This window comes from Notechis scutatus, chromosome Z (genome assembly GCF_049901735.1).
Source record: "Notechis scutatus isolate UNSWTSFEM ecotype Mainland chromosome Z, rNotScu1.2, whole genome shotgun sequence".
Classification (NCBI taxonomy): Eukaryota; Metazoa; Chordata; class Lepidosauria; order Squamata; family Elapidae; genus Notechis; species Notechis scutatus.
In genome coordinates, this window is record NC_142025.1 from 106,286,659 (window position 1) to 106,358,747 (window position 72,089).

General features: G+C 37.2%; 3 protein-coding genes across 3 annotated transcripts; 1 reads left to right on the forward strand and 2 right to left on the reverse strand.

Moving 5' to 3' along the window:
• The first annotated feature begins 5,728 nt into the window (after nt 1–5,728).
• LOC113429382 (olfactory receptor OR9H1-like) lies at nt 5,729–6,655 on the forward strand. Its single transcript, XM_026691896.1, has one exon. The coding sequence runs from the start codon at nt 5,729–5,731 to the stop codon at nt 6,653–6,655; it is 927 nt and encodes a 308-aa protein (XP_026547681.1).
• Nucleotides 6,656–30,047: 23,392 nt separating this feature from the next.
• Nucleotides 30,048–31,080, reverse strand: LOC113431255 (olfactory receptor 10A7-like). The gene has a single exon (XM_026693595.2). The coding sequence runs from the start codon at nt 30,876–30,878 to the stop codon at nt 30,048–30,050; it is 831 nt and encodes a 276-aa protein (XP_026549380.2). The 5' UTR covers nt 30,879–31,080.
• Nucleotides 31,081–39,400: 8,320 nt separating this feature from the next.
• On the reverse strand, nt 39,401–40,290 carry LOC113428968 (olfactory receptor 12D1-like). The gene is given in 2 exon segments (XM_026691492.2): nt 39,401–39,481; nt 39,484–40,290. Coding segments are annotated over 2 exon segments (888 nt in total).
• Nucleotides 40,291–72,089: the final 31,799 nt, after the last annotated feature.

The following is a 72,089-nucleotide window of genomic DNA, read 5'->3' on the forward strand; positions in this document are numbered from 1 at the left end:
TTGGTTGGGAGTCTTGGTCTGTGTTTATTGGTCTTGGAGTTTGCTGTGTTCTGCTTGATTGGTGTTTCTAATATCTTCTGTCTGTTTTGTTTTTTTTTTTTTTTTTTTTTTTGTCTTGATTGACTGGCAACATTGTGTTTGCTGTATTGGAGGCTTTTAGTGCGACTTGGTTTCGAATAAACGGATGGCTATCATTTATTAGGAAGCTAGGTTTCATCTGGTTGGGGTGTGTTTGAGGTGGAGGTATCGGGGGGGGGCTGTTTGTGCCCCGGTGTTTGCTTGGCTTGTGGCATGGAGATTTTTTTGTTTGTGAGTGCAGGCTTCCAGATAATTGACAGTCTGCTGGACTCATCTCTTCTATTCATGCTTTCAGATCTTTTTTCAATCACTATGGCTTCTCTGATAATTCTGTAGCTGGGGTTTTCTATAGCGGCTAGGGTTTTGGTGCCATTGAAGTCAATGCTATGACCTGTGGCTTTTATGTGTTGGACTAGTGAGGAACAGTTTTCCAGCTTTTTTACTGCATTTTTGTGTTCATCCAGGCAGGTACTTATTCTTCTATTGGTCTGTCCAATGTATGTGGCAGGGCATGATGCGCAGGGTACTTCATATCTGCCTTGGTTTTCCAGGTCAATTTTATCTTTGGGGTTTCTTAGGATGGCTGCTATATTTCTGTCTGTTTTGAAGGCAGTCTTGATGTGATGCCTGTGTAGTATTTTACTGATTTTGTCTGTAGTACCTCTTATGTAGGGCAGGACAGCTGTTCCATAGGTCTGTTCATCTTCTAGGTCTCCGTTATGTCTCAGTGTATTTTTTGGATCAAGCTGGTGATCTTCTTTTTGTGGAAGCCATTAGCTGTCAGTACTTTAGTCAGGGTGCATAGTTCAGTCTTTATGTGTGTCTTGTCTGCCAGGCATTTGGTTCTGGCAATTAGTGTTTTGGCCACGGAGTTTATCTGTGCTGGGTGGTGGTGGGATTGGGCGTTGAGGTAGCGGTTGGTGTGTGTTTTCTTCTGGTATATAGTGTGTCCTAGTGTGCCATCTGTTTTTTTGTAGATTAGTACATCTAGGAATGGTAGTTGTTTGTTTCCATTTCCATTTCCATGGTGAATTTGATTTTGGGGTGTGTGCTGCTGTGTTAGGAGATTGTTTAGGTTTTCTTTTCCATGGGGCCAAATAACAAATCTGTCATCGATGTATCTTAGCCATAGTTTGGGTTTGTGGGTGGTATTGGCTAGGGCTCTAGATTCGAATTCTTCCATGAACAGGTTTGCAATGATGGGTGACAGTGGTGATCCCATAGGGGCTCCTTCAATTTGCTTGTATCTTTGTCCTTTGTATATGAAATATGTGTTTGTTAAGCAGTGTTCTGCTAGTTCCATGAGGTGTTTGGGTGGTTGGTATTTATTTTTGATGATTTCTAGGGTTTCTTTTATTAGGACTTGAGTGAATAGTGAAACCACGTGGAAATTTACAAGCAGAACTTTTTGTTCCACGTGTAGATCTTTGATCATTTCCAAGAGATGGTATGAGTTTTGTACATGTGAAGCTGCCGCTTCAGCATGGGGCTGTAGCTGCTTTGCTAGGTATTTGGCTAGGTTTTGTAGTGGTGCTCCTCTGGAGCTGACTATGGGTCTGAGAGGTATGCCTTCTTTGTGTATTTTGGGGAGACCGTATAGTTTGGGGCATCTGGAAGATTTTTCTCTTGTGATGATCTTCTGCTGGATCTCTTTGCTCATGTTGCTGGTTATGATTTTCTTCCTGTTTATTGTTTCCAGATATGTGGTTGTGTCCGTGTTTATGGGTTTGTATGTAGAGTCTTGGAGTAGGTCTGTCAATTTTGTTTCGTAATCTTTTCTATCCATTATTACTGTGGCATTACCTTTATCTGGTGGAAGTATGATTATGCTGCTGTCATTCCTTAGGGCTTGCAGGGCTGTTAGTTCCTCTTTGTGTAAGTTGCTTTTTGGTGGTTTGCTTGTGCATAGGATATTAGTGACTTGGTGTCTTATTCTATCAGCTTCATCTGTATTTAATTTAGTTACGCTGGATTCCACTCTGCATATGTTGGATTCTGTGGGGATTTTTTTGGGTGCTATAGCATAATTGAATCCTTTGGTTAGGACATCTTTTTCTGTGTTGGTGAGTTCTCTGTTGGAAACGTTGTATACTAATTGTTTCAGGTGTTGTTGTGAGTTGTTGGGGGCTTTCTTGTCATGTTCTAATTTCTTTAGTTTCTTCAGGTATTTGTCATTTTTGTAAGTGGTTTCAGTTTCAGCTCTCCAAGTTGTAAGTTGTTTTATCTTGTCCCAAAGTAGAGGGTGAATTTTGTTGGTCAATTCCAGGTGTAGGGTTAGGAGGTCTTTATTTAACTGGTCGAATTGGAATCTCTTTCTGTGGAGCTTGTTCCATTTCAGTTCTTTTCAGGAAACATTTGGTAGCTGCTGTGCTGTGATGAAATGTTAATTTGAAGCTGGTTGGTGTTGCATTGTTGTCTCTGCAGCTGCGTAGGAATTTGAGGTCATATAGTATTCCTGCTCTTTTAACTTCCAGCTTCTCATAGATTTTGGTCTGGCTGCTTATTTCCTCCCCGTAGAGGTCTGATATTTGTTTTCTTAAGTTTTTGTGGTTATCTATATGTATGGTATTCATCTTTGTTTGAGTATTTTCCCATGTCATTATAGTTGTGCTTTTAAAGTTGTAGCGATGTTTCGGCAGAATCTCATCTGCTATCATCAGGCTTCTGTATTGTGTTCATCTGTGAGTCAGACTTTCACAGCCATTTCTGTTTGAAATTTGGTGCTAGCCTACTGCTGTGTTAGAATGGTTTTTTCTTCATCCTGATTGGTTGGGAGTCTTGGTCTGTGTTTATTGGTCTTGGAGTTTGCTGTGTTCTGCTTGATTGGTGTTTCTAATATCTTCTGTCTGTTTTGTAGCATTTTTTTGTCTTAATTGACTGGCAACATTGTGTTTCCTGTATTGGAGGCTTTTAGTGTGGCTTGGCTCTGAGTAAATGGATGGCTATTGTTTATTAGGAAGCTAGGTTTCATCTGGGTGCCTGGTTGGGGTATGTTTGAGCTGGAGGTATCAGGGGGTCTGTTTGAGCCCAGGTGTTTGCTTGGCTTGTGGTGTGGAGATTTTTTTGTTTGTGAGTTCAGGCTTCCAGATAATTGACAGTCTGGTGGAGATCTTTTCTATTAATGCTTTCAGGTCTTTTTTCAATCTCTATGGCTTCTCTGATAATTCTGTAGCTGGGGTTTTCTATAGTGACTAGGGTTTTGGTGCTATTTGTTCGGGTATTTTCCCACGTCATTGTAGTTGTGCTTTTAAAGTTGTAGCAACGTTTCGGCAGAATCTCATCTGCCATCATCAGGCTTCTGTATAGTGTTCATCTGTGAGTCAGACTTTTACAGTAAAAGTCTGTAAAAATCTGTAAAAGTCTGACCTGATGATGGCAGATGAGATTCTGCCGAAACGTTGCTACAACTTTAAAAGCACAGCTATAATGCGTGAGGCTAATACTCTGAACAAATACCATATATATATATATGTAATCCCATAGAAACTGTGGCAAGGTTGGCCTAGATTTCACCTTCGCTTCAAAAAATATGCTGTTGCTTAACATATAATTTGCTGTTTTAAGTACATAAATTCAACATGGAATAAACTATGTATTCTTTTGGTTTGGGTCCTTTTTGAATAGATAAATTGCTGAATAAATTTCATTGTTTGCTAGATTTAAAAAATTCTTTCATGCAAATGCTAGTTTGAAGATCAGAAACCTCACTTCTGATTGGTATAACTAAAAATAATATTCACAGTAGATTCTTTTCCAAGAATATGTTCTTTTTCTTGGAATCCAAAATATGCCAGAAATAATCTCTATTTATATTTGTATAAATAGATTATACCCAAGAGATCATATGTCTAATATTGGGTCTCAGGTGTAATATGATTGTTCATAAATGTGTTAAATCTGAACACAGAAAAGAAAAAAAAGATTGGCAGAGTGCATTTGCTTCATAGACTGGTGTGGAAATAATGTTAGATAGAAAAACAATATTGCAAGTTTCTTCCATTTCCATTTCTAATGAGAGGTGAGTAAAAATGCTGAAGCTGAAAATTGCTCTTAAGTTCTAGATGCGTTAATTTAGCTCAGTATCCAAAATGTGTGCAAAAACTAGCAACTTGTGAAGCTAAAAGCATTACAATAGTGTGGCAAATCAGATGTATGCATACAGAATAAGAAAGAAATGATGTAGGTAGAGGTGGTTTATTAAATAAGCAAATAACAGCAATGTTCTAGTGTTTTACAAATATATCAGCACTATATGGCTTAAATTAACAATTAATATTTTAACAAAATCATGTTTAAGCTAAGAATAAATTTTGGAAATTTGTATCATAAATTAAATAACTCAAGAAAATTTGACCAGATAAATGGTTAAAGATGCCCAGCATAAAACATACTATAACAAATCACAAGAAGATTTTGGGGTTTATTCTATTAGGTTTGTGTAATATAATTTGCATATATTCACATGAGATTTCTCTTTGACATTGCTTACACATATCAGTGAACTGGAATACCAATAGCTAATACTAATTTCATTTTTTGCACATTTCTTACTGTCAGCTGTGTTGATATTAGGAGTGAGGGAGTGAGTGAGTGAATGAGTGAGTGAAGCAGGAAGGAAGGAAGGAAGGAGTCCATAAATAATTGTATCACTCCCTACATTCTGACAAACAACATTTCTTGCTTTCACTAGAAACTGAAATTTATCTTCTGTAGCTAGAGAGAAGGAAGTGTACCAGTTTATGCAAATATGTGAGATATGAATGTTTATAAAAGACTACATAACTCTTATATATACTGTTATTATTATTACATTTACAACAATTTGAAATTACAGCTTCCAGTTCTTTAGCTAGAGTTGGATTTCATTCATATAAAATTCTTCCAAAAAGTATAGGATATCATAATATATCTATGTGGATTCAAACAATATGGTTTTTGCAATTCAGCAACATAGCTTTTTGAAATTGAATCATAGTTGGTCAAACAATCAGCCAAATGTTTAGCATTTTTATCCACTTACCAAATATTTCCTAAGGACCTGGGATTGATAGAAGTTGCTATTTGATCGTGTTAAAGGCATCAGTTCAGGAGGTAAGCTGTTCCAAACAAAAGACAAGTTTATCTGAAATGGTTTACAACCTGTGATGATACCTTTAATATTTTTAAATTTTTGTACTTTAGCACAGTACAAAATAAGTTTCTTTACTTTTAAATATTATATCTCTCTTCTAACTCTCTGGTCTAGTTATTTGTAATATACATTCTAGTAATACAGCTCCGATCACTTCGTTATATTTTTCCATTTTTTATTTAGAATGTCTAACATTGTCCCAGTTATATTTTTGTCTTCTAAGAAATTCTAAAAAAAAGTTTAATTCTTTTTTGCTTCCCCATACTGGAAGCATTTTTTTTTTAGTATTTGACAAGGAAATCCATTTATCTGTATAGCATTTTTAATTTCAAGTTTAATTTCATATTTGTATCCATTCTTGTTCTGTATCTTTATCAGGTTTCTTTACTTTCAGCTCCAGAAACTTTGAATGGCTTGAATGCCACCAAAACATTAATGGGATATTATCAAGATAGATGGATCTCTTCTACATGATGGGCTTTCAGATTCTTATGTATTATGCTCTAGCATAAATAAGCAATGAAAAATCATACTGAAGTGATAGAATTTATATTAATTGGCTTTAAGGATCAACCAAATGTGCGCATATCACTCTTCTTTCTCTTTTTGGTAATATACATTGTCACCCTAGGGGGGAACATGGGCCTGATCATAATTACAACTGCTGATGCACAACTTCGTAGCCCAATGTATTTCTTCCTGAAAAACCTGTCTTTTTTGGATATTTGCTACTCTTCAGTCATCACTCCAAAAGCTATGTTGAGTTTTATAACTGGAAATAAGACCATTTCCTACAGAGGTTGTGCAACTCAGATGTTCTTCTTTTCTCTATTTGGAACCACAGAGGCTTTTTTCTTGGCTGTAATGGCATATGACCGATTCATTGCCATCTGTAGTCCATTGTTGTATCATATCATCATGTCAAAGAAAAGGTGTGCTTGTCTCCTATCCATTTCTTACTTTTTTGGCTGTATCAACTGCTGCATCCAGACTGGTTTTACATTCAGCCTGTCATTTTGTGACTCACTTGTAATTGACCACTTCTTTTGTGATGTTCCAGCTGTCATGAAGATCTCCTGCTCCGTCACCTTTGTGAATGAACTTATGCTCCTTTCAGTGTGTGGCTTTATCATTGTGATGACAGCTATAGTAGTCCTAGTATCCTATGTTTATATTATTAGTACTATAATAAATATACCATCTGTCAAAGGAAAACAAAAAGCTTTCTCAACTTGTACTTCCCATTTGATGGCAGTGAGCTTATTTTTTGGGACAGTTTTTTTTATGTATGCACAACCTGGGGCTTTGTCTTCTCCCGATCAAGGAAAAATTGTATCAATGTTTTATACAGTTGTGATCCCAATGTTGAACCCCATAATCTACAGCTTAAGAAACAGAGAGGTTAAAGAAGCTCTGAGACGACAGTTAAGGAAAATTGATACCTAGCTTCTAACGTATCTTTTGTTAACTACTGACATTTGAATTGTTGAAGTTTATGTCTACATGTATGACACTATTTCATTTATCAGATGCTGATTTTTCTGAAATAGTTATTACACAGGCATACACACCTTAAACATGTATTTTAATCAAATTTAATTCTGAGTTTCATTTAAAAGAAGTAAGTCTGGTAGACTTCCAAGGTTGTTTTCAGTTGGTATGGATTGGGAGTGAGAAGTCTGAGCTGCAACCCCTGTTTTTCATACTTCTTCAGGGTTCAATGTTTTCTACACTTGTGTTTAGCATGAAACTACTGGGTAAGACCATTTGTCAATACTGAATGAAATATTATCAGTTTGCTAATGATACTTGGTTGTGCTTCTCTAATCATGGTGAGTTAAGTGATACTATATCTGCCCTTTCTTTGTACCTGGAAGTTGCTGAGGTCAAAAGGAGGAGTAATATGATGAAACTGAACCTTGGCAACATGGAGTAGTTCTGGATTAGGGACTCTTTGGTTCTTAAATAATTGTTATCTTTGGTCTTGGATGGGATAACATTGCCCCAGAACTGTGTGATATCTGATCTGGCTATTCTTCTGGATTCACAACTCCTGCTCAAGGAACAACTGGCAGTCATGGCCAGGAGAGACTTTGTACAAATTTGAGTTGTGGACTAGTTACACTCATTCCAGGTTGCTGCAGAGTTGATCAAGTGATTAGCTTAAAAGCACATTTTGCCACCATGGGAGTGGGGGATTTATGGGCTTCTGTATTATGAATTTTTAATTTTCTAAACTTCTCCAAGTCGTTGTATATGAGTTGGGAAGCCATATAAATTTGTTTAATAAATAAATAAAACAAATGCCTCCTGAATATTCATGGAAAGGTATAGAAAGCATTGAAATATAAGAGAGATATATTCTGGAAGGGGAAGAAAAAAACCCAGGAATTAGTCTGGAAAAGAAGATTAAAAGAAGAAAAAATGAAAGGACTGAACTAAAGAAACAAAGAAATAAAAAGACCATTGTAAATAAGAATGAAGTAAAAGTGACAAAGGAAAAGGCTTTAAATTCTTCCTAGCTAAGATTTCATTTGCTGACAGGAAAAATGGATGTTTTGGGAAGGACCAAAGAAGCCACAGTTTTATCACAGAGATAAAAGCTAAAATAACAATAGCAATAGCACATAGACTTAGACTATACCACTTCACAGTGCTGTATATCCCTTTTCAGTGGTGGGATTCAACCAGTTTGCACCTGTTCAGGAGAACCGGCTGTTAACTTTCTGAGCAGTTTGGTGAATCATTTGTTGGAAGACCTCATTAGGGCACAGAACTGGTTGTTAAATTATTTGAATCCCACCACTGGCCCTCTCAAAGCAGTTTACAGAGTCAGCATATTGCCCCTAACAGTCTGGATTCTCATTTTATTGACCTCAGAAGGATGGAAGGCTGAATCAATCTTGACCTGGTGCTGGCAGTTGGAAGTCAACTGGATTAGCCTACAATACTGCATTCTAATCACTGCACACCATTGTTCTAAAAGCTTCACCATTAAGAAAATCACCCACTGAATCAGCAGCTTTGCTGCAGCAGAATTAATAATAATTACATTAAGGCATGGTGTATATTTTTTTAAATATAATCTAAAAGGACCAGAAAATAATCATGCAGCTGTGACTATTTTTGATATTGCTGTAAAAGTTGAGTGAAATAAGCCCAACATGTTTTAAGGTGAAAATTCTGAAACTTAGCAAGACATTGATTGAATGATTGATTGATTGATTGATTTGTGTCATCATCAAATCAGTGCTGACTTTCTGCAACTCCAATAAACCTTCTCCAGGATTATCTATTTCCAACTTTTATCTTTGGTAATTGAAACCACTTGTGTTGAGTGTTCTGTTCTCTTTCCACTTCCAGCATTATAAACTTTTCAAGAGAGATAGATTTTCATAGAATTGGTCTAAAATATGAGAACTTGATTTGTAGCTTTTATTTTCAATGGATTATTGTTCCTCTGAGGATAAAACGTTTACATTTCTTCCCAAAGGGTTTTGCTGTGTTTTTGGCTGTTTTGGGACATATAACATAGAATAATAGAGTTGGAAGAGACCTTGGAAGTCTTGTAGTCAATCCCTTGCTCAAGCAGGAAAGCCATTTTGAACAAATGGTTGTCCAGTCCCTTTTTGAAAGCTTCCTGTGATGCATCAAGATTAACTGATTAACTGACCCATTGCTTTCAAGTCAATGCTGACTTTTTACATCCATATAAATTTTTTCTAAGATTATCAGTTCCCAGTTTATTCTCCCAGTGATATACTCATAGCCACTGTAATATTTACTTTCTAATACCTTCTTTTTTTCTTCAATTTAGCAGAAAAGAGACAAAAATTTACTTTTTCTTCAGTGCTTATGACAATATATTGGGTATATTTTCAAAATTATGGTAGCAGTTAGAAATACCTATCTGAAGTTCCTAGTATACCTATCATGCACTATATATATATATATATATATATATATATATATATATATATATATATATATATATATATATATATATATATATATATATATATTTTAATAGTTGGTAGACAATGAATGTAATAATGGAGAATAAACTATTCCCCTGCCTTAGAATATTTCTATCATAAATCCTTGCTAAATGTATGATAGGGCTGGACTTATCCACATGTTGTCGTAAGTTAATTTCATTTTTATAGCTCTACCTAAGCATATCTTTCTCTGTAGTGTTACAGTTGTAACATATGTGCTGCCAAAAAGAACACCATATAAATATCTGGCCTGCTAGTTTACATATTGCACTGGAATCTGATTCATTTCCAACCACAAACAAACTTTTTTATACTAGAAAAAAGCAAAATAGCTCCTAAATATTATTACAAAATAGGAAAAATGATCTTTAAAAAATAACAGCATTAAAGTTGATTTAGGGTGACTTAAGAATAGTGATATTTTAAATACTTCTTTCAACCATTTATAGTACATATGTGTCTAAATGAACCTTTATAATTTAATATCTTTTTTTGAACTTCAAAATATCTAACAATGATAACAACAATAATAATAACAATGGCTGTACCAATAGTAATAAGAGCCCTTGGAGCAATACCCAAAGCGTTACCTAGATACTTGGAAATTTTGAATTTATTATATCTGAATATTCTGACTTTGCAAAAAACAATCTTACTTGGAACTGCCTATATATATATATATATATATATATATATATATATATATATATATATATATATATATATATATATATATATATATATATATATATATATTTGTTTTCTTAAGTTTTTGGTACTTCATGTATGGTGTTCGGCTTGGTTCGGGTATTTTCCCACGTCATTGTAGTTCTTTTAAAGTTGTAGCAACGTTTCAGCAGAATCTCATCTGCCATCATCAGGCTTCTGTATTGTGTCCGTCTGTGAGTCAGACTTTTACAGTAGTTTCAGATTTGAATTTGGGGCAGCCTATTGCTGTGCCAGAATGGTTTTTTCTTCATCCTGATTGGTTGGGAGTCTTGGTCTGTGTTTATTGGTCTCGGAGTTTGCTGTGTTCTGCTTGATTGGTGTCTCTAATATCTTCTGTCTGTTTTTTGGCTCTTTTGTATCTTGATTGGCTGGCAGCATTGTGTTGCTTTAATGGAGGCCTTTAGTGCAGCTTGGCTTCGGGTAAATGGACGGCTATCATTAGTTAGGAAGCTGGGTTTCATCTGGGTGCCTGGTTGGGGTGTGTTTGAGCTGGAGGTATCAGGGGGATCTGTTTGTGCCCAGGTGTTTGCCTGGCTTGTGGTGTGGAGATTTTTTGTTTGTGAGTGCAGGCTTCCAAATGATTGACAGCCTGGTGGAATCATCTCTTCTGTTCATGCTTTCTGGTCTTTTTCAATCTCTATGGCTTCTCTGATGATTCTGTGATTAGGGTTTTCTATAGTGGCCAGGGTTTTGGTGCCATTGAAGTTGATGCTATGACCTGTGGCTTCCATGTGTTGGACTAGTGAGGAAGTGTGTTCCAGATTTTTGACTGCATTTTTGTGTTCATCCAGGCGGGTGCTTATTCTTCTATTGGTCTGTCCAATGTATGTGGCCGGGCATGATGCACAGGGGACTTCGTATATGCCTTGGTTTTCCAGGTCAATTTTATCTTTGGGGTTGCTAAGGATGGCTGCTATTTTTCTGTCTGTTTTGAAGGCAGTCCTGATGTGATGTCTGTGTAGTACCTTACTAATTTTGTCTGTAGTACCTCTTATGTAGGGCAGGACAGCTGTTCCATAGGTCTGTTCATCTTCTGGGTCTCTATTATGTTTCAGTGTGTTTTTGTGGATCAAGCTGGTGATTTTGCTTTTGTGGAAGCCGTTGGCTGTCAGTACTTTAGTCAGGGTGCATAGTTCAGTCTTAATGTGTGTCTTGTCTGCCAGGCGTTTGGTTCTGGTAATTAGTGTTTTAGCCACGGAGTTTATCTGTGCTGGGTGGTGGTGGGATTGGGCGTTGAGGTAGCGGTTGGTGTGGGTTTTCTTCTGGTATATGGTGTGTCCTAGTGTGCCATCTGTTTTTTTGTAGATTAGTACATCTAGGAATGGTAGTTGTTTGTTTGTTTCTGTTTCCATGGTGAACTTGATTTTGGGGTGTGCGCTGTTTAGGTGTGTTAGGAAATTGTTTAGGTTTTCTTGTCCATGGGGCCAAATCACGAATGTGTCATCGATGTATCTTAACCATAGTTTGGGTTTGAGGTGGCATTGGCCAGGGCTCTGGATTCGAATTCTTCCATGAACAGGTTTGCAATGACAGGTGACAGTGGTGATCCCATGGGAGCTCCTTCTATTTGTTTGTATCTTTGTCCTTTGTATATGAAATATGTGTTGGTTAAGCAGTGTTCTGTTAGTTCCATGAGGTGTTTAGCTGGTTGGTATTTATTTTTGATGATTTCAAGGGTCTCTTTTATCGGGACTTGAGTGAATAGTGAAACCACGTCAAAACTTACAAGCAGATCTTCTTGCTCCACGTGTAGATCTTTGATCATTTCCAAGAAGTGGTATGAGTTTTTACATGAGAAGCTGCTGTTTCAGCATGGGGCTGTAGCTCTTTTGCTAGGTGTTTAGCTAGGTTTTGTAGTGGTGCTCCTCTGGAGCTGACTATGGGTCTGAGAGGTATGCCTTCTTTGTGTATTTTTGGGAGGCCGTATAGTTTGGGGCATCTGGAAGATTTCTCTCTGGGTATGATCATGTGTTGGATCTCTTTGCTTATGTGGCTGGTTATAATTTTCTTCTTGGTTAATTTTTCCAGATATGTGGTTGGGTCAGTGTTTATGGGTTTGTATGTGGAGTCTTGGAGTAGGTCTGTCAATTTTGTTTCGTAGTCTTTTCTGTCCATTACTACAGTGGCATTCCCTTTGTCTGCTGGGAGGATGATTATGCTGCTATCTCTTTTCAGGGTTTGTAGTGCTTTGATTTCATTTTTCTGTAAGTTGCTTTTTGGTGGTTTGCTTGTGCATAAGATGTTGGTAACTTGGTGTCTTATTTTATCAGCTTCATCTGTATTTAATTTAGTTAGGCTGGATTCTACTGCACATATGATGGATTCTGTGGGGATTTTTGGGGTGCTATAGCATAATTGAATCCTTTGGTTAGGACATCTGTTTCTGTTTTGGTGAGTTCTCTGTTGGAAACGTTGTGCACTAATTGTTTCAGGTGTTGTTGTGAGTTGTTGGGGGTTTTCTTGTCATGTTCTAATTTCTTTAATTTTTTCAATAATTTTTCCTGTTTGTAAATACCTTCAGAATCAGCTCTCCAAGTTGTAAGTTGTTTTATCTTGTCCCAAAGTAGAGGGTGGATTTTGCTGCTCAGTTCCAGGTGTAGTGCTAGCAAATCTTTGTTTAACTGATCTAATCGGAATCTCTTACTGTGGAGCTCGTTCCTTAGTAGAGCCATTTCAGTTCTTTTCAGGATACGTTTAGTGGCTGCTGTGCTTTGATGAAATGTTAATTTGAAGCAGGTTGGTGTAGTGTTGTTGTCTCTGCAGCTGCGTAGGAATTGGAGGTCACATAGTATTCCTGCTCTTTTAATTTCCAGTTTCTCGTAGGTTTTGATCTGGCTGTTTATTTCCTCCCCGTAGAGGTTTGATATTTGTTTTCTTAAGTTTTCGCGGGTACTTACATGTATGGTGTTCGGCTTGGTTCGGGTATTTTCCCACGTCATTGTAGTTCTTTTAAAGTTGTAGCAACGTTTCAGCAGAATCTCATCTGCCATCATCAGGCTTCTGTATTGTGTCCGTCTGTGAGTCAGACTTTTACAGTAGTTTCAGATTTGAATTTGGGGCAGCCTATTGCTGTGCCAGAATGGTTTTTTCTTCATCCTGATTGGTTGGGAGTCTTGGTCTGTGTTTATTGGTCTCGGAGTTTGCTGTGTTCTGCTTGATTGGTGTCTCTAATATCTTCTGTCTGTTTTTGGCTCTTTTTGTATCTTGATTGGCTGGCAGCATTGTGTTGCTTTAATGGAGGCCTTTAGTGCAGCTTGGCTTCGGGTAAATGGACGGCTATCATTAGTTAGGAAGCTGGGTTTCATCTGGGTGCCTGGTTGGGGTGTGTTTGAGCTGGAGGTATCAGGGGGGATCTGTTTGTGCCCAGGTGTTTGCCTGGCTTGTGGTGTGGAGATTTTTTGTTTGTGAGTGCAGGCTTCCAAATGATTGACAGCCTGGTGGAATCATCTCTTCTGTTCATGCTTTCTGGTCTTTTTCAATCTCTATGGCTTCTCTGATGATTCTGTGATTAGGGTTTTCTATAGTGGCCAGGGTTTTGGTGCCATTGAAGTTGATGCTATGACCTGTGGCTTCCATGTGTTGGACTAGTGAGGAAGTGTGTTCCAGATTTTTGACTGCATTTTTGTGTTCATCCAGGCGGGTGCTTATTCTTCTATTGGTCTGTCCAATGTATGTGGCCGGGCATGATGCACAGGGGACTTCGTATATGCCTTGGTTTTCCAGGTCAATTTTATCTTTGGGGTTGCTAAGGATGGCTGCTATTTTTCTGTCTGTTTTGAAGGCAGTCCTGATGTGATGTCTGTGTAGTACCTTACTAATTTTGTCTGTAGTACCTCTTATGTAGGGCAGGACAGCTGTTCCATAGGTCTGTTCATCTTCTGGGTCTCTATTATGTTTCAGTGTGTTTTTGTGGATCAAGCTGGTGATTTTGCTTTTGTGGAAGCCGTTGGCTGTCAGTACTTTAGTCAGGGTGCATAGTTCAGTCTTAATGTGTGTCTTGTCTGCCAGGCGTTTGGTTCTGGTAATTAGTGTTTTAGCCACGGAGTTTATCTGTGCTGGGTGGTGGTGGGATTGGGCGTTGAGGTAGCGGTTGGTGTGGGTTTTCTTCTGGTATATGGTGTGTCCTAGTGTGCCATCTGTTTTTTTGTAGATTAGTACATCTAGGAATGGTAGTTGTTTGTTTGTTTCTGTTTCCATGGTGAACTTGATTTTGGGGTGTGCGCTGTTTAGGTGTGTTAGGAAATTGTTTAGGTTTTCTTGTCCATGGGGCCAAATCACGAATGTGTCATCGATGTATCTTAACCATAGTTTGGGTTTGAGGATGGCATTGGCCAGGGCTCTGGATTCGAATTCTTCCATGAACAGGTTTGCAATGACAGGTGACAGTGGTGATCCCATGGGAGCTCCTTCTATTTGTTTGTATCTTTGTCCTTTGTATATGAAATATGTGTTGGTTAAGCAGTGTTCTGTTAGTTCCATGAGGTGTTTAGCTGGTTGGTATTTATTTTTGATGATTTCAAGGGTCTCTTTTATCGGGACTTGAGTGAATAGTGAAACCACGTCAAAACTTACAAGCAGATCTTCTTGCTCCACGTGTAGATCTTTGATCATTTCCAAGAAGTGGTATGAGTTTTTACATGAGAAGCTGCTGTTTCAGCATGGGGCTGTAGCTCTTTTGCTAGGTGTTTAGCTAGGTTTTGTAGTGGTGCTCCTCTGGAGCTGACTATGGGTCTGAGAGGTATGCCTTCTTTGTGTATTTTTGGGAGGCCGTATAGTTTGGGGCATCTGGAAGATTTCTCTCTGGGTATGATCATGTGTTGGATCTCTTTGCTTATGTGGCTGGTTATAATTTTCTTCTTGGTTAATTTTTCCAGATATGTGGTTGGGTCAGTGTTTATGGGTTTGTATGTGGAGTCTTGGAGTAGGTCTGTCAATTTTGTTTCGTAGTCTTTTCTGTCCATTACTACAGTGGCATTCCCTTTGTCTGCTGGGAGGATGATTATGCTGCTATCTCTTTTCAGGGTTTGTAGTGCTTTGATTTCATTTTTCTGTAAGTTGCTTTTTGGTGGTTTGCTTGTGCATAAGATGTTGGTAACTTGGTGTCTTATTTTATCAGCTTCATCTGTATTTAATTTAGTTAGGCTGGATTCTACTGCACATATGATGGATTCTGTGGGGATTTTTTGGGGTGCTATAGCATAATTGAATCCTTTGGTTAGGACATCTGTTTCTGTTTTGGTGAGTTCTCTGTTGGAAACGTTGTGCACTAATTGTTTCAGGTGTTGTTGTGAGTTGTTGGGGGTTTTCTTGTCATGTTCTAATTTCTTTAATTTTTTCAATAATTTTTCCTGTTTGTAAATACCTTCAGAATCAGCTCTCCAAGTTGTAAGTTGTTTTATCTTGTCCCAAAGTAGAGGGTGGATTTTGCTGCTCAGTTCCAGGTGTAGTGCTAGCAAATCTTTGTTTAACTGATCTAATCGGAATCTCTTACTGTGGAGCTCGTTCGTAGTAAAGCCATTTCAGTTCTTTTCAGGATACGTTTAGTGGCTGCTGTGCTTTGATGAAAGTTAATTTGAAGCAGGTTGGTGTAGTATTGTTGTCTCTGCAGCTGCGTAGGAATTGGAGGTCACATAGTATTCCTGCTCTTTTAATTTCCAGTTTCTCGTAGGTTTTGATCTGGCTGTTTATTTCCTCCCGTAGAGGTTTGATATTTGTTTTCTTAAGTTTTCGCGGGTACTTACATGTATGGTGTTCGGCTTGGTTCGGGTATTTTCCCACGTCATTGTAGTTCTTTTAAAGTTGTAGCAACGTTTCAGCAGAATCTCATCTGCCATCATCAGGCTTCTGTATTGTGTCCGTCTGTGAGTCAGACTTTTACAGTAGTTTCAGATTTGAATTTGGGGCAGCCTATTGCTGTGCCAGAATGGTTTTTTCTTCATCCTGATTGGTTGGGAGTCTTGGTCTGTGTTTATTGGTCTCGGAGTTTGCTGTGTTCTGCTTGATTGGTGTCTCTAATATCTTCTGTCTGTTTTTGGCTCTTTTTGTATCTTGATTGGCTGGCAGCATTGTGTTGCTTTAATGGAGGCCTTTAGTGCAGCTTGGCTTCGGGTAAATGGACGGCTATCATTAGTTAGGAAGCTGGGTTTCATCTGGGTGCCTGGTTGGGGTGTGTTTGAGCTGGAGGTATCAGGGGATCTGTTTGTGCCCAGGTGTTTGCCTGGCTTGTGGTGTGGAGATTTTTTTGTTTGTGAGTGCAGGCTTCCAAATGATTGACAGCCTGGTGGAATCATCTCTTCTGTTCATGCTTTCTGGTCTTTTTCAATCTCTATGGCTTCTCTGATGATTCTGTGATTAGGGTTTTCTATAGTGGCCAGGGTTTTGGTGCCATTGAAGTTGATGCTATGACCTGTGGCTTCCATGTGTTGGACTAGTGAGGAAGTGTGTTCCAGATTTTTGACTGCATTTTTGTGTTCATCCAGGCGGGTGCTTATTCTTCTATTGGTCTGTCCAATGTATGTGGCCGGGCATGATGCACAGGGGACTTCGTATATGCCTTGGTTTTCCAGGTCAATTTTATCTTTGGGGTTGCTAAGGATGGCTGCTATTTTTCTGTCTGTTTTGAAGGCAGTCCTGATGTGATGTCTGTGTAGTACCTTACTAATTTTGTCTGTAGTACCTCTTATGTAGGGCAGGACAGCTGTTCCATAGGTCTGTTCATCTTCTGGGTCTCTATTATGTTTCAGTGTGTTTTTGTGGATCAAGCTGGTGATTTTGCTTTTGTGGAAGCCGTTGGCTGTCAGTACTTTAGTCAGGGTGCATAGTTCAGTCTTAATGTGTGTCTTGTCTGCCAGGCGTTTGGTTCTGGTAATTAGTGTTTTAGCCACGGAGTTTATCTGTGCTGGGTGGTGGTGGGATTGGGCGTTGAGGTAGCGGTTGGTGTGGGTTTTCTTCTGGTATATGGTGTGTCCTAGTGTGCCATCTGTTTTTTTGTAGATTAGTACATCTAGGAATGGTAGTTGTTTGTTTGTTTCTGTTTCCATGGTGAACTTGATTTTGGGGTGTGCGCTGTTTAGGTGTGTTAGGAAATTGTTTAGGTTTTCTTGTCCATGGGGCCAAATCACGAATGTGTCATCGATGTATCTTAACCATAGTTTGGGTTTGAGGTGGCATTGGCCAGGGCTCTGGATTCGAATTCTTCCATGAACAGGTTTGCAATGACAGGTGACAGTGGTGATCCCATGGGAGCTCCTTCTATTTGTTTGTATCTTTGTCCTTTGTATATGAAATATGTGTTGGTTAAGCAGTGTTCTGTTAGTTCCATGAGGTGTTTAGCTGGTTGGTATTTATTTTTGATGATTTCAAGGGTCTCTTTTATCGGGACTTGAGTGAATAGTGAAACCACGTCAAAACTTACAAGCAGATCTTCTTGCTCCACGTGTAGATCTTTGATCATTTCCAAGAAGTGGTATGAGTTTTTACATGAGAAGCTGCTGTTTCAGCATGGGGCTGTAGCTCTTTTGCTAGGTGTTTAGCTAGGTTTTGTAGTGGTGCTCCTCTGGAGCTGACTATGGGTCTGAGAGGTATGCCTTCTTTGTGTATTTTTGGGAGGCCGTATAGTTTGGGGCATCTGGAAGATTTCTCTCTGGGTATGATCATGTGTTGGATCTCTTTGCTTATGTGGCTGGTTATAATTTTCTTCTTGGTTAATTTTTCCAGATATGTGGTTGGGTCAGTGTTTATGGGTTTGTATGTGGAGTCTTGGAGTAGGTCTGTCAATTTTGTTTCGTAGTCTTTTCTGTCCATTACTACAGTGGCATTCCTTTGTCTGCTGGGAGGATGATTATGCTGCTATCTCTTTCAGGGTTTGTAGTGCTTTGATTTCAATTTTTCTGTAAGTTGCTTTTTGGTGGTTTGCTTGTGCATAAGATGTTGGTAACTTGGTGTCTTATTTATCATGACTTCATCTGTATTAATTTAGGCCCCATGGACTAAGAAAACTAAACAATTTCCTAACACACCTAAAAGCGCACACCCCAAAATCAAGTTCACCATGGAAACAGAAACAAACAAACAACTACCATTCCTAGATGTACTAATCTACAAAAAAACAGATGGCACACTAGGACACACCATATACCAGAAGAAAACCCACACCAACCGCTACCTCAACGCCCAATCCCACCACCACCCAGCACAGATAAACTCCGTGGCTAAAACACTAATTACCAGAACCAAACGCCTGGCAGACAAGACACACATTAAGACTGAACTATGCACCCTGACTAAAGTACTGACAGCCAACGGCTTCCACAAAAGCAAAATCACCAGCTTGATCCACAAAAACACACTGAAACATAATAGAGACCCAGAAGATGAACAGACCTATGGAACAGCTGTCCTGCCCTACATAAGAGGTACTACAGACAAAATTAGTAAGGTACTACACAGACATCACATCAGGACTGCCTTCAAAACAGACAGAAAAATAGCAGCCATCCTTAGCAACCCCAAAGATAAAATTGACCTGGAAAACCAAGGCATATACGAAGTCCCCTGTGCATCATGCCCGGCCACATACATTGGACAGACCAATAGAAGAATAAGCACCCGCCTGGATGAACACAAAAATGCAGTCAAAAATCTGGAACACACTTCCTCACTAGTCCAACACATGGAAGCCACAGGTCATAGCATCAACTTCAATGGCACCAAAACCCTGGCCACTATAGAAAACCCTAATCACAGAATCATCAGAGAAGCCATAGAGATTGAAAAAGACCAGAAAGCATGAACAGAAGAGATGATTCCACCAGGCTGTCAATCATTTGGAAGCCTGCACTCACAAACAAAAAAATCTCCACACCACAAGCCAGGCAAACACCTGGGCACAAACAGATCCCCCCTGATACCTCCAGCTCAAACACACCCCAACCAGGCACCCAGATGAAACCCAGCTTCCTAACTAATGATAGCCGTCCATTTACCCGAAGCCAAGCTGCACTAAAGGCCTCCATTAAAGCAACACAATGCTGCCAGCCAATCAAGATACAAAAAGAGCCAAAAACAGACAGAAGATATTAGAGACACCAATCAAGCAGAACACAGCAAACTCCGAGACCAATAAACACAGACCAAGACTCCCAACCAATCAGGATGAAGAAAAACCATTCTGGCACAGCAATAGGCTGCCCCAAATTCAAATCTGAAACTACTGTAAAAGTCTGACTCACAGACGGACACAATACAGAAGCCTGATGATGGCAGATGAGATTCTGCTGAAACGTTGCTACAACTTTAAAAGAACTACAATGACGTGGGAAAATACCCGAACCAAGCCGAACACCATACATGTAAGTACCCGCGAAAACTTAAGAAAACAAATATCAAACCTCTACGGGAGGAAATAAACAGCCAGATCAAAACCTACGAGAAACTGGAAATTAAAAGAGCAGGAATACTATGTGACCTCCAATTCCTCACGCAGCTGCAGAGACAACAACACTACACCAACCTGCTTCAAATTAACATTTCATCAAAGCACAGCAGCCACTAAACGTATCCTGAAAAGAACTGAAATGGCTTTACTACGGAACGAGCTCCACAGTAAGAGATTCCGATTAGATCAGTTAAACAAAGATTTGCTAGCACTACACCTGGAACTGAGCAGCAAAATCCACCTCTACTTTGGGACAAGATAAAACAACTTACAACTTGGAGAGCTGATTCTGAAGGTATTTACAAACAGGAAAAATTATTGAAAAAATTAAAGAAATTAGAACATGACAAGAAAACCCCCAACAACTCACAACAACACCTGAAACAATTAGTGCACAACGTTTCCAACAGAGAACTCACCAAAACAGAAACAGATGTCCTAACCAAAGGATTCAATTATGCTATAGCACCCCAAAAATCCCCACAGAATCCATCATATGTGCAGTAGAATCCAGCCTAACTAAATTAAATACAGATGAAGCTGATAAAATAAGACACCAAGTTACCAACATCTTATGCACAAGCAAACCACCAAAAAGCAACTTACAGAAAAATGAAATCAAAGCACTACAAACCCTGAAAAGAGATAGCAGCATAATCATCCTCCCAGCAGACAAAGGGAATGCCACTGTAGTAATGGACAGAAAAGACTACGAAACAAAATTGACAGACCTACTCCAAGACTCCACATACAAACCCATAAACACTGACCCAACCACATATCTGGAAAAATTAACCAAGAAGAAAATTATAACCAGCCACATAAGCAAAGAGATCCAACACATGATCATACCCAGAGAGAAATCTTCCAGATGCCCCAAACTATACGGCCTCCCAAAAATACACAAAGAAGGCATACCTCTCAGACCCATAGTCAGCTCCAGAGGAGCACCACTACAAAACCTAGCTAAACACCTAGCAAAAGAGCTACAGCCCCATGCTGAAACAGCAGCTTCTCATGTAAAAAACTCATACCACTTCTTGGAAATGATCAAAGATCTACACGTGGAGCAAGAAGATCTGCTTGTAAGTTTTGACGTGGTTTCACTATTCACTCAAGTCCCGATAAAAGAGACCCTTGAAATCATCAAAAATAAATACCAACCAGCTAAACACCTCATGGAACTAACAGAACACTGCTTAACCAACACATATTTCATATACAAAGGACAAAGATACAAACAAATAGAAGGAGCTCCCATGGGATCACCACTGTCACCTGTCATTGCAAACCTGTTCATGGAAGAATTCGAATCCAGAGCCCTGGCCAATGCCACCCTCAAACCCAAACTATGGTTAAGATACATCGATGACACATTCGTGATTTGGCCCCATGGACAAGAAAACCTAAACAATTTCCTAACACACCTAAACAGCGCACACCCCAAAATCAAGTTCACCATGGAAACAGAAACAAACAAACAACTACCATTCCTAGATGTACTAATCTACAAAAAACAGATGGCACACTAGGACACACCATATACCAGAAGAAAACCCACACCAACCGCTACCTCAACGCCCAATCCCACCACCACCCAGCACAGATAAACTCCGTGGCTAAAACACTAATTACCAGAACCAAACGCCTGGCAGACAAGACACACATTAAGACTGAACTATGCACCCTGACTAAAGTACTGACAGCCAACGGCTTCCACAAAAGCAAAATCACCAGCTTGATCCACAAAAACACACTGAAACATAATAGAGACCCAGAAGATGAACAGACCTATGGAACAGCTGTCCTGCCCTACATAAGAGGTACTACAGACAAAATTAGTAAGGTACTACACAGACATCACATCAGGACTGCCTTCAAAACAGACAGAAAAATAGCAGCCATCCTTAGCAACCCCAAAGATAAAATTGACCTGGAAAACCAAGGCATATACGAAGTCCCCTGTGCATCATGCCCGGCCACATACATTGGACAGACCAATAGAAGAATAAGCACCCGCCTGGATGAACACAAAAATGCAGTCAAAAATCTGGAACACACTTCCTCACTAGTCCAACACATGGAAGCCACAGGTCATAGCATCAACTTCAATGGCACCAAAACCCTGGCCACTATAGAAAACCCTAATCACAGAATCATCAGAGAAGCCATAGAGATTGAAAAAGACCAGAAAGCATGAACAGAAGAGATGATTCCACCAGGCTGTCAATCATTTGGAAGCCTGCACTCACAAACAAAAATCTCCACACCACAAGCCAGGCAAACACCTGGGCACAAACAGATCCCCCTGATACCTCCAGCTCAAACACACCCCAACCAGGCACCCAGATGAAACCCAGCTTCCTAACTAATGATAGCCGTCCATTTACCCGAAGCCAAGCTGCACTAAAGGCCTCCATTAAAGCAACACAATGCTGCCAGCCAATCAAGATACAAAAAGAGCCAAAAAACAGACAGAAGATATTAGAGACACCAATCAAGCAGAACACAGCAAACTCCGAGACCAATAAACACAGACCAAGACTCCCAACCAATCAGGATGAAGAAAAACCATTCTGGCACAGCAATAGGCTGCCCCAAATTCAAATCTGAAACTACTGTAAAAGTCTGACTCACAGACGGACACAATACAGAAGCCTGATGATGGCAGATGAGATTCTGCTGAAACGTTGCTACAACTTTAAAAGAACTACAATGACGTGGGAAAATACCAACAAGCGAACACCATATATATATATATATATATATATATATATATATATATATATATATATATATATATATATATATATATATATATATATATATATAATCATAATAATGATAATAATACAATAATAAATGTAATAGTTTCCATTATGATGAGTGACAAAGTTCATCAAATTTCCATGACAAAACAAAAAGGCAGTTAAATAAAATATTTTAAGTGTTTCTACACAAATTGCCCAGAATAAGAAAAAGGGTGGAAATATTAGACTAAAGGAGAAGATGAATTGAAAAGGCTACAAATTTGACATGATTAAATAATTAAATGAAGACAGCCCTTTAATGCTCAATGGTAAAATTCTAGGATACTAAATTTCATAACTGTTAAAGTATTCATATATTTGACAAAGGACTCTATCCTACACTATTGTGATGCACTGAACTCATTCAAAGTATCTCCTAAAACTCACTGGAGGATTGGAATGATTTAATTTCAGGTTGCCCCTTGATTTGGAATATGGAATAGCTCTATCCTAATATCACAAATCAGAACATTGAAGCAGTCTGACCGGATTTTAACTATTAATTCTCTTTGATAAAATGGTTTATGTTCATTTATATAATGCATAGACTATTGAACCAATGGTGAGATTCAATTTTTTTTTACTGCTGGTTCTGTGGGCTTGTTGGGTGTGGTAGGGGAGGGATACTGTAAATCTCCAGTCAGAGGTGGTATTTGCTGGTTCTCCAAACTACTCAAAATTTCTGCTCCTGGTTCTCCAGAACTGGTCAGAATCTACTGAATACTAATTCTTTATTGAACCTTCAGTGGGAGGAATAAGGTCACTGATGTATTTTTTATCATAGTCCTATTATATAAAGGACCATCAGTTTTGAATTTAAGATGAGTGTGATTATGCAATCTGGCAGCCATATGAAAAAAAAAAAACTTTTGTTGTCTTCTTAATAGTCAAATTTCTGTCAAAGTATAATGGATGTGTAAGAGAAAATGGAGCCTGCCCATTAGGGATGTATGTTTTGTCGTAAAGTGGGTCATGTGACTGACATAATTTACAATTTTTATTTGGAGCAGTTGTTAAGCATGGGCATAAAGCAACTGCAACAGTTGTTAAGTGAACGCTTCAATCATTGTGCAAACCCATTATTTAATATGGGGTGTTTTTGCCCAAACTTGGAATAAATACTGTTTTTTGGAAAAAGTGTACATTGTAGCCAAATGATCATGGGATGCTGCAAGTGGCTGTAGAGGCAGGTCAGACTGAGTGCTTGAAATGTGCATCTCACATAGCACCTGTAGCCATCTTTTATGGACTGTTTTCTTCATTTATGCTCAGCCAGCATCCATATCTTCCCCTTTTCAGAGTAAAATTGTGTCAATGCTCTACACTTTAGTTATCCCAATGTTGAATCCCTTCATCTATAGACTTAGAAACAAAGATGTCAAAAAAGCTCTGAGAAGGACTTTAGACAGAAGTAGTTTTGTTTTCATGAGTTGATGTGTAAACTGACCAAGCTCTCTTGCTTTGAAACTGGTCTTCACATTGTATGTGACTTTTGGGAAGAAAAATTAAGAACATTGCCTGTTTTGATGGAATCTAGAAAAGTATCTTCTCAACAATTATTCAAGTGTTATCTGCATATCAGTGGGATAGTAAAAGTTGTATTAGTTATTTGGACATTGAAATTTGTCTTTGGTTTCTCCAGATATGTATTATCTGTGTTTCTTTTTTCTCATATTTTAATAAAAAGGAAGTATTGTTTTCAATCTTTCCCCCTGTAAATTGCTTTAGAAAATAACATTATGTTGTACATATTTTTCTTGTACATTGTGTTTGCAAAGACATATTTGTTTTATAATCAAACAAGAATTTCCCTATAGAATTGTAATGAAATACAACATGGTTCAGAATGCCAAATTCAAGACCATATTTTGCATTCAGGTAATAGTGAATTAGAGTGTGCTTCTTTGTAATCAACTCTGTGTCAGCTTTGAAATTCAGCTGCCACGTATTATTATTTTTTTAGAGAGTTAGAGGAGTTGAAAAGTTCAAGGTTATTCTGTGTGTCATATTAAGAATTTGCAGTTGCAGTTAATTGGTTCTTGTGATTTATAAAGTGTAGAGGTGGGAGGAGAGAAGGGACAAGAGAAGGTAGATTTTGCGTAATGCACGAAAAAGCTGTCACTTGGGAAATTGCTTTTGAACGTGCCAGATCTGTTCCTAATAAATCAATTGAAGAGATAACATCTTGGAGTGATTGATATCATGGATACTGTCTGGATGCTTGACACTCTGCTTTAAAGGAAGGTTCTAGACCATATAGAATCACATCTTTATGATATGATGATGCAATTCTCCCCCCCCCCCTTAATTTAGTGATTCAACATTGTCATGCAGATAATGAATAATTGTGATTTCAATGAACTTCTCTACACATGTTCTACATAGAATGTTTTATATATAGTCATCAGAATGGGTTGGACAATTCCACATGACAGTCTTTAGCTGTTTGTCTCTCAGGCTCTGTCACCTGGAATTATCCCATTTAACAGACCCCACCCCTTCTTTGAATCCCTGACATACTTGACACATTATCATTTAATCTATTAAAGCGACACTATGAAAGAAAATAAGGTATAGTGGTGTGTGTTACTTTCATATATATTATTTTTGATTTTATATTAAACACTGGTTCTATACTTCCCTTTCTTTTTGTGTTTTGGGGAATGGAATTTCTATTTATGTTATTTGCCTGTTTTTTGTGCTAAATATTTTTTTTTTAATATTCTAGGCTAATTGACAACCTGGACCAGGGAGTTGCCATTCAATCATGCTGTTTTATCATACTTAATATTTTAACAGGAAGGAATGATACCGATAGTGCAATTATCTTGCTCAGTAATAAGTATGTGATAGATGATAGATAGATAGATAGAATATGTGCCATTTAATGTGTGTTAACTTTTAGTGACTACATAGAGTTTCTGTCTATGATGTGATCCTTAAAGTCCTCCAATTATGCACTTTTTGTCAATGTAACAGACTCCACCAACCTTCTTCTCATTATCCTCTTCTTCTGTTTCCTTCTTATGATAGATAATATTTCTATTTGAATTTCAAAATACACACACATATATAATTATTATTAATAATAACTAATTATAATAGAGTATATGTTAGCCTTTAAAATAATCTCAAACAGTGTATCTCAGCATAACAAAATGTCCTTAAAAAATCTATATACAGGTAAATTCCAGAATCCATCTACTGGTATATTTAGTTATTGGCTAGAAGAGATGTGATATATTATTTCTTTTCAAAATGTCATTGGCTGAACTCATGGACTTTTTACTAGCTTTGCTCATTCTCCTTGTTCCATTCTCTCTAACAATTGTTTCCCATTTTTATATCATCTCAACAGTTCTTCATATTCCTTCAGCCAAAGGAAAGTAGAAAATGTTTTTTCATATGTCTTAAAGATGCTTTTTCAAAAGGCAACTGTACTGTTTTTCTCCTTGAGGAAGATAAAGAAGATGTTTCACTTCTCATCCAAAAGCTTCATCAGTTGTGACTGATGAGTCACAACTGATAAAGCTTCTTGGATGAGAAGTGAAATGTCTCTTCTTCTTCCTCAAGGGAAAAAAAAACCAGTATGGTTGCCTTTTGAAAAAAGCATCTTTGAGGGATTTCCGGTTTGTCGGCCAAGCGGCAGGGATTTGCGAAGCTGCGCGATCCCTGCCGCTAGCCGTTTTTGGGGCTCCAACCCAGACGGGTGCGGAACTAGGCTGCCCTGCAGGGAAGCTGAAGGTAGGGGGGATCCGGAGAAGGGTTTGGGGTGTTGCAAACCCCCTCCCGGCCGGCAGAACCCCCTTTTCCCAGGACGGTGCAGCGGCGGTCCGTAATGGCCGCCACAAAGAAGCTGGCAGCCGGGTAAGAATGCGCAGGAGGAAGTGGAGAAAGTGCTTGAGAGGAGAAAGTTTTTCTTGGTTCCTAGGACTCTAAGACATATTTAACAAAATTCCTGAAAAGCATGACTTTCTGAATGATACCTTCGAGAAGAGGAAAAAAGCGGCAGTTTAATGGTGCTGAAAGGATAGCTTACCCTCTTTTTTACGGAATAAAAAGTGAACATTAAGAAACCTATTTTTTTTAGGTGAAAACTGGCTCTAAGCGGTGAGTGGGAAAAGAGGGGACTTAAAAAAATATTTGTATGCTAAGACTTTGTTGGAGGAGATGCCTTAAGGATTGAAAGACTAAAATATATTGTAATAAGACTTTAAGAAACAGATTTGGACTTTCCTTTTCTTTAATTGATACTACCCCAGGAGGAGAGAGTGGGAACTCTGTCTTGGTTTGGACTGACTGAGAACTTTGGGATTGTCTTATTTTTCCTTTGGAATATTCTGGCTGTTGTAAGAGAAAAGAAAAGAAAAGATTTATAATGGCTTCTTCTATCGAGGAACTGAGAAAAGACTATGAGCAAGCAAAACAAAATGGTAAAGCTGGTTTGAAAGAAGCTTTCCTTTTTTTAGAAATGGCGCTTATTAATTATCAACAAACATTGCAACAGATGAAGACAGCAGAAGAAGAACAAAGAAAGGAAGCCATCTTTAATAAATCTCAGAACTCGACCAAGAGGGAAGGAAGAGGAAAAAGAAGAGAAATAAAGGACTTAAGATTTAAAAAAACATTTAAGAAAGGGAAAAACAAAGTGCAAAATCAATATAAGGATGGTAAACAAAAGGGAAGAGGAATGCGACAGAGAAGGGAAGCCAGTAAGGCAGAGGCTAGAAGAAGGGGGGCTAGAAGGGGGCTAGAAAGGTTTGTTGGGGGAAGAAAGAAAGGGAAAAGGTGGAGAAAAGTTACAAAGTTTTGAAATTAAATGAGAAAAAGAAATTTTTTTTAGAGATAAAGGATAAGTATAATTTCTTCAAAGAGATTTTGCAAGGTACATAAGATGATATTGTAGTATTGTATCAGAAATAGAAAATTTAAATGGCTTGAGAGTTGATAAGAGATTAAAATGTTGGAATGTTAATAATGATTGGTTTGAAAATATAATATGAGGGGAGATTTAGAATATTAAACCTTAATTAAAGAGTTTATTAAGATTATGGTATTGATGTTATTATAAAACCTTCATTATAGTATTTTGTTTTTAATATTTTAATCTATTGCTTAACTATGTATTTAATTGTTTTAGATGTATTATTCAGTTAGAATGTACCAAGCAAAATCGGATTGGGTATTTTAAAGATTAATTTGATTAATTTAGTGGGGAGATAGAAAGGCATCATACTCTGATTAGTGATTTCAGGAGAAATTTCTTTCTTTTTAAAAGGAATGAGACAAAGGTACAATAGAGAATGGACAAAAGATATAAATATAATGACTCAAATTAAGATGATTAATTAAGATAGAATCAAGAAGAGTGAAATATGTGGAGAAGTTAATATAGAAGACTTAGAATGGTAAATAAAATAAGTAATGATATGTAAGATGAGCCTGAATATAATTGAAGTCCATGAAAAGAGAGATACCTGGGTCCAAGTTACTTTCCAAAAAGATCTTTTATATGTTTTGTGTGTGGTGTGATTATGTTGTTTTTTTGGGGGGGAAATTAATAAAACCTTGTAGAAATACAGAATGAGAATAATGGTAACTAAGTCAGAAAGAAGCAGATGAAATAATAATAATAAAATTGAATAAGAATGAAGAGAAATAAAGGGAAATTGGATAAGAGGTTTTTGTATGTTTATATGGAAATGGTTTAAAATAGAATTATAGTTTACCTGACTTGTTAAATTTATAATGGAAAAAGGTTTAAACATGTAATGGAAAATGATGACTTGTGTGTTTTGAAAATTAATAAAACTTGTTTAAAAAAAAAAAAGAAAGAAAAAAGCATCTTTGAGACAACTATGACCTGGATGACAGAAAATCTCCACAGATATTTTCCATATGTGTGAGATTCCTTTTGATAGTCACTATTTTCTACTGTGCTTCCCTTTTTATCTATGCACATCCAAGGACCCTCACATCTGTTGATTCTGTTGATCCCAACAAACATTTATACTGTTCTAACACCACTTGTTAATTGAGTCAATTACTGTCTAAGAAACCCAGAATTCAAAGATACCCTCATCAAAATCATTCCTGGGATTTCACTTATGGGATCTCAATCAAATGGATTACTACACATCTTCCTTGTCCTGACATGAAAACATCCCAAAACAATTTGCTGAAAACGTGTACCCACAATGTCATCCTCAAACCATTTGTCAGTCACAGCTTTCATATGTATTTTCTTGCTCTGGGTCAAAAGTGGGGTTTTCTGGCTTCTATAAGCATAAACAGTGCTATATCCTTCCTCTGAAATGCTTCATTTTGTTATAGGCAATTTCTCTAATTTTATACCAAGCACTCACTGAGGTTATCAATGAAGATTCTCAGTTATACAAGTAGAGTTGTCTGGAATTTAAATCTTGGCAACTGGACTTTATTTTTGGTGGTTCTATACTTTAATAGGTTCTGTAGTTTTCTTTACAGCAATGCTAAAATATAATAATGTCTGTAATGTTGTCTAAACTTAAAGCTATTGCTATTTTTTAACCACAAAAGAAATACAAAATTATATTATCTTACATGTAATCCTGTCAAAGACTCTCATTCATATAATATTTTGAGAGCTCTATCATCACTGAGCCCATTAGTGAATGAGCTCTATATTTTACTAATATTCTATTGTTTTAGAAACTATTTTTATTAATAGCTCTTAAAGTTTATAAATACTAATACTAATGCTACTACCACTAATAATAATGTTACAAATACATCAGACAATTGAAGAAGAATAAGAGAAAGCATCGGAAGATTATCTGAAGGACACTGAAGAAGATGCACTGAAATCAGTATACCAGGAAGGCTTCCTGAATACTGGAAAGATCAAAGTGGCCTACAAGAAAGACCAACTGAAGAAGAGAGAACAGACATGGGAAGATGAAGCATTACATGGCATATACATTTTAAAAAAATAGCAGAGAAAATGGATAGCAACAAGATCTGGCAATGGCTAAGAGCAGAAAAATTGAAGAAAGAGACAGAGGGAGTAATTCTGGCTGCACAAGAAGACCAAACCTTAAGAAAGAAATGCATACAAAACCAGAACTGAGAAGACAGTGACATATAGCAAGTGTCACATCTGCAAATAAGAAAATTGAAAAAAAGACACCTGGAAAAGATTATATACTATATCACTCACTTTATTTAAAAAATCTAAAGGATAAAAATTAGTTGAGAAAGGGTAATCTCAGTTACAAAAGTCATCATCATCATCAACAGTAATAGTACCAATAAGCTTTTAAATATCCAAGAAGAGCAGATTAATGGAATATAGATAAAATGTAAAGGTCTTGAGATATAAAACGACGAATATATATATATATATATATATATATATATATATATATATATATATATATATATATATATATATATATATATATATAGTCAAACTATGAATTCATCTAACTGTAGTTGAATAAAATCATAAGCATCATTTGCATCCAAAACATTTCTTTTTAATAATTTTAAATTTTCTGCAAAACAGACTTTTATATTTGAAATACAATATATATAAATACTTAGAATTTAGATACTTCATATCAAAGGATCTAATCTAAGAATCATATATCTGGGTGCAGCTCCTTTATGGTAATATTCTTAAGCCAATCATTGTCCACCGAGATATATTTTTTAAGATTCAAATGTGAAACGCTCTCTGAAATGTTCTGTTGAATAGATAAACCTGTCACTTTTGTCAGTCTTCCTGAATTTTTGTCCTAAAGTCACATAATCTCTCCCTATTGGACAAGATATTACCATTAATAGCAGACACATTCAGAGACACTCAGCTTGAGAAACTGTAGTCATAAGTCTAGCAGTAATACCTGTGGTAGTCTTTTCAAAGCCTCTTTCACTTCCTTGTTCCTCAAACTGTATATGAGGGGATTGACCATAGGAATGAGAATGGTATAGAATAGAGAGAAAAGTTTGGTTGAACCTCTTATTAGTGAGTCATCTGGCAGGAGGTAAACAATCATTAATGATCCATAGAAAATGGTGACAACAATTAGATGAGAAGAACAAGTGGAAAATGCCTTTTGCCTCCCAAATGTTGAAGGGATCCTCCAAATGGCCAAGATAATGAAAATATAAGATGCAATTGTCAACATAAATAAAGGAAATGTAAATACAGTACATAACAGAAAGGCTATTTCGATAAACAGTGAAGCATCACCACAAATTAACTTACTCAGAGGGACAAAATCACAATAAAAATGGTCAATATAATTGAAGCCACAATATGTTAACTGTGCCATCCATGTGACCACTATTGAGACAGAAAAACCACCACCTAACCAAGAGCCAATTGCTAAAGAGATACACGCCTCCTTATTCATACAGAAATGATAGTGTAGTGGTTGGCAAATTGCTAAATACCTATCATAAGACATCACAGAGAGAAGACATGTTTCTGTAGTCACCAGGAACCCAAATACATACAACTGAGTAAAACAACCAGAAAATGTTATATTTCTATTCCCTGTTATGAAGCTGAACAGCATTCTGGGCATGATGGTTGTGGTATAGCAGATCTCCAGACAGGATAGGTTTCCCAGGAAAAAATACATGGGGTTATGAAGATGTCTATCAGTCACTACCAAAATAACAAGGAGAAGATTCCCAGTCATGGTCATAAAATAAATGATAAGAAACAGTAAAAAAAATAGAATCTGTAGTTCAGACTGATCTCCAAATCCCAACAATATGAAGCCTGTGATGATGGTTTTGTTTTCCTAAAGGAAAAAGTTTTTATATAAATATTAAAAAGTATATCAAAATGCAAAATTGCAATGCACGCATGAGGAAAATTATTTACATTATTTACATAATCTTATATATACAGTATATACATTTCATCAGTTGGAGTTGAATAAGAAAATATGGATGTCTTTTTGACTCCTTGCACTGTGGACATATAGAACGATATTACCTGTATCTAAATTGTACAGCAATATGAAATATAGGAATATCTGTAAATATAATGCTAATATTACCATATCTAATCTTCCGGAAGCTATGGGTAATTTTATAATATTGTGGTCATATTGTTGACCTAAGTTTCTGAATTCTTACCAAATTCATTGATAAGGTAGTTCAATATGTATCTGAGCAACAAAGTTACCTGCTTCCTCAGAAATATGCAATATATCTAATTTGTTCATAGCTGATTGTTTTTTTCTCTAAAGAGAATTTTAGGCTCCTGAGCCAATATTCTTATGGGTATTCTTTTAATATGTCATAGGGATTTCTTGGCACATTTACTTATTCAATATTTCCATTTTCTTGGAAATATTTGGTAGGAAATGAATAATGAAATAAAGATAACTTCTTCCATTTGAGTTGATCTGTTATTTTCTTGAGAAGTAAAGAAATGTCACTACCTTTTCACATAAACATTGGAACAGCGCATTAAACAAAGTGACATTTTGGAAAGAATTTTAGAACCTTGTCTCTCTCTATGCCTAATTCCCTGACTCTCTCTTCTTCAAATATAAGATCTTATCTATATGTGATAACAGATATGTGACAAATTAATGATTGTTCTATTCATTAAAACAAAGGACACATATGGAGAGTGTATAAATATTCATCCTAGTGATTTGGAGATCATATACAATTAAGAAAATAAACAATTATTAAATGAAACCATAATAGAAAGTGGATATAATCAAGGACAATCATACTAAATTTTCATAAAGCTTGTATTAGGAGATTTGAATATATCTTCATATTCAATTTATTTTTCTACTTTCTACTTACTATCTTTGAAATGGATTGATGCAATGGGGTCTAGAACACATGAATAATAATTTCAAGGGCTTATCCAAAATTTCCAGATCAGTAATAACATATGTAATGAAATTTGATCTGTTTTTTATATCAGTATTATATTAATTGCTATTTTCTTCATATAAGAAATAAAACTACCATAACCTTATTAGGTAAAAATTACAATGCATAATGCATTTATTGGGAACTAACCGTTTGAAATCTATATCATTAACTTCCAAGTAGACATGTACAGAATTGCATTCAGAAATAAAGTTACATAGTAGCAAAGTATTTCTTGCAATTTGTTCTTGCAATTTGTTTCTGACACATGAGATTGTCATGTTTGAGTTTCTTTTATTAATCATTTTCTTTATTTGAAAATAGTGGAATATAGTTACATTGTTTTAATCTTGTTTTTATATATTTCTCTTTTTTGTATTTCAATTAAACTATCATAATTAAAATTGAAAAAAAAAATATAATAAAAAGAAAGCAAATATAGTTACATTGATTAAATAAGACTAAGATTATTTCTCTTTTCACTTTAATTAAAGCCACTTTTGTCTGGCTTGTTCTTTGCCATGTTGCCATTCTAACTAAATAGCTCAAGGACTAGAGGAGGAGGGAAGATAGGAAATAATTTAGATTATATTTATCCAGAAATGTTAAAAAAATTAAAAGGGTTAATACATTTTTAAGTACCATCAAAATTGCAAATCTTTTTGCATCCCTGGTATGAAATTTCCCAATTTCATTAAGGGTAGAAAAAGTCATTCTAGTGATATCAGTAGAAGAGGAAGACTGAGACATTCACTATTTTCCTCTTTCATTTCTAACCATAAAATTGTTAGATTGATCAAACAACCAGAACATATATTTTACTTCTAATATAGACATTTGCTACTGAATTTCAAAAGGTATTGAAAGCTAAGAAAAATATGCAAGGGATATGAATATGCTTTATTGCTTTATTGGCTGCACAAAGCTCATCCTTGAACAAAACAGGCAAACAATGTTTTTCTTGCCAAGTAGCTCATAAAAGCAAACCTAATGTTTTAAGCAAAACAATCATAGGCCTTTTGCAATGATTAACTCTATTTGCACAACTCACAAGTATCCAGAGTTGTATAGGCATCTTGACTTCCATTGACAGGGCCAGGAGTGGGATTCTACCATTTCGGACTGGTTCTATTGGAACCGGTTGTTATGATTCTGTGCAGTTCAGAGAAGTGGCAAATCATGCCCCTGGCTGACCCCTCCCTCCCCATCCAGTCAATCCTTATCATGCATGTGCAACATTGTGCAAATGCCCGACATCGTTGACTGCATTCTCCCCCACTCAGTCACTCCTTAAGGCATTTTTTTCCTTTTGACAATCAACTGTTTCGATGATCAGCTGTGCTGAGACCCCCCTCGATGTCTTACTGCTTCACCCAGGAAACTTTCCTGAGGCCCAGGAGGCAAAAAGGGGTGCTGCAAAAGGGGATGCTGAAGAAGAAGAAGAAGAAGAAGAAGAAGAAGAAGAAGAAGAAGAAGAAGAAGAAGAAGAAGAAGAAGAAGAAGAAGAAGAGGAGGAGGAGGAGGAGGAGGAGGAGGAGGAGGAGGAGGAGGAGGAGGAGGAGGAGGAGGAGGAGGAGGAGGAGGAGGAGGAGGAGGAGGAGGAGGCAGCCATGCCCACTCAGTCACATAGCCACTCCCACCTAGCCAACCCCACAGAACCGGTAGTAAAAATATTTGCATCCCATCCCTGGACAGGACATGGACTTTATGCAAAGATATATTTTTGTACTTGCCCTCCATGGGAAGGAGTAGCATACATCCTGGTGAAAGGAAAATTAATTAATTGATAGGTTGATTGATAGGTTTATGTATGACATATATTTGTTTACAATAGGATCGAGTAGCTGGGTATACTTGGTCTTTTTTCAAACACCATGAACTACTCTGAAAACTCATTATTTACATATACGATTGGAGGGAATCTAGGCAAGAAATTGTACCAAATCATGTGGGATAGATGTGGAACTCTGTCAAACTCTTCTATTTACATCAATATTATTTAAAAGTTTGAAATTCTGCTGGATCATATACTTCTTAAAACATCTCAAAAATTCATGTGGATTATCAAAATATTACAAATAAGCCCTCCTATGTTATGTTGCAATATTGATCTCCCCCCACCCCAAGATATGGCTGTTGAAGTTGTATACTTTACATCAGGGGTCCCCAACCGCCGGTCCGCGGACCGGTACCGGTCATGGAACAACCCTTACCGGGCCGCTGGTTGCTGGGCGCCGCCATCTTTTTGGTAAAAAGCGCTTCCGGGTAGAAAGCTCACCGGAAGCGCTATTTCGTCATAAAAGATGGCGGCGCCAGCGCTCGGTGAGCTTTTCCGGGTAGAAAGCCATTTCTACCCGAAAAAGCTCACCAGAGCGCTGGCGCCGCCATCTTTTATGAAACAGCTGCTCGGTGACGTCACCGAAGCGCCCGTTCGTCATAAAAGATGGCGGCGCCCAGTTGACGCCGATACCGGGCGCGGCGCCCAGCTGATGTCGGAACCGGGCCGCGGCGTCGAAAAGGTTGGGGATCCCTGCTTTACATGATCTTTTTATCCGACATAAGAATATGGATTTTTCACTTAGGAAGGAATTATTTAATGTTATAAAGCCTATTTTGGTCTCAAGAGTCAGATGATTTTTAAACCAATAATTAATGGTAAGAGGTCAACCCTAAACATTATAATTTATATATAAATCTGAGAGAATAAAAAAAAATGGCATAATACTAAGCATGGGTCTACCTGTTCTATTTCTAGCTTGATTAGGAAACTTATCTCATTATTTAATTAATGATTGGGATATCTTAACTAATAAGATACAAGTCTGTAACAAATAATAGACAAAAATAATAGAAAGAAGAGGCATGTTATAGTGTATTATTGTTTATCTCCTTTGAGGTGGATGTTTTTCTGAATGTACCTCTATATTGTAAGTGTGGAATCTCTGAATATATATAAAAAATTCACAACTATTATAAATTATTGGTGCTATGACCGTTTTGGGAAACTATTGTTGCTGGTGTTGAAAAAGTATACCTTCACTTAGTAATAAAGGAGAAACAAATTTGAACCTGAATGTCAGTCACATCAATCCCACTTAGCCTCTTCATTTTATCCATGCACTTATTTATTCCTTGTGGTGGTATGTATCTTACCTGGTTACTTATATATTTTTTTAAAAAAAACTTTTTCTAGGAAGAAGAAAAACTCAGCTTCTGCTTTCAGTGTTTGTCTGAATGATTTTGATTCTACCTGAAGTAAAGATGAGAGCTAATCTGAGAGCAAGAGAGAAAGGTGCAGTTTTCCTGATTAAACTCTGTTCTATACTTCCTATTCACGTGCACTACTTTTTGATGAACTTTTCTCTGTTGGATATTTGTTCCATCACGGCAGTTGTTCCCCAAATGCTGAGAAATTTAATGGAAGAAAAAAAGTCTGTAACCTTTCAAGTTTTCTTAACACAGCCATACTCATCTTCTTGGGCACTGATTTGCTGCTACTGGCTATAATGGTTATGGATCTCTCTGTGGCCATATGTCATCCTTTGCACTTTAAAATGCCTTGTGTTCATCTAGCAAAAATAGGCATGTGGGCGAAATGCATATTTAGATATCTGAAAATAATTCAAAGGGAGAAAAATATTACTTCAGGTTTAAAGTTTGAAGATTTCTATTAGCAATTAATATTTTGAAATGGGGGAGTAGAAAATCATAACAGATGCCCTACTTCCACTTTATATATGAAGTTCCACAGCATGTTGCAAGAGAGGAGGGGAGAGATATAGTAGACCAGAGTCACCTCCTTAACTAAAGTCTGGTCTAAATATTTTGAATCCTAGTCTAAATTTGTAAAACTGGAACAACTGTTTACATCAGTGGTCACCAACCAGTGGGCCAGGGACCACTAGTAGTCTGCGAGAAAATTTTGGTGGTCTGCAGAGAAATGTCACCCCCAAAGCACCCCCAAAGAAATTAATTCAGGCTGCATGGGAACACAAGGCTGCACCACCCACATGGCCTGCAGGAACACAAGGCTTGCATTGCTTGCATTGTAAACAACATGAGGTAGTGAGGGGAGCAGTGGTGGAATTCAATTTTTTTTACTACCAGTTCTGTGGGCATGGCTTATTTGGTGGGCGTGGCTTATGGTCATGTGAGTGGATGGGTGTGTCTTAGTGGTCATGTGACTGGGTGTGCGTGCTTGGTGGTCATGTGACCGGGTGGGCGTGGCCAACTCAATGTCACTCACATCAAGGGGTGCCTCACCTGGCCCCTCCCCTCCCAGCCATTCCTTGTCACCCAGCCTCAACTTATCTATAGTTCTGTAAAAATGTTGTTCACCTGTTTTTACTTTATTATCTGCATACTATAGATGTACTTTCATGGACCACTGAAAGGAGGAAGTGGCTCACATGCTTTACTCAAGAGTGTGATGGGCAACAGGCTTTTAAGGGGCTGCCACAAAGAAAGGGGGACAATGTATTTTCCAAAGACGCGGAATGCAAACAAGAAGCAGTGGATGGAAACTGAACAGAGAGAAGCAACCTAAAACTAAGGAGAAACTTCCTGACAGTGAGAACAATTAACCAGTGGAACTGCCTGTCTCCAGAAGTTCTGGGTGCTCAATCACTGGAAGGTTTAAGAAAAGACTGGACAGCCATTTCTCTGAAATGGTATAGGATTCACCCCAAGGTCCCTTCTAAGTATTATTCTGACACCTTTCCCAGGATTTCTACTCAGAGTTTGGCATCCTCAGTTTTCTTGCCTGAGCCGGGGGTTGGACTAGAAGACCTCCAAGGTCCCTTTCAACTCTTGTTAAACACATGTGTATTTTATGCTCTGGACTATTGACATTGAATGCATGTAAGCCCTGAAAAATATGTGGTAGCCCTGGGCAAAAGAAAGGCAGAAAAATCACTCTAGGTGTAGGGATTGTAAAATATTAACACATGATAAATAATGGAACAATTAAAAATAATAGCACAGAGTTTTATCTCTCTCTTCCTATTTTTTTCTTTCTTTCTTTCTTTCTTTCTTTCTTTCTTTCTTTCTTTCTTTCTTTCTTTCTTTCTTTCTTTCTTCTTTTTTTCTTTCTTTCTTTCTTTCTTTCTTTCTTTCTTTCTTTCTTTCTTTCTTTCTTTCTTTCTTTCTTTCTTTCTTTCTTTTTTCTTTCTTTGTCTCTCTCATACAAACACACACACAAACACAGAGCATTTAACAGACAAGCATTTTGGAAACAGCTCCTTTAAATTTCTCCAATGCTTGAGTGGATTCTTTTACTTGCAAAAGTGCTCCAAGGCTCAATTCACCCCCGCCTCCTCTGTCAGACCGCATTCCTTCTCACTCCAGCACTTTAACTCACAGGGGAAAGTGATACTTACAGTGTCCATGGGGAATTCTTGGAGAAGTTTTTAAAAGACCTGCTTCCAAAATGCATTTCTTTTACATTGCAAAAGTGCTCCAAGGCTCGATTCACCCCCTCTGTCAGACCCCACTCTTTCTCACTCCAGACACTTTACTCACACAGGGAAAGTGATACTTGCAGCGTCCATGCATTTCTTCCTTTTCCCTGGGGAGAAAGAGGACATGGGAAACGGAAAGCTAGGAGAGCGATCGCAAGTGAATGACCAGGCGACTGGGTTGGGGCGTGGCCAGACAGAAATTGCCACCGGTTCGGCAACCCATGCCAAATAACCGCTACCGGTTCGCCTGAATAGGTGCGAACCAGTTGAATAGCACCTCTAGAGGGGAGTGGGGAAAGGACAGAGGCAGGGAACTTGCTGCACTCACCCCACGCACCTGGCCTGGCCACTGGGCTGCTTCTTTCCGCTTCTTTCTTCTTCTGCTTTTGGCTGCACACAAGCACAGCAGTAGGCTAGCCCCAAATTTAAAACTGAAACAACTGTAAAAGTCTGACTCACAGACGAACACAATACAGAAGCCTGCTGATGGCAGATGAGATTCTGCCAAAACGTTGCTACAACTTTAAAAGCACAACTATAATGACGTGGGAAAATACCCAAACAAAGCTGAATACCATACATGTAAGTACCATAAAAAACTTTATATATATATATATATATATATATATATATATATATATATATATATATATGGCATTCAGCTTTGTTCGGGTATTTTCCCACGTCATTGTAGTTGTGCTTTTAAAGTTAACAACTTCGGCAGAATCTCATCTGCCATCATCAGGCTTCTGTGAATACTCCGACCAAAGCTGAACGCCATACATGTAAGTACCCACAAAAATATATATATATATACACACACACACACACACACACACACACACACACACACACACACACACATATATATATATATATATATATATATATATATATATATATATATATATATATATATATATATGGCATTCAGCTTTGTTCGGTATTTTCCCACGTCATTGTAGTTGTGCTTTTAAAGTTGTAGCAACGTTTGACAGAATATCATCTGCCATCATCAGGCTTCTGTGGGAAAATACCCGACCAAAGCTGAACGCCATACATGTAAGTACCCACAAAAACTTAAGAAAACACACACACACACACACACACACACACACACACATATATATATATATATATATATATATATATATATATATATATATATATATATATATATATGTGTGTGTGTGTGTGTGTGTGTGTGTGTGTGTGTGTGTGTGTGTGTATGTATATGTATATTATTCAGCTTTGGTCGGGTATTTTCCCACGTCATTATAGTTGTGCTTTTAAAGTTGTAGCAACATTGTAGCAACATTGTAAAGTTGTAGCAATATATATATACACATATAACAAAATGTATGGAAACTGAAATGTATGCTGATATTGAAGCATTGAAAAAAAATGAAAATTGTATTATAAAATGAGGAAAATTGTTCAATAAAACATAAAAAATCTTATTAGTCTCATTCAATATGGAAATTGAGAAAGCAAGTATTCAAAAACAATCAAGAATGTTCTAGTAATGAATAAGGTAAGGTAAGACTGGGGAGGCTGATGATCCAATCCACACCAAAATAAAAAAATATGTTGGTGGCTTTGTATTTTCAGTGTATTCCTATCAGCATAAATAACCTTTCAAGGTTATTCTGTTAGGAATAAATTGAAATGTTATCCACCTGTGGTATAAAAAGTGGTATATAAATATAGGGAAAGAAATGAAAAAGGCAGTATATTTGAGAATGAAAAGTTTGGGGAGAGAAAAGGTTCCATTAGTGACAATGAATCATAATGGGTGAATATATTTTCAACATTTATACTCCAAAAAATGTGTCATCTTAATCCAAATCTTTTTCAGTGCTCTTTTAACTTCCTGATTTCTCAGTGTATAAATAAGTGGGTTCAAAACAGGGGTGATTGCACTGTACATAAGAGTCAGTATCATGTCTCGCTGAGATGAGGTACCCACTGTAGGAATCATGTAATTAAGCAACACAGGGACATAAAGTAAAGCCACCACAGACAGGTGAGATCCACAAGTGGAGAAAGGTTTCTGCCACCCACTTTGGGACTGCATTTTGAAGAGGAGGAAAATAATAATGTAGAGATAGGAGAAGACTGTTATAAGAAAAGGCCCAATTGCAATGCAGCTGGTCACAGTATTGAGAAGCATAAGGCTGAGTTCTGCGCTACCACAAGCCAGTTTTAACAATGGTTTTGTATCACATACAAAATGTTCAATGTGATTTGGTCCACAAAAAGGTAGATGAGCAGTCACTACTGCATGCATCAAAGCATGAAGAAATCCAGTGGACAGGGAAGCTGTTGCCATCAGGATGCAAATCTCTTTCCTCATGATGATGGTATAATGCAAAGGTTTGCATATAGCGACATAGCGGTCATAGGCCATGACACCAAGAAGAATAGCTTCACTGCTGCCTAAGAAGTAGAAGAAGAACAGTTGGATCATGCAGTTATTGAATGAAATGATCTGCAGTTCTGACAGAAAGCCAGAGAGCATATTTGGTACTGTTGTTGAGGCGTGGAAGATATCAAGGCAGGAAAGATTTCCAAGGAAAAAGTACATGGGGCTGTGAAGGCTTTGTTCAGTTAATACTACAATAAAAATAGCTCCATTCCCAAGTAAAGTTGCCAAATACAACATCAAAAAGATTACAAAGAGTATATTCTTAAGTTCCATGACTTTGTTCAAGCCTAATAAGATGAATTCACTAACTTCTGTTTCGTTTTCCATCACTAAAAAGAAAGCAGAAGGTGATACTAGTAGATAGAAATAATAGTTCACTTTTACAAAAAATACCTTTGCAAGTCAAACATAATAAATGTAACTAATAAGATACAAGTTTGTAACAAATAACAGATAAAATGAAAAATGATGAAGCATTGAATTTTTTTATACATTAGGACCATTTGTGTTTCTTAATCAGAATAAACCTATCCAATGTAGCATGTCATTATAGTGTAATATTCTTTGTCATCTCTGAAAAGGATGGTTTTCTGAATGTATCTTTATATTGTAACTATCTCTAACTATATATCCCAAAATTGGATAAAGCATTTTTTTTGTTTTTAAATTCACAACAACTACTATAACTTATTGTTGCCATTGTCCTTTCTGAGAAAATATTGTTCATGGTGTTGAACAGGTACTCCTTCAGTTAATAATAAAGGAGAAACAAATTTGTACCTGAATTTCAAATCAATCCTATTTAGCCTCTTTATTTGATCCATGCACTTATTCATTCCTTTCTGGGTAATCAATGATATGTATCTTCTCTGGTTACTTGTATGTTTTAAAGATTTTTTCTGGGTTAGTTTATTGCCATTGGATGTAAGGATTACATTTATTTATGTTATTTATTTATTTATATATATTAAATGTTTAAATTTGTATGCCACCTATCTTGCCTACAGACCACTGTAGGCAGTTGACAGCATTTATAATTTCAGACAATTATCAAAACATTCAAAGCTAGTAGAAAGTGCATTTTAAAAGATACCACTCAGGTCATATATCATACAATACTTTTATACTTACTCTTTTGCCAAGAAATTATATATATCAAGTGTGAAGTAATATTAAGTTCATAAAACATGCTGGAGTAAGGTAAAACGGGATTGTATAATTTAGAATTGATCCATGTTGGGTATTCTGATATAAAATGATTATCTTGTGTGAATTTGATCATTTGTCTTCTTTCTTTTGGGGTTTGTATTATTAGTAATTGTATTCTTTCATAAGACTACTTCTATGAGGATCTTTATTAAATAGGCAGAAAAATATTTAAAACTAATATAGAAAACAGTAAAATAAGGAACTGTATTAAGGATATGTGAAAATTTATTCAGTTCAGAAAAAGGCAGGCAAGTAATTCAGGAAACATTACATTTGCTTCAATGGAGGAAAGTTTGAAAATGAGGGAATTGTGGAAACTGATACAATGTTCAGCTTGATAACAGAAAAAGTGAGATACTTACTGCAGAACTTTTGAAGACTTCCTGCCACCGCAAAGGAAAAATAACTTTGCAAATAATAGTTTTTGTGCAGAGCTCTGGTTCTCAAAAGTCAAAATTAACTGAGATGGTGAAATTAGGAGAAGGTATTTAAATAATAGCATTACTAATTTTCTTTGGGTAGGTTTGCTCATTGTGTTTCTTGACTTCCTGAAACTGTGGAACTGAGGACTCAGACAAATACAAAATATAAGTATTATTATATTGGCTCTTTATCTGATTTTAGATTTAGCTAATCAGATGAAAACAGCTGGCTTTTCCAAGCAAAAACCAAAACAAAATAAAATAGTTGTTCTTTGTACTTCTTCTGAATGGTTTCAATTCTAGCTAGAGAAAAGATGAGAGCTAACATCATAACAAGAGAGAAAGGTGGAGTTTTCCTTCTTATTTTATAAAAAAAATCATTGAAAATAATTTGCCTATTGATCTGATAATAAAGAGAATGGACTAAGATGAATTCATAGGTTCTGGCAATATTTATTTCTATATAATTATTGGCATCATTCCCCATTGTTTTTCTAAGATCAGCAATCAATGTGGCAGATATGAAGGTTAAAGAAGATGTTTGAATAATCTTAATCTGTAAAAATGATTGAATTAGTTTTAATATTTTTATTTGCTGTAGTTACTAGAAATACCATATACAAAAGACTGTAGGAGGGACAATTGATGACACCAAAGCTTTTTTTTTCCAAACTGGACTCCTTTTCCCAACTAAATATGCTCACCAAATACATTTTAATGCATGTGACTATATTTTTGAGTATTGTTTCCTGCAATTAGTTGTTCCACTCCATCCCATCTATCTTGATTTTGGTATAGTATTAAGTTTGAGCAAACATTGAGCCAAATTGAAATACAATATTGAAAGCAAATCACATACACTTTATTTTGTACCACAGATATTCCAAGATCCTATGGCTTTCATTAAATGGTGACAGCATTGCACATCATGCCACAAGTTCTGGGATATTTTTTTGTATGTGTGTGAAATATCATGAACCAAGAAATACATTTTATGTCAAGATGACTCAGTGCTACTCAGTCAGATTGATACTCCCATATCCTTTAAACAATGCTAATATGAACCCTGAGTGAGTAAAGAATATGTTTCAGCATATTTAAAAAAGAATACAGAAAGTATAAATGGAAAGTCTAAAAGTAGTTAGACAACATCATTATTGACTCTAAAAGAGATTTGGTTATGTCAAATGCCTAGATGATAAACCTACTATGAACTTTCCAAGGAATGATGGATTACTACTAACTAGTTATATTTAGATGATTTAGATTTAATTGTATTCCAGAAAATTTTATTAGGTCAGCAACTAAACAACAGTTGAATGTATTCTTATATTTATAATCTTCAATTATTCTAAGATTTGTCATGACATTTTTGAACCACAAAGGGTTTTTGTTATTATTATTATTATTATTATTATTATTATTATTATTATTATTATTATTATTATTATTATTATTATTATTATTATAATAAAAAAACCCTTCAGAAAAAGCACCAAATTTAGAGTACTTCACAGATTATCAAGCAATGTCCTACAATTTTGACAACAGCTGAAATATTGATAATATATGCAGCTTCACAGAAAACTATAAAGCACATGAAGAGTTGGCATTAATATATTTAAATAAAGAAACCCACAGAGAAAGAGCTTGATAATATTAATCTATTTAAATACATAAAGCCAATAACAAACCTTGTAAGAATTGGGCAAAAGTGTTATTTGACATATAGAAAGACATATACATAGATATGTGAGTAGCCACCAACATTATGTGATTTTAGAGTTCTGTTTTGATATTTTTGTTTGTTATTTTTAACCTGATATTACCATATAGAGTCACATTTGAAAGTCAGGTGGTCATATATGGGGAGAGGCAGGGTTTATTCTGCCTAGAATAAAGCATCCAAAAGACAGTCCAATTAGATTTATTGATAGTATTAGTTTGAATCAAGCTATTAGTATACTCCATAGATACAGTTTGTAATTTTGTTTCTCCTTCCTGCCCTTCCTTCTCTATTTGATCTATTTTGTTATACACCTAGATTGATCTGATGTTCACATACCTGTAAACTGTACAGAATACCTATAAACTATAAATGTGATTGAAGGAAAAAATATTTAAAATGGAAATCCCTGGAATAAAAGACACACATATATGTTTTTACTAAATATTCAGACAAGTCATACCTTCATGAAATTTCTTGCTCAATTATGTAAAGTTGATAACTAAAGATGAGAATGCCTTAAGAGGAAATAAATGCATTTTTATGAAATATAAAAAATAAATCATCAGAGCAGAATATATCTTCAACAATTTTTAATTTTGCTTCTGTATTTGGTTTAAATATAGTATTTATTGTACCTGGGAAGAAATACAACCTATGCACAAAGCAGTAGGCTCCTATGGGGATAAATCTACAGAATTTAAGAACATAAACAACTAATTCAATCAATTAATGCTACTTAATAGTTTTAATGGGCAACTCCATTTTTCTAAGTGACTTGGAAAAAATCACTTTCCTACCTTTAATACTGTTTAAAGTTAAGGGGTAAGCAAACAAACAAACAAAGTACTAATTGAGGTTGATGCCTTATATCTTCTGAAAAAAAATCTATGGACATTATACAGCTCAGAATGGAAAGCACTGGTATCGTGTTATAATATAATCTCCAGGGATAGTGGAGCTAATGCTTGCAAGAACCAGTGTCTAGCAGGCGTTGGAAAAATAGTTTAGACTTACATGCTTTTTCTACTATATATTTGGTCTTTCTTCAAATTATTTCTCCAATCTCTTCTTAAAAACTTCCAGTGTTGGAGAATTCATAACTTCTAGAGGCATCTGATTAATTATTATGTCAGTAAATTCCTCCTTAGTTCTAGGTGCTTCTTTCCTTGATTACTTTCCATCCTTTGTTTCTTGTACTGACCTCAGGTGCTTGGGAGAATAGCTTGACCCTCTCTTCTTTGTGGCAACCCTTATTGGAACATGGCTATTATGTCATCCCTAGTCCTTCTTTTCATTAAATTAGATATATCAAATTCAGCAACTGTTCTTTATATGTTTTAGCCCCCAGTCCTCTAATTATCTTTGTTGCTCTCTCTGCACTCTTTCTAGAGTCTCAACATCTTTTTTTACACTGTGGTGACCAAAACTCGATGCAGTACTCCAAGTGTGGCCTTATCAAGGCATTATAAAGTGTTATTAACAATTCACATGATTTTGATTCTATCCTTCTGTTAATGTAACCTAGAACTGTCCACTAGGACTCCAAGATTCATTTCACAGTTACTATCCACTAGGACTCCAAGATTCATTTCACAGTTATTGACTGAGGTACCACCTATATTGTACCTGTGTATTTTGTTTTTCTTGCCAAAATGTAGAACCTTACTTTTTTAACATTGAACTTCATTTTGTTAGGTAGCACCCAATGTTCAAGTCTGTCAAGATAATTCTGTATCTTAAGCCTATCTTCTGAAGAGTTGGCTATTCCTGCCAGTTTAGTGTCATCTGCAAATTTATCATCCCCTTAAACACTCAAAGAGCCATTTGGGTCCATTTTCCACAGAAAATAAAACACTGGGAGCCAATAATTTAACAACCAGCGTGACTAGGTGGATGTAGCCAACTCAATGTCACTCACTCCCATCCAGTCACCTCCTGCTCTGGAATATGGAGCGAGTCTCCATTCCCCCACCATCACCCTTATATTTTCAGGCCAGGCCAGGAGTGATGGGAAGGTGAGGGGCCAGCCAGTAGTGAGTTCAGCTGACAGGGAGCCACAGCAGAGGGCCAAAAGTGCCACATGTGGCTCCAGAGCTGCAGGGTGCAGACCCCTGCCATTCTCCAAATCATTGATGAAGATGTTGAAGAAGATAGGCCTAAAATAGAGCCTTCGGTATTCACTGAATACTTCTCTCCATGTAGATGCAGTTCCATTGAGGAATCCATAGCTAAAAAGGAAGCAGACATTTGTAAATGTAGATAGAAATAATAAATAAGTGTTGATTAATACTTTGTCAGTTTCTTATGGTCAAAAACATAGAGGCATACACAAATTTGGCAACATAATAATAGTGAAATATGAGGAATATGATATGACTAAGAAAGAAAAAATATAGAACAAGCTACTTATCTAAAGCAAAACTCACTTCTCTCTATGGTAGAAATTAAGAGATGAGGCATTACGTATTTAGATAAATGATGCAATAGAAATACTTAAAGCTCCACAATGGCAAAACCCATGCAGGCATTACCAAACCTATCAGTCCACTAAAAAATTGGTCATAGAACATTGTTTGTTCTATATGAGAAAGAAGGATGCTAGTCTAAATTATGTGCCTGGGTCTGAAAGATGAATTTATACAATATTTCATAGGGAAAACCCAATCCCATAATCCTATAATTCTTCCAATCTAGTTTGTGGAATTTTATTTAATCTAAAACATGTTTCAATCTGCTCATTGTAGAACTATCATATAAACATTTCACAAACACTTTCTGCTTGCATATTGGATATGATATAACTTTTATTATTTTCATTTGCTAGAAATTATGGAGGTAAATGATTAGAAATCACTATTGTCCATTTCAAAGAAATAAACTTGCTCACACAAAGCTAAAAAATGTTTATTTCTTCAGACCTGGGGATCCCAAAGCAACAAGGAGCCTGCACATGTGTAATATTCTAATCTTGACCCTTTTACAATATTGTTTTATTCATGTTTAATTAGTTTTTTTTAAGTAAAGTTTAAATATATTTTTATTGTATACTGCTAAGTCATTGTGTGATAAGGGCAGCCATACGAACATGATAGATACATACAAACATACAGACATACATACATATTGTAAGAGAAAATAATCCAACAATAGAGGATAATTAGCTAACCCTGTTTAACATCCATCTTGCTTTATTAAAGCAGAGTGGTTATTGATAAACTATGTTTATTTAATGTGTCTTGGAGCTTATTCTTGATCATTTCTTGTTTCCTAGGTAGTACTACCAGCAATTACATATGCAGACAATTTCAGAACCATTCCATAGTAGCACAAGGAAAATCATGATTGCATCTATGTGCTCCCTATTTCTTCAATGCTGGTCCATGAAGTTGTAATATATCACAGATCTGACATTATTTACCAAGTGTGAAATAATATTTGTTCATACAGATTAAGTTCATGCAAGTAGGTAATACTAGTGTAGAATGAATATAGTTCTGATTGACCTTTCTCTAGATTCATGCTTCTTGCCAAAATTTTATTAACAGTCTGGGTACTGTTATCAGTGCCTTGGGCATGGGTAATGAGGGTGGTTGCCAGAGGTGGTATTCAGCAGGTTCTGACCAAATTTTGAGTAGTTCGGAGAACCGGCAAATACCACCTCTGACTGGAGATTTTACAGTATTCTTCCCCTGCCATGCTTACCAAGCCACTCCCACAGAACCAATAGTAAAAAATTTTGAATCCCATCACTGGGGTTGCCTATTTATATGAAGCTGCTTCTCCAAATATCATTTTATGGATTTGGGTAGGATTTGTTGATTTCTTCTTTGATTGCCATACTATTATCTGTGCTTATTGTGATGATTAGAATCTCCTGCTTACCTCAATGCGGGGAATACCCACATAATTTTACAAAAACATAGCTATTCATTTACCTAACCAAAGCACAACTCATACAATTCACACATAGTAACAACAAGAGAGAAGTACTTTGGTAAGATGGTTAAAATACCAGGCTAAAAATTGAGACTACTTTAGACATAAAACCAATTGTGTGATTTTGGGTCAGTTACTCTCTCTCAGACCTAACAATGGCAAACATTTTTGAAAAACCTTGCCAAGAAAACAGTAGGGGCTTGTCGAGATAGTCATCAGAAATTTTTAAAAAAACTGACTAGAAGACACCAAATTTCAGCCTACATTAACACATCTCAGAAGCCACCAATAGGACACTAATTTCAGCAGTTTTGATATGAGGAAGTGAATTTTTTTGTTTTTTATATATAGTTGTCCTATCAGGCTTTTGTGGGATGTATTTATTGTTTTCGCCTCCTACCCTCCCCCTCCCCCCTCCTCCTCCTCCTTCTTTGTCTTCATTAAAATATTGGTATATATGTTGTACAGGAAATTCAAGGTTAAGTAATTTCCAGTTTTAAACATGTTACATATTCATGAAAAAATTGTCAAAAAGAATATGTTATTTAAACTACATTAATGGTACAAACTGCATTCAAAATCTTTTTTTTTTTTTTTGTAAAGATACTTCAGAAAAGGATACTTATACATCTCCATGATGGAAAGAAAGAATATATCAAATAAATCTGAGGATAACACACCCAAATCAAATATCTATTTCTCCTAGATAATCAGATAATTCATATCTTTAGAAAATCTCTTGCCCAGTCAAGAATGACATTTAAAGATAAAAAAAAATGTATACTTTGAGAAACATAAAATGAACTATGATCACTTATTTTTTTCAACCCAGTGATTTTCTTGAGTTCATCATGTTTACAAAACATTCTTGGCTGCCACTGGAGAAAAGAAGGTGCAGTACATAGAGTAGTGTACTTCTATGTGGGCAAATCTTTTGAATTTGAGAATGTAAATGATTTGTCCTTTCAAGTAAGTATATTTTTAAAGCCTAAGCAGGGGTGAGATTCAAATTTCTTAACAACCAATTCTGTGGGCGTGGCTTAGTTTGTAGATGTGGCTTGGTGGTCATGTGATTGGCTGGACATGCCAAGGTCATCACGTGACTGGGGTGGGTGTAGCTTGGTGACCATGTGACTGGTAAACCAAATATAAATGCTTCTCTTAGCAAGTGTTCTCATTTATGACTGACCTCCCCAGAGCTACTTGACCTGTTTTTGGAGTTTTGACAGCCATGCACTCAAACTCTCTCTAAAACTTTTCTTCCTTCCCTTCACAGCAGAGCTATTTGGAATGCAGCTCCTGTGGCCTGGCTGTCCCTTTATGGTCCCCACTCACCCCACCACATCAAAGTACCTTAAAGGTACAGGCTGCGGTGGCTGCCTTTGTGCTGCGAAGGGAGGAAGAAAAGTTCAGCAACTCTTCTCCTCATTCTCGGGCATACACACACACACACACACACACACACACACACACAGAGCATGCACACATGGCGCTGGAGGGACTCACCCACATGCCGATTCCTAGCAGAAGATCCTCCCAGTGCCGTGTATGTATGCTCTACCCAAGAAGGAGAAGAGTTGCTGAACTTTTCTTCCTCCCTTCCCTTCACAACAGATACAGGCACAGGCTGCGGCGACTGCCTTCATGCTGTGAAGTGAGAAAGAAAAGTTTGGCAACTCTTCTCCTCCTTCTCAAGCATACACACAGAATGTGCCATGCACATATTGTGTGTGCACAGTGCCAGAGGGACTCGCCCATGCACAGAAGGTCTCAGCCTCACATATCCATGCTCTGTGTGAATGCCCAAGAAGGAGGAGAAATTTGCCAAGTTTTTCTTCCTCCCTCTATTCTGACACACACTGGCCAGGCAGGTGAGCAGTGTCATGTGGGGCAAGTGTCCTCCCAGCCAGCACAGCCATAGGCTCCAACCTCATACAAAGTTTTCAGATACTCCATGATTCCAGGCTTTGGCTGCAAGAACTGCAGGCAGCCTTTCCCACCACACACTTCCTCCTCCCACTGCCCCATGTGAGGCAGGAGGCCTGACAGAAAGCACCTGGTCTAAAGACACAACACTCCATGATGAAACCCTTCCCAGGGAACAAAGCAAGAACTTACTGATCCATCCTGAAGGGGAGCTTCAGAGTGGTGGTGGCAGCGTTCCAGGAGGACAGCCCTCGGGGCCCTAGGAAAATGTCTTGTGCAGCCCAGCAAAATTTACTTTAGCAACCAGGAGTTGCTGCTTTGGGTTCTGCAAGTCCCCCTTCCTTCAGAAATGGCTCTGAATGGTAAAGAGGAACAGGATTCAGCCTGGCTGCTTCTCTGCTGCCCAGAGCCATTTCCTGATGGGCACCTACAGGATCCAAAGCTAAATTTTGCTGTGCTGGGAAAGAGACTCTTGCTCTCCCAGTTAGACCAGCAGGGAGAGAAGCAGCTGCTGACCCCACCAGAGGCAACATGAGCCTCTCCACATGTTCTCCTGCTGCTTTTGCTGGGAGAGTGACATAGTCCTTCTTGCGCAGTGATAAGCTAAATTTTGCTATGCCAAGAAAGACTTTCTTGCTCTCCCAGCTAGACCAGCAGGGGAGAGAAGCAGATGGTCATTCCTGTTTCCACCTCAAAATGGCTGAAGAATTGATTTAGCTGCCCAGCCAAAGAATCACTACTGCTAAATAAATTATTTTTGTTACTCTGCCCCCAGTGGTGGGATTCAAATTTCTTAACAACTGGTTTTGTGGGTGTGGCCTAATTTGTGGGTGTGGCTTGGTGGTCATGTGACTGGGTGGGCATGGCTTGTTGACTGGGTGTGGCTAGGTCATGTGACTGGGGTGGGCGTGGCTAGGTGGTCATGTGACTGGAGTGGGTATGGCCGTGTGGCCATGTGACTGGCAAATCAAATATAAGCGGTCCTGGCTTAATGGCCAATTGCTTAGCAAGTGTTCTAATTTATGACTGACCTCCACAGAGCTACTTCACCTGGTTTTGGTGTTTTGACAGCGATGCACGCACACACACACACGCACACACACTTATGACCAGTTATAACATCCCACAACGTCTTGTGACTGAGGTTTTCTGTTTTTTGCCAGTTTCCAAGGAGTTAGGGTTGCCCCATAATTTGTCGCAGACCTTTCCATACTTGACGAGAGTCCGAGCTCTTAAAATGATGTTCAATCCTCCATCTGTACATAGCTTTAGCATCCCTGATGCCCTTTTTAAATGTAGCTCTTGCCTCACTGTATTATAGCGTATCACCAGAATGGAAAGCAGCATTTATTTATTTATTTATTTATTTGATTTGCCAATTGTTTACAAGATAATAAGTATAAGTGTATACATAGTTGTGAATACATGAAATGGGTACATATAAGAAAAATAAAAGAAGAATAAAAGAAACAATAGGACAGGGACGATAGACACGTTGGTGCGCTTATGCACGCCCCCTACAGACCTCTTAGGAAAGGTAGTAGACAGTCTAAGGTTAAAGTTTTTGGGGTTTGGGGAAGAAACTACAGAGTCGGGTAGAGTATTCCAGACATTGACCACTCTATTGCTGAAGTCGTATTTCCTGCAATCAAGTTTGGTGCGGTTAACTTTGAGTTTGTATCTATTGTGTGCTCTTGTGTTGTTATGGTTGAAGCTGAAGTATTCATTGACAGGTAGGACATTGCAAGGACATTTCTAGCTCTTAAAAAAAGGCACAGGGCTTGTTATTAGAAAACACCCATATTTGTCTGGTGGTAGTGACAACATAAATGTAGCTTTTGATATAAAACAGTACTGTTGAGGTGTAAGTATCAATATTGTCCTCCTCAAGCAGTCCCATTCAGTACTCTTAAAGTAATCTTGAAGTTGCTCAGATGTACCCACTGGCCACTTTTATTTCTCTAATTGATGGTCTGATTCTGTTGACAATAGGTCTGTATGATGGACTCAAGAACAGAGATATATGATCTGATTGTCCCAGATGAGGTAAAGGCATAGTCCTGTATCCAAGGAGTTTTTCCCTCCAGTGGGACAGTATATGTACTGATAGAACTTAGGAAGGAACTTAGACAGTCTTTAAATTGGCTTATTTGACATCACCTACAGCCACCAGCACTACTTCTGGGTAAGCCTGTTGCTGTTTGCTAATAGCAGTTAACAGGTGACTCATAACTGTAGTCGTATTAGCATCAGGAAGTATATATTACTAGATTTCCCATTAATTTTCTGGAATCCTGAACAGCAATCAGACTTCACCATGCTATGATGCATGTTAAATCTTTATTTTCTTTATATTCCTTTTATAGTTAAGTCATATCCAACAACTTGTAATAATTATTGCAGTGCACAAAATGTGTGTGTGTGTGTGTGTGTGTGTGTGTGTGTGTGTGTGTGCAACCTCCTGCTCAGTAAAGAGATCCTATACCATTTCAGATAAATGGCTGTCCAGTTTCTTCTTTAAAGCCCCAATGATGGAGCACCACAACTTCTGAATGCAAATAAGTCCAGTGGATACTGTACTTTAACTGGTTAGACTTTGAGCATCCTGAAGAAGAAACTATTTAGCTGACATCCTGTCCTACATGCTGCAATACAATAACAGCAGGGACAAAGTGGTAAACTCGATCATTCCCCCAACCCAGAAAGTGGCACAGGTGACCACGAGGCAGAAGGCTAGGAGGTAGCTATCGGACCACGGCAGCGAGCTGATGCAAGAACTAAAAAGGGAGTTGCCATCTGATCCATGGTTCAAAAACCATGGAGGAAAGCTGACATTGAGAAAGGGAATAGCATGGAAATTGTATGTCCCTAGCATGCTATGAGTCCAAGTCCTACACTGGAGTCACAACACCAAGCAAACTTTCATGTTCTTAAAGATTCTACACTTAGTGAAGAAACAATTTTGGTGGCCAGAAATGAAAAAGGACATAGAAAGCTATGTGAAGAATTGTACCATGTGTGCGGCAGTGAAAAACAGACCAGGGAAGAGCCCAGGGCTGCTGCAGCAAGTGGCAGAGCTAAGCCAGCCCTGGGAGGAAATAGTGATGGATTTTATAGTTTAACTCCCAGAAAGTAGGAGGAACACTATGATCTGGACAGTGATAGACCTCTTTTCCAAACAAGCCCACTTCATAGCCTGCCCGAGCCTCTCATCTGCCCAGAGACTGGACAAGGTTCCTGCAGCATATCTATCAACTGCACAGGGTGCCAAAGCGAATATCCTGGATCTTGGGATCCAATTCATTGTCATGTTTTGGGGGAGTTTCTAAAATTGATAGGATCCTCCCAAGGGCTTAATTCTGCATTTCATCTGAGTACAAACGGAGTCATGGAATGAGAAAATACAATGAGAGAGCAGTACTTGAGATGCTATGTCAACTACCTGCAGTCTAACTGGGCAGATCTCCTGCTGTTTGCTGAGGTTGCATACAATGATGTTGATAGCAGCATGGGACGTACCCCATTCAAAGTAGCCATGGGGTGGAATTTGTCCCCATGCCAGAATTCCCTCAGGAACCCCCCTCCTCAGCGAGATTAACAGAATGGGTGGGTTCTTTGCAGATTGCTTAGAGAAATGTAAAACAAGTGCTAGTCAAAGCTACAGAGACTTAGAAAGTATCTGAAGCTGAAGCTGCCCTGCTGAAAGCTGGGTTGAAATTTATAGGGCCTTTCCCCCCTAGTGAAAATCATAAACCCAGTGACTGTGGAATTAAAACTGCCATGCCTAATAAGAAAAGTGCATCCTGTGTTCCATTGCAATTTGCTTAAGCTGCTGGTGAGGTCAAAACTGAGGCCAATAGCCAGGATAGCTCCAGGTCCAATCATAGTGGAATGTGAGACACATTACAAGATTAAAAGGATCCTGTATTCCAGGTTATATAAAGACAAACTTCAATACCTAGTCCATTGGAAGGGATATCCAATGTCAAAAGCTAGATGGGTGAAAGTGCAGAATATAAGGGCAGATCAATGGATCAGGAAGTTTCATGAGAAATACCCACAGAAACTGGATCTCCCGAGGGAGATAGGGGAGCCTAGCTTTTATTAATTTATGTGTATACTTGATGTTTTTCCAGGTGCTTCTCACTTCTAGGGGGATCCGACTGTCAAGTTTGAAATGGATCAGGCCTGCTGCAGCCATCTTTCCATTTCTCAACTTGCCACACAGTATGGGGTGGGGAGATGCAATAACAATAGATCATCCCATGGGAAACAAGATCATCCCAATAGGTGCTATCCAGGGACTAGAAGGAGTTGCCAAGGAAACACAAGAACATCTAATTAGACAATGTGACTTGTGATAATGAGGGAGGGAATTTTCTATTATTTGATTATACTAAACCATGGGGAATACTTAGAGATGGTTTTGTTTTCATTGGTGCCAAATGATGTACTCAATAAAATAGTTCTTTGAGAAAGTTGCAAGTCTTGGAGTGCTGAATTGATTGGGTTCATTAGTCGGAATCTTGACAATTAATTGCTCTCACTTTCAAGAAATTTCTCCTTAGTTCTAGCTTGATTCTCTCCTTGCTTATCCATTGCATCTTGCCTTGCCTTTTGGTGCTTTGGAAAATAGATTGTCTCCCTCTTCTTTGTTGCCGCCCCTTAAATATTGGAACACTGCTATCACATAACACCCAGTCCTTCTTTTTATTAGACTAGACATACCCAATTCCTGCAGCTGTTCTTCATATGTTTTTGCCTCCAGTCCCCTAATCATCTTTGTTGCTCTTCCCTGCACTCCTTCCAGAGTCTCAATATCTTTATATATTGTGAAAACCAAATATGGATGCAGTATTCCAAGTGTGGTTCTACCAAGGCATTATAAAGTGGTACTAATTTCATGTGATCTATCCCTCTGTTAATGCAGTCTAGGATTGCACTGGCTTTTTTGGTGGCTGCAGCATACTGCTGGCTCATATTTAAATAATTGTTCAGTAGGACTTCAAGATTTAATTTATTTGTATCATGCCTTTATTATTTTTTGCTAATAACTCAAGGCAGTGAACATTCTAACATACCTTCCTCTTCCTATTTTCTCAACAACCTTGTGAAGTGAGTTAGGCTGAGAGTAAATGACTCGCTCAAGGTCACCCAATTGGTTTTTATGGTTAGGCAGGACTAGAGTTCTTTTTTTTTTTTTTTTCAAATTAAAATAAAGTTTATTTAAGAACCATATATTTAAAACATTTAAAAAACAAATGAACATATAAACATATATATATATATATATATATATATATATATATATATATATATATATATGTTTTCTTAAGTTTTCATGGTACTTACATGTATGGTGTTCGGCTTGGTTCGGGTATTTTCCACGTCATTGTAGTTCTTTTAAAGTTGTAGCAACGTTTCAGCAGAATCTCATCTGCCATCATCAGGCTTCTGTATTGTGTCCGTCTGTGAGTCAGACTTTTACAGTAGTTTCAGATTTGAATTTGGGGCAGCCTATTGCTGTGCCAGAATGGTTTTTCTTCATCCTGATTGGTTGGGAGTCTTGGTCTGTGTTTATTGGTCTCGGAGTTTGCTGTGTTCTGCTTGATTGGTGTCTCTAATATCTTCTGTCTGTTTTTGGCTCTTTTTGTATCTTGATTGGCTGGCAGCATTGTGTTGCTTTAATGGAGGCCTTTAGTGCAGCTTGGCTTCGGGTAAATGGACGGCTATCATTAGTTAGGAAGCTGGGTTTCATCTGGGTGCCTGGTTGGGGTGTGTTTGAGCTGGAGGTATCAGGGGGATCTGTTTGTGCCCAGGTGTTTGCCTGGCTTGTGGTGTGGAGATTTTTTGTTTGTGAGTGCAGGCTTCCAAATGATTGACAGCCTGGTGGAATCATCTCTTCTGTTCATGCTTTCTGGTCTTTTTCAATCTCTATGGCTTCTCTGATGATTCTGTGATTAGGGTTTTCTATAGTGGTCAGGGTTTTGGTGCCATTGAAGTTGATGCTATGACCTGTGACTTCCATGTGTTGGACTAGTGAGGAAGTGTGTTCCAGATTTTGACTGCATTTTTGTGTTCATCCAGGCGGGTGCTTATTCTTCTATTGGTCTGTCCAATGTATGTGGCGGGCATGATGCACAGGGGACTTCGTATATGCCTTGTTTTCCAGGTCAATCTTTATCTTTGGGGTTGCTAACATGGCTGCTATTTTTCATTGTCTGTTTTGAAGGCAGTCCTGATGTGATGACTAAAGTACTGACAGCCAACGGCTTCCACAAAAGCAAAATCACCAGTTTGATCCACAAAAACACACTGAAACATAATAGAGACCCATGAAGATGAACAGACCATGGAACAGCTGTCCTGCCCTTGCATAAGAGGTACGTTGACAAAATTAGTAAGGTACTACACAGACATCACATCAGGACTGCCTTCAAAACAGACAGAAAAATAGCAGCCATCCTTAGCAACCCCAAAGATAAAATTGACCTGGAAAACCAAGGCATATACGAAGTCCCCTGTGCATCATGCCCGGCCACATACATTGACAGACCAATAGAAGAATAAGCACCCGCCTGGATGAACACAAAAATGCAGTCAAAAATCTGGAACACACTTCCTCACTAGTCCAACACATGGAAGCCACAGGTCATAGCATCAACTTCAATGGCACCAAAACCCTGACCACTATAGAAAACCCTAATCACAGAATCATCAGAGAAGCCATAGAGATTGAAAAAGACCAGAAAGCATGAACAGAAGAGATGATTCCACCAGGCTGTCAATCATTTGGAAGCCTGCACTCACAAACAAAAATCTCCACACCACAAGCCAGGCAAACACCTGGGCACAAACAGATCCCCCTGATACCTCCAGCTCAAACACACCCCAACCAGGCACCCAGATGAAACCCAGCTTCCTAACTAATGATAGCCGTCCATTTACCCGGCCAAGCTGCACTAAAGGCCTCCATTAAAGCAACACAATGCTGCCAGCCAATCAAGATACAAAAAGAGCCAAAAACAGACAGAAGATATTAGAGACACCAATCAAGCAGAACACAGCAAACTCCGAGACCAATAAACACAGACCAAGACTCCCAACCAATCAGGATGAAGAAAAACCATTCTGGCACAGCAATAGGCTGCCCCAAATTCAAATCTGAAACTACTGTAAAAGTCTGACTCACAGACGGACACAATACAGAAGCCTGATGATGGCAGATGAGATTCTGCTGAAACGTTGCTACAACTTTAAAAGAACTACAATGACGTGGGAAAATAATCCGAACCAAGTCGAACACCATATATATATATATATATATATATATATATATATATATATATATATATATATATATATATATATATATATATATATATATATATACATTTTGCAGTGAAAGTTGAGCAATGATTACACATATTCTAACATTTTTAAACATTTTTTAACAACGACGTGATTTGCCTTGTTACAATACCTTCTTCGTTCTTTCAATGTTTTAGTTTCACAAAATGCTTTATGATTAAACGCACGTCTTCAATAACTTTATAACTTATCCAGTTGTCAAATATTGCCTTTTCTTTAACCATTCATACCAGCAATTCCATGCTTTATAGTAATCATTATCTTGGTTATTTTTTAGTAGTTTAGTTAGGCTATCCATCTCTGCACACTCATGAATTTTTTTGATGACCATCTCCTCTGAAGGGGTGGTAGACAATTTCCAATTTTGTGCATAGCTTATTCTAGCTGCCGTTATAATGTGTAAAATTAAATATTGGTATTTTGTTTCCATTTTTGAATCTATCATACCCAGCAAGAAAGTTTTGGGTTCAAGTTTTACTTCTTGTTTAGTTATATTTAAAATCCAATTTTTGATATTTTTCCAAAACATTTTCCCAAATGGACAGGTCCACCACATATGAAAATATGTTCCCTGGATGTAGTTACACTTCCTTTTGTTTATCACATTTATCAAATCTACCTCATATTGACTGGACCCTAAACGAATGTACAACTGAACCCATACACGCAACCTTTTACAATGCTGTTACAAATCTGGGACTGGAACAACTAGTAACCAACAACACTAGACTAAACAACTGCCTCGATTTGATCTTCTGCAATAGTTTGAATTTAATTTATGGAATACAAACTAAAGAACCCTTTTCTGACAGTGACCACAATATGATTGACTTTTTTCTCAACATACGCCCACACAAAAATCATCACAATGATGTAATCCCCAATTATAACTTCAAAAAAGGCAACTATGATCTTATAGACAACGATCTCTCATCCCTTGATTGGCAATTTCTATTTGCTGGATGCAATACTGTTGAAGACCATTACAACATATTTTTACTTGAAGTCAAAAGAGTCATCAAACGATATATACCAACAACAACTCCCAAAACAAACAAATAAAAAAACAGATTACTCATAACAATAAGGAAACTTCAATCCAAACAGAGATCACTCTGGCGGAAAAACAAATCTGGTCATGTTGCCAATTTCAAAAGCCGATACAAAAATTTATGCCACCAGATAAAAACTGAATGCACCAATTATCACATTAAATAAGAGGAAAACCTTCTACGCACAAATTCCACCCGCGCTTTCTACAATTTTGTAAACAACAAACTGAAAGACTCAAGGTCCATTCCACCCCTGAAAGGACCTAATGGTAAAGACTGCAATGATGACACCATTAAAGCCAACATCTTTAACACATTCTTTGGCTCAGTATTTGTAAACAGCAATGGATCATGCCCAGTATTTCCTAGCCAAACCACTGACAACTACAATGATCTAATACATATAGATTTTACAGAAGACAATGTTGAAAAAGCACTACGCAATCTAAAACCATATCTATCTATTGGATCAGGTGGAATATGTGCCTACTTCTTAAAAAAGCTATCCACTGCCATAGCAGAACCTCTAAGCATAATTTTTGAAAAATCTTTCAGGACCAGCTCCTTGCTTAACCTATGGTCACAAGCCACGGTCATCCCCATCTTCAAAAAGGGAGACCCCAGCCTAGTTGAAAATTACAGACCAATCTCTTATGCTGCATCACCTGTAAAGTCATGGAATCAATTATTAACCAATCCATTATCCTCCACTTAGAGACAAACAACCTACTCTCTAATAAACAATTTGGTTTCAGAAAAAAACTATCCTGTAATCTGCAACTCTTACACTGCAAAAACATATGGACTACACAACTCAATCAGGGCAAAACAATAGACGCAATCTACATAGACTTCTGTAAAGCCTTTGATTCAGTGGTACATGACAAACTACTCCTAAAATTAAAATCTTACGGTATCTCTGGACATCTGCATAACTGGATAGAAGCATTCCTGTCAAACAGACAACAAATGGTCAAAATTGGGAGCATCCTATCAAATTCTGTAACTGTCAATAGTGGTGTCCCCCAAGAGAGTGTTCTAGGACCAACTCTCTTCATACTCTACATAAATGACCTCTGTGATCATATTAAGAGCAACTGCATTCTCTTCGCTGATGATGTAAAGCTGTTCAATACCACAGACAATACTGCTACCCTTCAAAAAGATCTTGACTATGTATCAGAATGGTCAAACAAATGGCAACTTCAAATCTCAAATAAATGGCAACTTCAAATCTCAAATAAATGCTCTGTCTTACATATTGGCAAAAAAAATATATCAGAAAATAAAATACAAGCTGAATAGTCAAAACCTTGTTATTGATCCAATCTCTGTAAAGGACCTTGGAATACTCATCTCTAATGATCTAAGTGCTAGAGCCCACTGTAACTACATAGCCAAAAAGGCATTAAGAGTTGTTTACCTAATCCTACGTAGCTTTTTCTCTGGTAATATTACACTAATAACTAGAGCATACAAAACATTTGCTAGACCAATACTCGAATACACCTCATCAGTCTGGAACCCACATTACATATCTGATATTAGCACAGTTGAGAAAGTCCAGAAATATTTCACAGGAAGAGTTCTCCACTCCTCTACTCATTGCCGAATACCTTATGCCACTAGACTTGAAATTCTAGACCTAGAAAACCTTGAATTACACCATCTTCAGTCTGATCTAAGTATGGTATATAAAATCATACATTGCAATGTCCTACCTGTCAATGAATACTTCAGCTTCAACCATAACAACACAAGAGCACACACTCGAGGTTAACCACACCAAACTTGATTGCAGGAAATATGACTTCAGCAACAGAGTGGTCAATGTCTAGAATACTCTACCAGACTCTATCGTTTCTTCCTCAAACCCCAAAAATTTTAAACTTAGACTGTGTACCTCACCCCTTTCCCAAGAGGTCGTGCATAAGCACACCAACATGCCTACAGTCCCTGTCCTATTGTTTCTTTTATTTTTCTTATATGTACCCATTTCATGTATTCATAACTATGTATATACTTATAACTATTATTTTGTAAGTGATTGACAAATCAAATTTAAAAAAAAATAACCCAGTCTTTAAGCCAAGTTGCTATCTCAGCATAGTAATATATTTCAAAGTCTGGAAGACCAAAGCCTCCTTTCTTTCTATCATCTTGTAATAATTTATATTTTATTCTGGGTTTTTTCCCTTGCCATGTAAGTTTGGATAAATGTTTATTTTGTTCTTCCAAAAAGCTTTTTTCCAACTTGATTGGCACCATTTGAAATAGGAACAACAATTTCGGCAGAACGTTCATTTTTACTAATGCAATACAGTCTAATAGAGATATTTGTAGTTTAGCCCAATTATCTAAGTCTTTAAATATTTGGATTGTTAATTTATCGTAATTATCTTTTTTAATTGATGAGCACCTAGCTGTCAGCCAAATCCCCAAATATTTTACTTTATTTACCACCTATATCTCTATTTTTTGTTAGTTCTTCCTTTTGTTCATTTGTACAGTTTTTATTATCACTTTTGTTTTTTCTTTATTAATTTTTAACCCTGCCACCTTTCCATATTGTTCTATTTCTTTCATCAAAATAGGTGTTGTTTCCAGGGGATCTTCCACTATAAAGGCCATGTCATCAGCAAATGCTTGAAGTTTGTACTCCTCTTTTTTAACTTTTAACCCCCTGATCTCTTGGTTTTGTCGGGTTTGTACCAATAGTGTCTCTTCTGCTAATATATAAAGTAGGGGAGCCAAGGGATATCCTTGTCTTACACCTTTGTTTATCCTTATATTATCTGTATTTTCCCCATTTATTAATATTTTTGTGGTTTGGGTACTATATATTGTTTTAATGAATCCTAAAAAAAATTCACCAAATTTCATGCCTGACAATTGTTTAATAAGAAAATTCCAGTTTAAATTGTCAAATGCCTTCTGAGCATCTAAAAACATCAGTGCCATTGTTTTAATTGAGTGTACTTCACAGAATTCTAAAGCATCCATAATTATTCTTGTATTTTTTTTCATTTGTCTATATGGCAGGAACCCATTCTAGTCAGTATGGATAATCCTACTTAATATTTTCTTTAATCTTTCCGCCAATATTGTGGCCAACATCTTGTAATCTACGTTTAAATATGATATTGGCCTATAATTTTGGATTTTTGGGGGTCTGACTGCTCTTTGTGAATAAGGGTTATATATGCTTCGGTCCATGATTTTGGTTTATTAGCATTATCCAAGGCTTCATTATATAAATCTGTCATGAATTCCTCCAATAACTCTTGGAACTCCTTATAGAATTCAGAGGGAATTCCATCCGGGCCCGGGGTTTTATTTCATTTTTGGGCTCTAATTGCCTTTCTTCTGAGGATATTTTATTATTTAAAATACATTTCTCTTCATCTGTAATTTCCGGTAATTTTTTTTCCCTTCAAATATTGGTTAATAAGTTGTTCTGGTATTTCTTCTTGATTGTATAGATTTGTAAAAAAGTCCTTGGCAATATCTTTCTTTTCCTTAGCCTGGGTACATACTTTCCCTTCTTGGTCTTAGAGAGCTACAGTCATTCTTTTTCCTTGTTCTTTTTTTATTTTACGGGCTAACCATCTCCCTGGCTTGTTTGCATTTTCAAAATAATTTTGTTTTGCTAATTTAACTTTTCAAGCCAGGTCTTCCTGCATACTTAAATTTATCTTATGTTTTATCAAATCTATTTCTTTATTAGTATTTTGATTATTCGGATCAACTTGTCTACTTACTTCTAAATCTTTAAGCTTCTCTCCACACATTTTGTTGTTGTCTTTTTTTTTATTTTTTTTAATACTATAGCCAATAGTTAAACCTCTCACATAGGCTTTTGTTGTATCCCAGAGATTTTGAAGAGACGTGTGCTCTCTCTTATTTATTTCAAAAAATATTTTCAACTCTTGTCTCACCATTTCAATATATTCGTTATCTTTTAATATACTATTATTAAATGTCCATCTTCCAATCTTTCTCTTTCCTTTCCACTTAATTTGAATAGGGTTATGATCAGCCCATACATCTGGCATAATCTCTATATTTTCAATGTTTTCCATTAAGCCTGGATCCACCCAAATCTGATCTATTCTAGACCAAGAATGATGGGGATTGGAAAAGAAAGTATATTTCCTTTTGGTTGGATATAGTTCTCTCCACACATCCTTCAAGTTTAATTCCCTTACTATGTTATTAAAAGGTCTTTTTCTGGTTTAATATTATTTCTATAAATAACATTCTTCCATCATCATCCTCATATACTTGTTTGTGTTGCAGCCAATCTTTTATATATACAATACCCCTTCTTCTTTGATTTGAAAGAGCCCAATACATTTTTCCCAAATTAGTATCCTTTAGGAGGTCTGCCTGTTTATCTATGATGTGTACCTCTTGTATACAAGTTATATCTGCATTTTGCTTTTTAAGTTTTTCAAATGACTGTTTTCTTTTTAATGTTGAATTTAAACTATTAATATTAACTGAGAATAAGGTAATTTCTCTGCTCATATTACTATCTGTGTAGAGCGTTTTTTGTTTCTTTCTTTGTTCTCGGTTCTCTTGTACTTGGTCTGTTGTCCTCATCTTCTCTAAGTTTCTGAGATTCTGACTGTGGTACAGGTTCTTTCTCTTCAGATAGTTGTTCTTTCTGACTTCTTGTATTTAAATCTTCTCCACTTTCACGTTCTTGTTCAGGTCCCAGATATTGCTTGCAAAATTGATGTGCTTTCTCTATTGTATCAATTTTATATTTTTTTTTATCCTGCCATGGTACTAGGAGCCCTTCTGGGGTGAGCCATCTGAATGATATACTATTTTTAATTAACTGAGATGACAAAAACTGGTAGCCCCCTTTTTTTGCTCCCTAACTCTCCTAGGTATATGCTTCAACATTCCACTTCATGATCTTTATATATCAGTGGCTCATCTCTGGTCTTGCTGTATAGCATATCTCGTATCGTCTTTCTCACGAATCGGATGTGGACTTCTCGGGGTAGTCTGTGTCTTCGGGCGTAATGCGTGTATACTCTGTAGACCTTATCAATGACATTCTCAATTTCCTGTTTGTCTTTCTGTAGGGCTGTTGCTATCAAATTCACCATTATTTCACATAGATCTTCCTTTTTATCTTCAACAACATTCTGAAACCTCAAATAAAATGATGCTTTTTCTAATTCTATATGCACCACAGAATCCTGAAGTTCGCAAGATAAAACTTTCCAATTTTGTTCCGATTCCTCTAATCTCTTTTCCACCACCTCAGTTCTTGCCTCTACTATGTTTAATTTTTGTTCATTTTTTGTCATTGTCTCCTGGATCTTTCCGATTTTACTATCTAAATTTTGTATCTCATTCTTCACTCCTCCTATTTCCATTCTCATTTCTAATTTCATGTCTTCGTGATTCCTCACTATCAGTTCATGGATTTTTACCATCATTTCCTGCATCATGGCATCCTGCTTTCTAGCCTGGGGCCTTAACCACTACACCTAACTGGCTCTGAATAGAAAGGTACATTTCAAGAGATACTGCTTTAGACATGTATTTTGCATATATTTTCCCAAAGGTAATGTTGAGATCAGCAAGGAACAATTGTGATTCCACTGCTTATATTTTTATTATATTACTGGATAATATGTTTTAATCTGCAAAGCAATTTTATCTACCATTAATAGTTCAAATAGGAGAGTCGAACTAAAAATCCAATCCTTGTTGTTTAATGTGACAAATAATAAGACAAGTGTTATAGTGGAGTCTCAATTCAATTCAGTTCCAGTCCATTTGCAGTCAGGATGGCTCATTCAGAGGCCTTTACTTAATGCCTCAAATCACTATCCCAAAAAATATTATCATAGGAATAATGAGATAGGAATAATTAAAATTTAAAATATGGAATTTCAATACATCTGGTGATTAAAATGAATAATTCATTAAAATGAATAATTAAAGACCATTATCATAGGCCATGAGTCCAAGGAGGATGCCTTCACTGCTGCCCAAGAAATAGAAAAAAAAAGAGCTTGACCATGCAGCTATTGAAGGAGATGGTTTGTAGCTCTATTAGAAATCCTTGTAGCATCTTTGGAACAGTTACAGTGGAATAGAAAATGTCGAGGTAGGAAAGATTTCCAAGGAAAAAGTACATGGATGTATGAAGCTTAGCTTCAATTAAGACTACAAGGACAATAGCTCCATTCCCCACTAATGTGGCCATATACAACAGCAGGAAAATTGAAAATATTATATATTGAATCTCCAAATCATTTTTTAGGCCCAACAAGATGAATTCACTCACCTCTGTTTGGTTCTTCATTACTAAAAAAGAAGAAGCAGAGAGTGATAAAATAAGAGAGAGATAACCATTCACAGTTAGAAAAGGCTATGTGTAATATTGAAGGTAAAAAGTCAAAAAAGGGTGAAATTGTGATATGGAAAATGTAAATGAGTTTGGCTAATAAGGTACACATTAGTAACAAAAAGTAGACACTAATTTTCTGTCTAAAATTTGGAATACAGTAGAGAGAAAGAAAAACAATGTAGCTATTTGAATAAATCAGGGCTACAACTTTATTAATTCAAAAACAATAAGAAATATAAAATGGGGACTTCTGGTTTGAAGGGATTCAGCAACAGACAGAAATCCGCGATTGTGCGCGGTTTCTGTTTGGGCTCGCTGCTGGAGTGCCCCGAGCCAGCTGCTTTCAGGGCTAAGCCACCCCGTAGAGGTGGTGAAGAGGGGGAAGACCGCCAGCAGGGTTGAGGAGAGCCACATCTCTCCTCCTCAGCTGGCCATTACTCCCTTTCCCGAAGGCGGTTGCAGCGGTGGTCAGAAATGGCCACCACAAAGGAGAACTCGACCAGAAAAGAATGCGCAGGTGGAAGATAAGAAGTGAAAGTTTTGGCTGACCGGGTTAAATTGTAAAAGCAACAACTAAGATACCCTGGAATTTAAACTTACAAAAAATAACATCGCTCCCAAAGAAGAGTCGGAAGCAGTGAAGGAAAGTGAAAAGAGAAAGGTTTGGCTTTTTTTTTTCTTCTCTCTCCTTCCCTATACTGACAACTAAGAGACTTAAATAAGAAATCGGAAAAATCTGCTTTGACATCACTAGGCAATTAAGCTGAAAATAAAACAAAATGCCAAAGGGATAATAAAGATTTCTGGACATAAAAATTTTTCTTTTTCATAAGCAGGAAGGGAGAGAAAAAGAATAAGGGCAGGATCTGGAAGAGGGAGGAGACTGCCTGTAATTAAAAAGAATCTACAGTAAAACTTCAACAAGACTTCTAAAAGATACATTCTAACTGAAATTTTGCAACTAAATAGTAACCCCAGGAAGAGAAAGTGAAAAAAAAAGAGCAAAAAAGAAACAGCTTGCGTGTATTTGGATTATTTGGTGATCTTGGGATTCTTGGTTATTATAGTTGAATGACTAAAATCAATCGGGTGGTTGTTTAAAAATTTATACAATGGCACCACTTCTGGATGAATTGAAAATGGAACTTAAAAAGTACAAAGAAGATGCACAAGAAGGGAAGGGTTCTTTTGGCTGCGTTTTTCAATTCTTAGAAATGGAGATTTGGAACTATGAGAAACAACAAGAAAAGACTGCAAAACAAGAAGACTGGGACAAAGAAGAAGCCATCTTTAATAAACAAGCAATTTTATGTGGGGAAGAAAAAGGAAAAGGGGGAAAGAGAATGGAGAATTTAAGACTTAAAAAAACAACCAAAGAAAGGAAAAATAATTCAAAAAATAAGTATCATACTGGAAAGCAACAGAAAAGGGGAATACAACAAGAGAGAAATAGAGGTAGAGAGAAAAGAGAGAGAAGAGAGGGAAGAAGGAAATGAAAAGAAGTTACAAAGGACTGGAGCAAGATATAGAGAAACAGGACCTATTTAGAGATAATGGGTGAAAATCTAACTGAAAAAGGGATTCTGTAAAGGTACATAAGATTGTATTGTTATATTAGTAATAGAAATAACTTTAGAAAATTGGAAACAATGTATGATTAAAATGAGGGATAAAATAGTGTAATTTAGTGAAATGTTTGTGAATAAAATAAGTGAAATAAAATAAATGAGAAAATTGAATTAGGAAGGAACAGGGAACATTTTAATTAGTTAATGTTTTATAAAATATAAGTGAAGGGGGGGGGAATTAACTATGGAAAGCTTATAATTGTTCCCATAGAAGTATGATATTTAATTGAAAAATAATGTTAAAGATGTTAAGACTTTAATGAATATTAATATTAATGATAGAATTGAATTGGAACGGAATGTTGTTTTAATTATATACATTTCTAATTTTCTTTTTTTCTTTTTTTTTCTTAAGAATACTGGTGTAGTTTAAGAATGTACTAAACAGAATCTGAATGGAAGCTATGTATTATATTGAGTGTTATAACTTTAGGGGAAAGATATAAAGGCGGCATACTCCAATCAGTAACTACAGGAGAAATTTTGTTTAATGAGAAAAGATAATAGACAATTGAAACAGGACAGACAAAAAATATAAATATAATGATTTGAATTGAGATGAAATAAATACAATAAAATTGAGGAAATTAAAAGAGGGGAGAAGCTATGTAGAAAATGTAAAATTGTAATAAGATATGGAATAGAATATAAAAATGAGCATGAACTTGAAATTGTGTCTATATGAAGAAATGTAACCCGGGATTATGCTGCTTTCAAAAAAGATGTTTTAATTGTGTTTCTTTTCTTTTTGTGAAAACTCAAATAAAATTTACAAAAAAATAAGAGATCTATCTATCTCCAATTGGCTACTGCAAAGTAGAAGCTTCAGTCCTGTGGGAATAAACTTTGGACTGAGCTTGAGCAATGATTAATATAATGCCTTATACATTCATGCCTGTCTAAAGGTTACTAAGATAGTGCAAGGAAAAGAGAACAATAAGAACAAATACAAATAAAGAGGCAGCTTAGACAACTGCAAACAAGCCTTTACTATATCTAATTATTAAGCCACAATGTAATTATGCTGACTATGTACAAAAATCTAAATAAAAGGAAGCACTAGAATTTTATTCTGGACTCCCATCTCGAGTACACACACTTGTGTCTCATTCTTTCCATGGGAGACCACCACAAGTGGTGACCCCGACGTGATCCACTGCGGGTGGTACGTGTCCGGACCTCCGTGTTTCCTCGCCTGGAATAGGTAAAGTACGTACTTAACTATTGCTGGACAATGGGATTTTTTCAGGGAGCATGGGGGAAAAACTTTCTCAGCCACAGGAACGGCATGTTAGTGAGCTGCTGAGGTTAGTCAGGACAAACCTCTTTTTCTTTAAACCCTCTGGGGGGGAGCAAATAGTTCTTTCAAAAGATAAAGTGAAAGAGCTGCTGCAAGAGATCTGGCGGCAGTGTCCCTACTATCCAGAGAAGGGATCTTTAAAGTTAGACACATGGAGGAGAATTGGAACTATCCTTCATGAAGAGCCACGAGCAACAGCTAAAATTTTGATATATTGGAAGGTTGTTATGACTGCTTTAGAGATCCAGCAACAGCCTCTTTTAAAAACTTTAGTTGAACCTCCTCCTTATGAAGGAGTTGTGTTGCACCCCCCAATTTCAAAATTGGAATATGCCTCCTCAACCCCAACAGCGCTTACGCCTGTAGAGGAGAAAATCCAATCACAAACGGGGAAAGTAAAAACAATGATGCATCAGGCTTTCAATGAAGGGAAATTAGAGCCTGACGAGATTACCCAGATGAATTTGTTTCCAGTTAACAGAAAAATAAATGCTCAAGGCAATATGGAAATTGAATGGATCCCGATTCCTTTAGCTGTTCTTAGAGAAATAAAAAAAAAGCAGTTAAAGATTATGGTATTCAAAGTCCTTTTACAAAGGGGCTTCTGACAAGTTTGGCTACCTCACGCATGATTCCTAGTGACTGGAAAGATTTAATGAGAATGATATTGAGTTCTACTCAGTATGTGGTCTTTGACTCAGAATACCAAAGAGAAGCTATCACTAGGGGAAGGAATTCAGGGGGCTGTATACGCCAGACCAAATCTATGGGGCAGGCTTGTTTGAATCCACTGCTGATCAAGCTGCTAATTTGCCTGATCACGTATTTCCAGTGGTTATGGCAGCTGTCCTTGGGGCATTGTCCCGCATCCAGGATGTGGGAACCCCAGCACAGTCTTTTTCTCAAATTAAGCAAACAGCATCTGAGTCTTATAATGATTTTGTGGAAAGGCTACAATTGGCTATTACCAGACAAATATCTAATGAAGAAGCAGCAAAGGAACTTTTGCTGAAATTGGCAGTTGAAAATGCAAATGCTGACTGCAAGCGTATTTTACAGCCTTTGGTGGCTAGAGGTGAGATTACTCTGGCTGATCTGTTAAAGGCATGTGCAGTGGTGGGTTCTCAGGCTTACAACATGGAGACTTTGGCTATGGCATTACAAAAAGGGATGAAACCTACAGGGAATTGTTTTAATTGTGGGAAGCCTGGCCATTTTAAAGCTCAGTGCTGTGCCCCTGGGGGGGGGATGGCATTTAACAAAAACAAAATTAAGGACATCCACCCGAAATCAGTCTGTCCAAAATGCAAAAAAGGGTTTCATTGGGCAAATCAATGTCGCTCTGATCAGAACCAAAATCCAGGAAACTAAATTTGGGGCGTGCAGCTAGCCCCGCTCCCAAGGCTGTCACAAAAGCATCGCCTGCAATTACTGGGAATGCAGGTTTGAGTTTAAAAATGATGAATTCAATTGATGTGACCTTTCCTAATCAAGTGTACATTGAGGACACTCATTTTCATGGGCCACTGCCAGAAAAAAACAGTGGGATTAGTACTTCCCAGGTCGTCTGCATCAGAAAAAGGGTTTTTTGTTATTCCAGAAGTTATTGATCAGGATTATAAAGGGGTTATTAAGATACAATTGTACACTGATACTCCTGCATCATTAATGGCCGGTGATTCTATTGCACGGTTATTATTGCTTCCATACATTCCTATGAATTCTTTAATTGGGATCCCACGAACTGGCGGTTTTGGGTCCACTGAAATGACCAGTTCTCCAGTTGCTGCAGAATTGCTAGCGCTGACAAAAAAATTGACTACAGATCAACCAAAAATGACAATTGAAATTCAAGAAAAATCATTTTCTGGCCTTATAGATTCCGGAGCAGATGTCTCTGTGATACGCCAAAAGGAATGGCCAAATGAATGGGCGCTTGAGGACTCTCCGGCTGTTCGTGGAATGGGTGGTATGCAGTTTGCTAGAAGTAGTGTACATTGGTTGAAGGCATTGCATAGAGAAACTGGTGAGACTGCAAGGATTCAACCTCTTGTGTTGCCCTTGCATATAAACTTGTGGGGTACAGATTTGCTATCACAATTTTGCACAAAAATTATTATTGGATAATGGAAAAATTGCAATTGTTAACCTCTCACCCAGTCTGGATTGACCAATGGCCATTTCCAAAGGACACTCCTTCACACAAAAACAAAAACGGGGGAAGTGGATGGATATGGCTTGCCTTACATACAAAACATTCTTAATATTACTTTATATACTTTAAATTTCCTAAACATGACAGCTGCTACGGTAGCCAGTAGGCATTTTGCTTCCTCCCCTTCTGCAGGTACACCAAGACTGAAAGTTCGGTATAGGAGACTGCCAGATCCAACGTGGAGAGGACCTGTCCCGCTGATAACTTGGGGCAGAGAATACGCTGCTATTGAAGATGAGGGGACAGTTGTTTGGGTTCCTGCTCGCTGTGTTCATCCTTATCATCAGCCAAAGGGGCAAGGGGATGGATTTGGGGGAATGGAAAAGAAACACGTTGATCCAGGACATGGGGAAGCTAGCAAACCTTCATAATAAAACTGATTGTTGGATATGTATGCACATGCCAACTCACAAAACATCAGGGCTTCCAATGGTTGCAGTACCTCTGGCCGAAGGTGACTGGTATAAGGGACAATGCTATGGTTGTTCAGGGATGTGGTCTAGCAGTTGGACTAAAAGTAACATAAATACCTTACACCTTGGAAGCCGGATCCAAGAGGTGGCGGGTATCTGCTGGACCCACAATGAGACAGTAAAAAATATGACTTACTTGGGGACATATCCGTTTTGCAACAAAACAATTGTTATTAGCAATGGAAGTCGGTTTTATTCTAATGATATGAAAACTAAAAATCTCACTTACTTTGTACATAACATTTCTCGATATGATATCACATCTTTGATCAATGAAAATAGGTGTCCATATATTCCTGCCACATGTTGTCCCACCACGAGAGAAAACCAGTTGCCCAAATGTGCGAATGGGAAATACGCACCACCATCCACTTATTTGGCTATGTTAATGGAATCCTTTGCAAAATTAATCTATGCTGAACCAAATACAGTTGGTCATCTCCTGGGAGCAAATCTATGGTTGCTGTGTGGACGGATGGCCTATGATCGCATGCCAGCACGATGGAAAGGAGTCTGCACCTTTGGGAAAGTAATCCCATCTCATTTCATTCAAAAATCTTTGGGGACTGCTCATATCCGCAATGCGCGTTCCGCAACGGAAGTAAACCCTGTTTTGACTCATGACTACTGGACACAAATATCAAGGGGAGTTATTCCTCCTTTAGGAGTCATGATGAACTATAGAGATTTACATCGTTTAAACAATTGGACAATTACTATGTTTAAAGAAACCATTAAAACTCTAAAGCTGCTTGAAGAAGAGCAAGGAAAAATCCTTGACTTTGTCCTGCAAACCAGATATGCGGTGGACACTATTTTGGCAGCGCAAGGGGAGTTTGCGCTGTGATTCATACGCATTGTTGCATGTATATCTCTGATTTTTCTCCAAACATTACAGCTACTATACAGCATATGGAACAAACCCTGAATGAGAATCCATTACGATCGGAAGATGAGGGACTGGACGTGTGGTCTGCACTTTGGTCCTGGTTGCCAGATGGTTCATGGATTCATCACCTAATTGTTGGAGCGATATTGCTTATTATACTTTCTCTTTGTGTATGCTGTTGTATCCAATGTCTCCCTGGACTTTTAGGAATGTGTCAAGTGAAGCCTACGGAAGGAGAATTGCTGTTGCAGATGGCGAAAAGCTACCGAGGCATCCACGATCATCAAAAAACTAAAACAGGGGAGATGTGGGAATAAACTTTGGACTGAGCTTGAGCAATGATTAATATAATGCCTTATACATTCATGCCTGTCTAAAGGTTACTAAGATAGTGCAAGGAAAAGAGAACAATAAGAACAAATACAAATAAAGAGGCAGCTTAGACAACTGCAAACAAGCCTTTAATCTAATTATTAAGCCACAATGTAATTATGCTGACTATGTACAAAAATCTAAATAAAAGGAAGCACTAGAATTTTATTCTGGACTCCCATCTCGAGTACACACGCTTGTGTCTCATTCTTTCCATGGGAGACCACCACACAGTCCTAAGGAAGGTTGGGCTCTGCTTTGGGCTCTGCTGCTCTCTGGAACATTCCTCCCTCCTAAGATTGGGATGGTCCCAAATCTGTTAGCCTTTTGGAAGGCCTTGAAAATTTGAAGGGCTCCATTTACTGGCAATGTTGACCGCAACAGATTATAATATATCTTGGCTGCTGTTTGTATTTAAAATTTTCTTTAAAATGTGTTAGCAAGAATGAACCCGACCATTCTGGGATAGTATAATGTTGATGGTCATTTCTGATGAAGAAGATTGCTATCTTGATTTTAATGCCATACATCTTAAAAGCTCTAAATATTTATCAGATTCCGAAACCATCATTTCAATTTCTTCAAACTTCCACTATTTAGATATCAGATGTGAGAAGATGACATCTATTTAGCTTCCCTCTTCCTTTATCAAAGCACAAATTCTTGTACATACTTATTTTACCTGCTCAGCTAAAATATTTTAGAGCTCATTTCTGTCCTCTTCTTGGCATTTAGAAATAATGGCAGCAGTTATAGTTTCAGATTATTATTCTGTCCATCACCAGCAGCTGAAAGATTAAATGTAACTATGTCAATATGCTTCTTACTTGTCAAGTGTTTACTTGTTGCTATGATACTATTTCACAGATCTGATATTGTCTCCTGGCGCTTACAGCCTGAGAAGAAAACATAACCACCAAAAATGAAACAATATGAATTCAAAGTTTTTAAGTAACGAAAGTAGGCTAAAAGGATATTGAACAATTTTTGGTATATTTTATAGTGGGCTCAATTGTTGCACATCACAGTATGATTGTTTATTTGTTTGGGCATTTGATGTGTCAAAAGCTCAATGTATTTTCCCAAAGTATCAAAAAAGTTTAAATGAAATAGGAAGAAGTAGTTAGATGGACAGGAACTTTCTACTTTTACTTTTTGATTTATAATTTGAAGATAACAGAAAAAATGCTACTTTTAAATGATTAATACTTGAAAATCATAGCTA

Bases quoted from the DNA above. Each gene is read 5' to 3' on its own strand.
- LOC113429382 (XM_026691896.1), top strand. From the start codon at position 5,729: ATGAAAAATCATACTGAAGTGATAGAATTTATATTAATTGGCTTTAAG.
- LOC113431255 (XM_026693595.2), bottom strand. From the start codon at position 30,878: ATGACCATGACTGGGAATCTTCTCCTTGTTATTTTGGTAGTGACTGAT.